Source organism: Carettochelys insculpta, chromosome 11, assembly GCF_033958435.1.
Source record: "Carettochelys insculpta isolate YL-2023 chromosome 11, ASM3395843v1, whole genome shotgun sequence".
NCBI lineage: Eukaryota > Metazoa > Chordata > Testudines > Carettochelyidae > Carettochelys > Carettochelys insculpta.
In genome coordinates, this window is record NC_134147.1 from 28,985,480 (window position 1) to 29,057,568 (window position 72,089).

Sequence of the window (72,089 nt, forward strand, 5' to 3'; positions counted from 1 at the left end):
GGCTGGACAAACACTTACTAGGGATGATCTATGTTTACTTCATCATGCCCTTGGGCAAGATGTTCTCCTAAGTTTCACCCTGCCCTACTTTTCTAGGCCATATGTTATTTTTCAAAGGTAGGGCTATGTATCCGATCTGGGAAATGTGCCCCATACATCATTGGTCAAGTTGTAGTGACGTAAGAAGTGCTTAGTCCAGTGCTGATTAGCAACAACAAAACAATGGCAATAAACCCTCAGAAACTAGGAAGCAGTTTATTTGTGCATGTTTTGATTAACCATAAAAAAACTAAAGACCACATTCCTTAAACTGTCAAAGGATAGTCCCGCTTGTCAGCTGGAGAAGTTCAGTAAGTCAGGTCCTGCCCTGGACAAGGGTTCAGTGAGTTGCAATCCAGTGGGGATCATGCTGTGTGAGACCCAAGTTATTCAGAGAGAATTTTATGGTTTTTATTATTTCTCCCACTCTCATTGAGGCTGGAGAGGGAACAGAAAATAATCTGTAGCTTCTAATAGCTGATCGGAGATGCTGCAACATCCTCACCTTGAGTTTGATCCACAGACCACCTGCAGTCACTGTAAGGACTCCCATTGACTTCAGTGGGGTGTCAATTTAAGCCAGTCAGAATGCAAATTTGCCAAGTATGACCTTTGTTCCTTAACGATGGTTTTCCAGACACACCCATGGACAGAGTACACTGTTTTCTGTCACTTTTACAGCAATGTATGTCCAGACAGGTTCTGCTGCTTTGACTCTGAATTGTGCAGTTGTAAGGCATTGCATTGGACAGAGGGGGTGGACAAGGATAGCAAACCTGTTCCAGTTCAAAGACTTACAATACCCTGTTGGACCTCGTTACAGCACCCTCCTGAATGACTTGCCTGGTGGAGCAGCTTTGGCCAAGATTGCAGCCAAAGTCCCATTAGTTACCCAGTTTCATCTCCGTCCCACTAACAAGCCAAACCAAGCGGAAGCAAAGTGCCAGAAAGCCTGTGCCCAGGAGGTCACCCAAGGCAGTGAGGTAGGGAATGGAGAAGTTGTCCGGATCTAGGGCCTTTCTCCACATCAATCGCACAATTAAGTCAGCCAAGTACAGCAGGATTCCAACCTGCAGAGAGAAGACAGGGTCATCTGTCCAGGACTGACAAGCATGCAGCAGCGATAAAGTACCAATGGCTAGAATGGATGGTCATTGTGGGGAAGGGATGGAGTTCCTGCCGCAATGAGAGACTTTACTGTCAGCAGGATTGTGGCCCAACAAGTGTAGGGAAAAACAACTGGTCAGCTCGTAGTAGTTAACTTCTATAGGCAGAGGTTTCATGCTTCTCCTTTCCTTTAATGATTCAGGTCATCTACCCTGGTTTTCCTGCCTCCATGGCCAACTGGAGAACTGGTTTTATCACACGGATTGTTTTTTTATCACCAAGAAGGTGAACCCTGAGCCATTGAAAAGAGATGTTTTTTATCCAGACTGCTTAGAAATTTGGGGGAGGGAGTTGTTTTGTTTTTCATTCCTATTAACTCAAGATCCTGGTAGCCAGCTGGAGGAAAAGCGTCAGTTAAATATTAAAGACAGCCTTTGTAATTCAATTCAGTATTGAGAGAGCTCTCCCACTGCATACTGCTAGGTTCTCCAGAGGATGTCTCAGCACGCCAGGGACCACGAGTGCATTTTTCTAGGAATAAACCAAGCAGAAAAACACCCAAACGCAACTTCCCTCCCCCTGCATCATTTCCTAGTATTCATGTGAGTAGGACAACAGAGCACATGTATGGAGAAGGCAGAACAGGGAAAGGATAAAGGGCAAAAGCAGAGCCAATAGAATTGATGGTCTGAGGTCTAGATATGTGGCTGTTGTTTTTGGATGTGGGATCTCTCACTACCTCAACCCTTTCGGTGCTGAGCTTTCTCCAACTGACCAGAGCTCTGCTCCACAAAGTCCAGTCTCCCTACCCCACAGGTTTATATTTGGACATGTGAAATCAACCTTGCAGAATTATCATGGAAATTTACAGGGCTGGCACAAAATCTGCTCACCTGCCTTTAGCCATAGTAACAGGGGAAACGAAGAACAAACAAACTAGTCATAGTTATTTGCCCAGTGAAATATATTGCTGCAGGGCAACCAAGAGACCAACACGAGCCTGTACAATGTATCCAACAACTGGCACAGGGATGGCTCCTGCCACTAGTAATTCCTGGGATTAGGGACACTGGGTGAGGACAGTGGAGAGAAAGGTCTGGGATTAATGGCCAGTGTTTGGGATTTGGAGGTCTTCCTTGTTTAGGAAGTATCCCTTCTTAGCTCAGACATGCTCTTTTTAGTACCTGCAGCAAAGCAGCAGTCAGATAAAACATCACGAAAGTGAAGGTGATGGCTGTGTGCCCGCCCTGCAAGAGGCGAATGGTGTACAGGAACACCAGGTGTCCAGGGATAACCAGCAGAAACAGGACTCGGGCTGACTTGGAATTCACCCCTGCAGAGAACACACATTAAAATGAACCAGAGCAGGTCCTGTTCATTGGGAGCTGGGGGGCAAGAAGCAAACAATTGTACATCTTTTAATGACAACACGTATATTTGTGTGCCAGGGGCATAGGAGAGGGACGTGACCTACCAATGACTCATTTCTGAATGATACTCAGTTCCTTAGTATAGCAGTAGGGATTGTGAGTAACTAACTATTTGCTTTATTAATCCTTTCAGCTGCTACTGCTAGTACCTTTTGCTAGAATATAAAGCAAAGCCACTGTCATATAAAGTATGTCTGGGACTCTTCCCCACCCCCGCAGCAGCTTTTTTGGTCACTAATGGTCTACGTACATACTCAGCTCCAGCGTTCCCTGTAAACTGAGCACTTGGGCAGCTACCCAGGAGAGATTCAGGTGCTGCCCAGCTGATTAGCAAAACCCCCGCAGCCATGCACAGCTGCCAGCCTGTGTTTCTATTGGTGGTGCACATCAACACAGCCTGGGTGCACATAATAAAATTGATTCTGCCCATGGATGGAAAAAAATAGAGGGAACACTGCTCAGCTATCCTGACACTCTCCTGACCCTCTTGCTCAGCTTCCCATACAGCTCCAGTCCCCACTCAGCTCCTGCTACGATCCACTTTCCTAGCTCAGACTCTGTCCTATCATCCATGCACAAACTCCCAGCAGAAAAGCAACAGGACCCAGTCATCTAAAAGTAACAGGCCAAGTCTGGATTTTGCTTGTGCCAGTATAACGCCACTGCCTTGATCAGATCTACCCCTGATTTCCCCAGCATGAGCAAAACCACTGTGTGTTACAGTCTGCTACTCATCCATGCCCTGGGACATCCAGGACAACCTAGTTACAAGGGTGACTCGCCACCACAGGGAATTTGAAGTTTATTTTCAAATGACTTGTTGACAGTAACAGGCACTCTGGAGGCCAGTGTTCCCTGTCCAGCCACACATTAAGAACAGCAATAGGAACAAACTTCTCACAAGATGCTCCTTGCTAAGGTATCTCAACCTTACTCTGAAGGTTGCACCTCCAGGGAAGGAAAAGGAGTTCACTCTCTACAACCCATTTGGCCCAAGGCCAATGAGGGTGCAAAGAGCTCTCACTGGGGTGATGGGTTTTGCAATATGAACATACTGTCTACCTGACATGAAGTATGTGGTGCATGGACTGGGCCAGTTTTGCCTCATCTTGTAGGGCAGGACACCTGGCATACTCCAGAAGTGCAGGAATGTGGAGATGCGGCTGGCTTGGATGGCTACCAGATTCCCGCCAACACCTGCAAGTGCAAAAATGCAACAATCCCATAAGTCTCTCTCCTAGCTGCAGTAAGAAGCACACACAGTCCATTGATTTCTAGGGACTTAGCAGAAGGTTGGGCAACCTGTGCCTGTTCAGATGCACTGTCTGAGCAGCGCTTAAGGAAAAGTAAAGCCACAACCCACGAGTCATTGTGGTGCTGCTCTAGTCACACGCTAGGAACACTCACAATCACAGCAAGAAGGAAGTTCAGATGAAAGGCTCTCTTTGGTGGTTTCATATAAAACATTCTCTGCTGGAACTACTGCTAGTTATGACAAGTCATAAACGTTGCATGATCTCCAGCAATGAGGCAAGTCCAGCCAACATTAACTGACCTCTGGGAAACACCTGGTGCAAAAGCCAGAGTAAAGGCAGCTGCTGCTCTCAGTTCTGCTTCTCAGATAGATGCAGCTGGAAAGACTTCATTGTAAAAATCACAAGTGACACAAACAGTGATCATCTTCTTCACTGGGAGGCACATAACACACTTATTAAGTGAGAAAGAATCAGAGGAGGATGAATCAGCCCTACCCATGTTGGTTAATTAAGAGGCAATTAGCTCCTTCCCAATTGCTTAATTCTGGCAAATGTGAAATAACAGCTACGTTCTCTATTAGACCACTGGCTATATTCTAGGGAGCAATCCTGCATCGCCTATGTATGTACATGTGTGCAAAGAATGGTATGCACTGGATAAAATAATAATGCCCTAAATCCTGCGGCCTTTACTTGTTTCTCTTCTCTCAAGCAGAATGGCAAATTCTACTTTCAGTGAGAGACAAAGTAAAAAAACAAAGTTTTCAGGACCTGCTATAACAACAATAGAATAGAACAGAATATGGCCAAAAAAGAAAGTTGGCCCATGGTACTGTGGAACACTTTTGGTAAACTCTCAGAGCACAAGGATAGCTCAGTGGTTTGAGCACTGGCCTGCTAAACCGAGCTGTGAGCTCAATCCTTGAGGAGGCCATTTAGGGATTGGGGCAAATAGATGCCAGGGATGGTGCTTGGTCCTGCCAAGAGAGCAGGGGACTGGACTAGATGACCTCCCAGGGTCCCTTCTAGGAGATGTGTATCTCCACTTACATTACACGTCCAGTAAGGCAGCATCTGCACTGCAATACAACGGGGGTCAAACTGTGGCCCCAGCTTGACTCAGACTTGGACTCTCTGCCCCATGGGATCCAGGTCAGTGTGAGTTGGGTGTAGTCGGAAGGGAGATTAGACTTGAGTCTGAGCTCAAAGCCTGGATAGACTTACCCAAAGGTCTATCTTTGTTTTATTATAATCATCAACAATATTAGTAAATTAGGATTACTTTTAGTGATATTTGCAAACTAATTCCTTGAAATGGAACTTTTAAACTTTTCAGGGGCATCTTTACCAATGCAAACTGGGGGTGCATAAAATGGGGGCACACTTAATTCTGCAGATGATTTCAGGCCTCTGAATTTTCCCTCTGATATTAGCTAATATCAGAGAGAAAATTTTGAGGAGTAAAGGGACTCTGAAGGAGTGCAGCACTTCGAAGTACCTGCGGCTGACCCGCGTCTACATGCACGCTGGCACTTTGAAGTTTCACACTTCAAGGTTGCTGCGGTGGAAATTCTGACTAATGAAGTGCTGCACATGCACTCCTGACACCCTAATTGCCATGCCCCCTACCAGGTCAGGGCTAGTCTAGACACAGCCTGTACTGGGGAAAAAAATCAATCCAAGAGCCCAGGGTATTTCCACCACTGACTAATCTTGATCGTCAAAGTGTAGCAGAAGCGTAGACTGACTGCACAGCCGAGAATGTCAATTTGGGAGAGGAAGGAAATGGGTTTTATTGTGATATTTTGCAGTGATTTAATGCTCAAATTTCAGAGTATGTCCCTACTGCAATTAAAAACCTGCAGCTGGCCTGTGCCAGCTGACTCAGGCTCATGGGGTTCTGGCTGAGGGACTGTTTAACTGCAGTGCAGATATTTGGGTTCAGGCGGAAGGCTAAGCCATGGGACCCTCCCACCTTGCAGGAACCCAGAGCCCAGGCTCCAAACTCAATCTAAATGTTTACACTGCAGTTAAACAGCACTTCCCGTGGAGACCCAAAAGCTGCAGTCAGCTGGAATGGTCAGTCTCAGGTGTCTAATTGCAGTGTAGACACAGACTAACAGCAACACCAGATAGTGGAGGGTGGGGCTATGCAAAGATCCTACCCATAACTCTATCAACACATTTCAGTCCTGACTTGCAGCACCTACTTCTATTCCACTCCTGAGCCTCCCCCAATCAGAGGGTAAGTCTATACTGCAATCAGAGATGTGATTACAGCTCAGGATGGCATATCCACACTGGGTGGGCTCAAAACAGCATGGGATCACCACAGAGCCAAGCCCAGACTAAGCATGTGAGTGCACACCCAGGGTTCCCAGCTTGCACAGCCCAGACCACTGAGTTTTCACTGCTATTTTAGCCACACTAGCCAGATTAAAGCTAGTCCAGGTATGCCTACGGGAGCGGCAATCACATCTCTGGCTTGAAACTGCCAATTGTTCTGCAAAGTAACATGCAATGTGGCCAAAGACCCAGATGTGGCCACCAGACTCGTTTTGCTTGATAACACATGCTGGGATGAGAACCTAGCCCTCTGGGGGAGAAAGGACCTAACCCCTCCCCCACAACCCAACCTACCATTAATCACAGGTGTAAAAACCGCCATGCCTTCAAATTTCGGGTCAGTCACAGTTTTGTCCAAGATCAGCCCACCGATGCTGTGAAAAATGGCACAAAATGAAAGCTGATTACCTACCCTCTCCCTCTGTACTGGATACAGAACAGAGACAGAGACAAGGACTCCCTTTTGTTCTATATTAATCCAGCATCTAACACAACAGGGTCCCCCTCTATACTGGCAGTTCCTACGTACTACCACAGTACCAATGATAACAGTTGTACACAGTGGAATTTGACTATGGACCAGATGTGGAGGGGTTTTTTGTTTTCTTTTCTTTTGTTTTGTTTTATGGAAGCCATTGGTCCCTCAAAATACATCTAACAGTGACAGATCCTGAGGTCATAGAACGTAAAACTATGTTGCTATAAATGATCCCTGGAATCCCAGGTAGACTTTTTTTCTGGACCTTCCCTTGGATTAGGTTGATTGTTATTCCATGAAAGACAGAAGGGAAGGGAAGGTGCAGGGGAGGAGTGAGAGAGAAAGAAAAGAAAAGAGAAGAAATGAAAAGACTCCGCGAGGGTGGGGGGAACACTGAGTGGAAGGTGGCTTCTAGGTTTACCTGCTGATGCTCATTGCAACAATCACTGGTTGCCAGCCAGATTTCAGCACCTCAGCAATGGAAGGACTTTGCTTGGCAATGGCAACCCAAAGAGGAATCATGATGACAAACACAGCGCAGATCAGAGGTGAAAGGTATTTGACATCTGGCATGGGAAAAGGAAAACAAAATGCGATTTGCACACCTCTCAGTCCAGAAGGTTGTAAATCTGACCGGCACATCCATTGCATCCTGACTGACAAAGAACACAACCCAGTCTTGGGATTGAAATATTCATGTTGTAAGCTATAAAGCATATCACTCAGTGTGGTTTTTTCCCCCAGTTTCATAGTTCACCTGTGAAACTCACTGGCATAGGACAGTCCTGAGGCCAAGAGATGAGGAGGATCCACACCAGGTGAGAAGCTGACATGAATCAGGATGTCTATGTTGTTTTATTCGATTGGATGTATACATGATATAAACCCTTTTATTTCAGGGGTGAGTCAAATGCTAACTCTCTGGGGCTAAAAAGAAACTCCTCCTATGGGCAAATTATGCCATACATAGACATGGGAAGCATCTCAACCAGTGTTCCCGCTAATGTTTTCCATCCAAGTGTGGAACAAATTTTGTTCTGAGCATGAAGACATGTGCAGAGGTGCACCACCACTTGAAATATGCTGCCAGCTGTGGGTGGCTGTGGACACTGCCAATCAGCTGGGTGGCACCTGAGTCTCTCCTGGTCAGCCACTCAAGTACTCCGACTCCAGGGAACACTGATCCCAACCTTTCCTCTGATCCACTGGGCACTGGCTATTGTGGTGTCAGGGCAGCAGACTATGGACAACTGCTATTTTCCAATGCTTCATACAGCTGAGGGGCAGAGTGTCTACTTGGGCATTTACGTGCATTTCTGTTAGCTACTTTTGCATTTGGCAGCGGCATAATCTCAGAACAACCTTCAGAAGCAAATGGCACTTAAAAATGCTGCCATACAAGAAAACAGACATGACTCGGCATCAGAAAGAAGCACCTTCAAGCAATGGGGATTGTGCCAGGCCTTTTGATATGCTAATGATTTTTCTACAGGGCTCGCCATCTGCGCTCTGTATTAAAGCCAATGCAGGGCCAGCTGCAACAGTTTTTGCAGGTATTCCAATAGATAAAGTGCGTTGAGAGCTGCATTTTTCAAAAGATATTGTCAGGGTCTGAGGTTAGAAATCTAAAACAGCCTTCTATTTTTTAGAGCCATATCTTATCATTATGAAAGCTTTTTCAACACACGGAGAGACATACTAGAAATGCAATCACTTATGGGGTGCAATGGCAGCTGTTTAACAGTGCACAGAATCCCACAAGCCAGGTAGGATGGGAAGCCAAGATGCATGATAGGACATCCAGCTGAGTGAGATGCTAAATATCCCCTTGCTCTTTGGGGATTTGGCAATTAGTTTATTTTTAACCCCACACATAGAGAATGTTCACATCTATAATGCACGATCCAACACGCAATATAATCAATGAAATAATTCCCTTCAGAATCTGTGTCAGGCCTTTGGATCCAATTCTGTCATCGTAACCCAGGAGTAGCATCTTCCTAAGCAAGTACTCCACTGATTATCACTTGCTGAGTGAAGTACAACACAGTGTGAGGAATGGTTGTGCAACTAGCCTGGAGGTATTTAGAACTGGATGGAGACATGTTAATTTTAAAAGATTATAAATCACTATACTGGAACCGGGGGGAAATGTTACTTTCAAAGGAATGTAACATTCTGGGCCTTCTGGGATTCATCAGTAACCTTACAGGTCTATATATATTTCTGTGAGCATGGGATAAATGCTTCAGAGCACAAGAACTTCAGGGTCACACATCCTGTCCCACTTCCCTCTCACCTCTGCTGAAATACAGAAGAGTTTGGAAATCTGGAAATTGGGAACACTCAACAGTTGGGTGATGTCACATTAGTGAGGGACACAGCATAACTAATCCCCTGCCAGAGGACCGCTGTATAAAACTCCACCAGAATTGATGTCTTCTACAGCCAAGATATTTGGCCGTGATAATAGCCCCCTAAATTCATTGCCGTTCATTACTGTATTCATACATTATACTATATGTTAGCTCCTTACTCTATAATGTAGGCCCTGAGAAAGATTACTGGATGTGGAGATGTTGAAAGCCAAACCAGTTTTGTGTAGGCAGATGCCACAGCATCATGGGAAACAGCACATTGAATAAATACATTTCTGAAGTCTAGGAGAAGTCAAATGAAATGACTATTGGACCTCCCCCGGCCTCTCTCTCTCCCTCTGGATTCAATTGTTCCCCTGTGTGGTGGCATGTGGAATAAGTTACTGTAATAGGAAACTGCAATCTCCTCACAATTTCTGCTCTCAATTTTCAGTGAAAGTTTAGGTTTAACAGTTACAAACTTTTATTTTTGAAAACATCCTCAACAGAGTTTTAAACACAAACCACCTCTCAATTTTTAATCTTCCTAGGTGAGACCCATGGTGTTTGGCTTAGCAATTATCAAACATCAATTAAAGCATAAATCCCATTTTCCTATGGCTACAAAATGCATTGTGCCTTCCCTAGGCTGATCAAGGGGGAAGCAGTTCAAGTGCGAAGGTTTTAAACAATCTGCCATCTCTAAGGTTATGTCTACACAGCAAAGAAAAACCTGGGGATCAACTGCAGCTGTCTAGTTGCTGTGCAGAGATACACTCAGGGCATGGATAACACAGCAGTCATAGCACCAAATTAAAGAGGGTCACTCCAGGAGAATATAGTCTCTCCCCCATTTCAAGAGGATGATAATGCTTTGTACTCCCAGAAGATTGGAGGACATCCGCAAAGCCTCACAAGAGTCTGGGGGTGGGGCATTATTATTTCTGTTTTCCATGTGGCAGTGCAGCGGCTAAAAGAGAGCATGTAACTTAGCCAGCATTGCAGTGACTCTGTGACAGATGCAGGAATAGAACCCAGGAGTCCTGAATCCCCATCTTCTGCTTTACCCTCTAGGCAACATTATCTTAATTCCACCAAATCGCCCCAAACACCTTATAATAATAATAATACTAACAATAATAATAACAGAACTTACAAAACCTTTTCCATCTGTCTCTCCCACCTCCATGGCCCTGTTGTAATACTGGGTCCATCCCACCTTCCCAGGAATCAGAGGGGCTTCCCCTCCAAAACTGAACAGCTCTTCCCAACAGAAGGCCTCCCTGGTAGCTGAGGTTCTGGACATCTGCGCTGTGCCTTACCTATGTATTTAAAGAGGGTGCTGCTGATTCCTGCTAGCAGGGAAAGGGTTATCAAATCTCCAAGGCTTGCTGCTATAGGAGTGGCAACGTTGTCTGGGTTTATCCCCACCTTCCGCGCACCGATGATCACACCAATCATCACCAGACCTAAGGAAGAAACAAACCTGGGGCTCAGACCCAGAGAACAAAGCTGGTTTTTGTGTGGGCTCCACACTGTGCCAAGTGGTGCCCTGATTCCAGGGTGACCCATGGTGGCCAAAAGTTGTCTTTGCTATTACTTGGATGCCATACCACATAGGATAGAGTTTGGTCACGACCAGAAAATGGGCCCATTGGTCTCGCTGAAGAACATGGTTTTGCCACAGAAAAATTAATCAGAGCAGGTCCATGGCACACACAGAGCAAACACCAGAGCTCAGTGCAGGCACCACTGAATGGCCCAAATGTAGATGGTTCCATCCATCAGACTAGTCTCTACTGGCCTGAACTTAGATTGGTAACAAAGGTCATTTACAGATACGCACACAGTGTGCACTCAAGACCAGGCTGCAGTAGCCAAGAACTAGAGTGGTGCTGTGCTCAGGTATCACATCTAGATTCTACAGCACAAAGGCATTTTCCAGAACAGTATTCTGCATTATTCAGATTTTTATTGGCTTTTGAAGCCCCAGGTGATACAAGACTGCCATTACAGGCCACAAGGCATTTCCATGCCCCCAGCATAAGGGTCTTGGCTTGGCATTCCTTTCCCCCACTGATCCCTGGCTTCCAGAACAGCCACCTGGGGCCCACTGATCTCTGAGCTGCTCTTATTTATAATGGGGCCTGGCCTGGAGCATGGACAGCTTCAGGATCAAGGGGATATAGGAGTGGCTGCTGGCCACATACACAACCCCAGCCTGAGGTATGCCAAGTAAAATTCAGCTGCAATTCAGGTTCCAAGTTACAGTCTTAGGTGGGTCGGTGAGTGCAGAATTTTGACATTGTACTATAAGCTGGTGAGACCAAGGTTGAAGCCCAAAGGCCAGGTGAGAGTCAGACTCTGAGAACAAGAGAGCTCTTCTGCAACCCTGCAGGCCAGAACAGCGTGCAGCAAAACACTCTGGAGATTCACAGCAGCAACAATCGTTCATTTCACTTTACTTGAGAAAATAAGACCTTTCACAGATAGCTATGGGCAAATCAACAGATATGTTGACCCACATGACTCCACTGTATTGTGATGGTTTAGGGCAGCAGCTGATCTCCAGTCTCTCAAACAAGTGAAATTTCCTTGTCCTCTGCCACCGCCCCACGGCATTATGCCGACCACTGACAGCCTGGTGCTGAGGAGGCAGAGAAGGAGAACACGTTCTGGCTCACAAACTTGTGTTTGCTCACAAAGGCCTCCAAGCACTGAATCTCCAGGCATGCCTGGAACACACTCTACTCTTCTAAACACCACAACTCCAGCTCCCCAGACCAAAGCCCCCCTCCCCACATGCACACACAAGCCCCCACCCTCTAATACACACAGGCCGCGTCTACACGTGCACGCTACTGCGAAGTAGCGGCACCAACTTCGAAATAGCGCCCGTCACGGCTACACATGTTGGGCGCTATTTCGAAGTTGAAATCGACGTTAGGCGGCGAGACGTCGAAGTCGCTAACCCCATGAGGGGATGGGAATAGCGCCCTACTTCGACGTTCAACGTCGAAGTAGGGACCGTGTAGACGATCCGCGTCCCGCAACATCGAAATAACAGGGTCTGCCATGGCGGCCATCAGCTGAGGGGTTGAGAGACACTCTCTCTCCAGCCCCTGCGGGGCTCTATGGTCACCGTGTGCAGCAGCCCTTAGCTCAGGGCTTCTGGCTGCTGCTGCTGCAGCTGGGGATCCATGCTGCATGCACAGGGTCTGCAACCAGTTGTCGGCTCTGTGGATCTTGTGTTCTTTAGTGCAATTTTGTCTGGGAGGGGCCCTTTAAGGGAGCAGCTTGCTGTTGAGTCCGCCCTGTGACCCTGTCTGCAGCTGTTCCTGGCTCCCTTATTTCGATGTGTGCTACTTTGGCATGTAGACATTCCCTCGCAGCGCCTATTTCGATGTGGTGCTGCCCAACGTCGAAGCTGAACGTCGACGTTGCCAGCCCTGGAGGACGTGTAGATGTTATTCATCGAAATAGACTATTTCGATGTCGCTACATCGAAATAAGCTATTTCGATGTAGCGTGCACGTGTAGACGTAGCCACACACTGCATCTTCCCACATGGCGCATACCACACATCTCCCCTTCGACACGCAAACATGACCCACTTCCTTCACTGCACACAACACTGACTTGTCACCATAGCTCGGAAAGACCCCTAAAACGAGCTGATGGTCTGTCAGCAAAGTTCTTTTTACATCCAGTCAGAGCTTTGGGGGAACAAAGATTAATAAAAGCAGTGAGCTTTTATAGACTTCTGAGAACAAGCCTAGTGCTTCTCAGCACAAGTATCTCCATTGTTCCTGGAATCTGGCCTGGGTACATCCATATGCTCTGTTTTGTCCTCTTCTTAGAAAGACTGCACATGTGCGTGGCTGCTGAAACACACAGGGTTGCCAATTTTGGTTGGATGTATTCTTGGAGATTTCAGCACATAACAATCTCGAATGCCAGATTAATCTTTAATTTCTGGAGGCTCCAGGACAATCCTGGAGTCTGACAACCCTGAAAACAGGTTACTGCCCACTCACTCACAGATACGAATAAAGATGTTACACCATCCTCTTGTGGCAGATGTGTGAATTCCTACCTTCTCTTTCACTGGACACTTCTTACAATGACATCATCCCAGACTGGCCTGCCAAGAATGTAGCTCTGTTTAACCTTAATCTTACAGATAGGGCCAGGCAGAGATGTGGAGTGGTCTGTCCAAGTTCAAAAAGTGAGTCAGAGACATAAGCAGGAATAAATCTCAAGAGTGCTGATTCCCGGCCCCTGGCGTGAAGTGCTCAGTCATAATGATTTACCCTCAACCTTCTATGAGGAAAGAAACAGTTCTGACAGCCCCTTTCCAGCCCTGGTCAAAGGCCTATCACATTTCTCTAGATCGCCATGCTCTAAGAGAGGAGTGTGAGTGTGAAAGATGCAGTGAAAGAGCAACGTCTGTCTGCACTGGTACCTTTTACATTTCAGATACCCCACGGCACACCAAGCTAGCACACACCCTGGAAGCACGGTCATTCCAAATACCCACTCTGCGTTCAGTCACCACTCACGCTCCGCTCCAAGTGTTACAAGCTGTCTTAATGCAAGCTGGAACACCCAGAGCTTTTGGATGGCCACTGCTATGTGTTAATCAACCAGTCAATTGTGTTACAGGTGGGGTGAACGCTGGATTTTGGATCTGCTCAAAGATTTTCCCCAGGGCCTTCAAAATGATACACTTGAACCTCTCTCTTTAATCAGGCAAACATGGGAAATGGGGTCTGCCAGATTAAAGAATTTTTGAATGCAGGAAACGTGTTGTGTGGCCTGTATGTGAGGGAGATGGGAGTGTGGCTCTTATCCGGTTCCCCACTCCCAGCTGCTCACAGGCATGGCCCCCTCTCCCCGCAACCCCTGCCACTATGGGGGTGGCGAGAAGCATCAGGAGCTGTGTTGCTGGGCTGCCATTTCCCCAGCTGGGGGGAACAGCAGTCTGCATGGCTGCTTCTTCATCCTCCTCCTGCCAGGCTTCGTCCTTGGATCAGGAACACCCAGAGTATGGATGTTCAAGTGCATATGACTGGCCACCAGGGACAGAGAGGAAGAGACTCCTCTGAAGGCTGGTGCTTCTAATGTAGAGGCCGCCTCGGTGCTGCCCGGCAGCTCTGGCAGTCGGTGTGAGCCTCTGGAGAGAATCCCATTTGGGGAGGAGCGTCTGAACATTCATAACCCTGGGAACATCCTGATTTTTTTCCCCTTTCTTTGAAGAAAAAACGTGCATCTGAATTTAGAGCTGACGAATGGTGCTAGCTTGTTGAGGACTGGCCCTGAGGGCAGAGCCAATGAACTGCCCCGACCGCCTTTGGATGTGGGAGAGGCCACAGAACCCAGAAATCAACAGATCGAAGTGTGGGGGGACCAAAAACGAACAAACAGGATTGGGGTGCAGGACACAGGCAAAACAAGGGATTTACAAGGACATGGAGCAGAGGAGCCCAGACAACCCCCCCAGCTCCAAGGCACAGTGCAGGGAGACAGTAAACAAAACCTGTAAGAACTCTGTCCAAATGTGTGCAGGGAGCAGGAACTCAAAATAGGCCCTCAAAGTCACAGAGAATCCCCATGTCCAACTTCCTGCTCCTGGACTGATGGATGGCAGTGCCTCGGCCAGTGCCAGGAGAAGGAAGAGGAGGAGGTCTTTGGCCTTTCCCAGGAGACTGAAGTCTTCTTTCCGCAGAACAGGCCCAGCATGGATAGCAGCACGACAAACAGCGCCCCCCAGCACCAGCATGACTTACCCCCTAATTAGGGAAGACAGAGAGAGACAGGTTCCCTACGGTGCATTCAGTCCTTGGCCCTTCAAAGTGCCAGTCTGTGGCAGTGATTTTAAGAATACAGTAGTGTTTTGGGGACGTGGCCACTTATCCACTGGAAGTTCCACCACAACCCCAGAATTGTTTCACGTCCGTTACAGAACAGTCTGCAGATGGAAAAGGAACACACTGGTCGCTGAGGGCAGGCGTGCATGGAGAGGGCAGCTTCCCGCTGGCACAAGTGACCAGGTGGGTTGGGGTTAATGAGACTCACCCAGGGACAGCGCAGCTATGAATGCTGTCGTCACGCTGCTTGCACAGAGCACTGCGGCCTGATTCAGCTCCACATGCCCCTTGGAGAATGCGCCTAGAATGACAGCAGCTATGGCAGCCAGCAACCCCACTACCGTGGCCTGTACCTGTTGGGCAAGAATCAACAGGTAGGCTGTGTGGAGTTAGGGACCCCCAAGACTGCGATCCCCTTCATCACCACTAGCATGGCACTAAGAACTCATGGGGATCATTTCAACCCTCATCCAGGGCACTGCACCCCTGAAAGCCAAACTCCAGCTGGTTTCCTCTAAGAGAAAATCCCAGTTCCAACAGAACACTGCCTGCTGAATGTAATGAGCTGGCTAGAGACTATAAGCTCCACTGGCCTCCACTGGATCCACTGTGTGTCATATGCCCTATATTGTTAATGGAGAGACTCATTAAGATGAAACATGAAGGGTCTGTGCTTTTGATCTGTTCCTGCTGTTACAATGAAGTTCTGGGTAGGCAGCGTAATTGTGAAGCGATGACTCTAGATCTGTTATGGTATTTAGAGGCCTTCCTTTAAAGGCTCCCTGTGATGCAGGTTCAGAATTCTCAACCAAGCCTGTAAACTCCTACAGCTGCTGGAAAAGTCCAGATGTCAATACAACAGAAGGCATTTCCCAATCAGCTGTGGGATGTCCTGGCTCAACAAAATGTGGAATCTCCATTTGCAGAAGTGCTGCTGCTGATAGCTGAGAGAGGAGATGAGGAAGGTTGTGCAGAGGCCTGGTGTACTACGAAGGACACCAGCACAGAAGCATCCCCCCATTATGCCATGGCATGTAACCTCTAAGTTAACCACTGGATTTTAACACACAACACCTGGGCTGTGGCCACACTAGCCCCTCCTTTTGGAGGGGCTATAGTAATGTGGCACTTCAGCAGATGCTAATGAGGCACTACCGTGAATATGTAGTGCCTCATTAGCATAATGGGGGCCGCACGCATTTCAAAAGTGCCACTTTCGAAATGCATGCTACCCAGGTAGCCGGGGCCTTTCAGAATGACCCCGATTTCAAAAGGCCCCTGGCTACAGGCTACATGGGCAGGGTGCATTTCAAAAGCTGCACTTCCTAAACGTGTACGGCCACCATTATGCTAATGAGGCACTGCATAGTCATGGCAGCACCTCATTAGCATCTGCCAAAGTGCCACATTACCTTAGCCACTCCCAAAGGAGGGGGGAGTGTGGCCAGGGCCCTGGAGTCAAGAGGTTTTTCATAGGGGAAGATTCTGTGCCACTAACAAATTATCTGACACAGCCGGCAGGAGATGGGAGCTCACCAGTTCACCCCAGTATGAGTTCCCAAGAGGGAACAGCTGGAGAAGACACAGTTTAATAGAAGAAAAAGGAGCCTTTTCCAGCTCCAGCTGGAGCGGCTTACCTGAATCAGAGCTAAATTGCAGGTGGCCATTTTCCACTGTTCCTGGGTATCATCCATCTGTCCAGTGTTAGCCTAGAAATCAAGAGAGAAAGTGAAAGGCCACCTGCTCCTCTGGAATTGGCAGCACCCGAATGCAGCAAGAGGGTTTCACTTGGAACCTCTCAGACAGAGTAAGCTAAAGCCAGCATGATCACAGAGGCCAGCCAGGGTCTCAGTCTTCTCAACTTCCCCTTTCCTTGTTAGTGAGAATTCCCCTGCCCTAGCCTCCCATGGGCAACAGATTTCATCACTTGTCTCTTGAAGGTGGGTAGCATAGCAGCAGACATGTCCTCATGCCTCTCTCAGTTTCTGCAGTACCCTCTGACACTGGCCACTGGACACGTATGGATGAATCATTTTCTAAGAGCTGTCTGGCTGCAGAATCAGGGCATGAACCTTATTTAAAACACCTGAAACACCTTATATCAGTTTAGCAGGGAAGGGAATGTGGCCTCTGCTTCACACACACACATACAGAGAAGAGGATGGGGTCTTTGTTTCTCTCTCGGCCACACAGTGGCACACTTACACCTACAAGTACAAGTATGTCCTATTGGTCAAAGGATTCCTTCCTGCTCTCCCCTCCATCCCCCAACCTTTACACTTACAGCAGTAGAGAGTCTGGATGCCAGAGTCATTTCAAGATTACCCTTCAAGCCAACCAGGGCAGGAACCAGGATAAACACTTCTGTAATTGTCCGAAACACATCCCAGTGCTAAAAAGGAAAGCAACACATAGAGCATCAACCTCATCTAATGCTATTCTGCCCACTCCTTATTTTGAGTGGGCGTGTGTTTCCCCACTCATTTCCTGACCTAAACCACACGACATACAATTTGAACAACTGATGTGTTCCACCCCAGAGGCAGCTGCAATTTGGTGGTGGGTGAAGCAATTTTCAAGTTTATAAAGTGTTCGATAATCTCTTGGGCAGATAGGCACAATACAAATATAAGGTATTAATTACTATTATCCACTAATATGGATTATTAATTGTTATCCAGTGTATGTCATAACAGTTGACAAAAAGAGATATTGGACAAGATATAAAAATTACTTGTGCCTTAGGGCTTAAGTCAATTTCTATTAGGAATTAGGATGAGGCCTTTTTAGAAGCATCTTTCCACTCTGGGTTCCTGGAAACCTCCTCTGAGACACTGTGATGCTGTGCACTGTTGAATTGGATGGATCAGACCTCTAATGCAGTACAGCAATTCCTATAGTCTGAAGACTACCTTGGAGGTAAGTTACATAAAGTGGACATATCAAATTCTGACATTCTATAGGAGCTGAAATCTCAAGTAGTTCCAATGACTAATGCAGAAATACTGTATCTTATTTAAATATACTGCATGGTAACTTCATGGCCCAGCACTGAACTACTGGATGTTCACAAAATCATGCTATAGCTAGAGGAGATCCTGTCAGGGTGAAATGACAGACCAGACAAGCTTCTTAGAGTGTAATTCTGCAGAGCTATTTTGAAACGGATCCAAACACTGCCCCTGAACTCAGTGGCACTTCTGTTTTTTGAGAAAACAAGCAAAGAATGGGGCTCCCTTGGAAAAGCTGAGTTATGCTGAAGTAAAATAGGGAACAGACTTACAGCATCACTGTTATGGTCTGTGGCCAAGATGTTCCAAAATAAGGGCCATGTATTATATGATATAAACTAAGAAAATGACACTCAGTGGCACCTGGCAACTCCAGATTTCTCTTATTGAAGCTTTCTGTATTGTATGCTTTAGTGACAGAGTCAAACTTAGCAAACTAATTAAACAAGCCATAAGAATTAGCTGAGCTAAACTTTATTTTTTTCTAGTAACACAGGAAATAGCTTGAGAATTTACTTTCCAAATCACACAAACTAAAAGGCATAATGAGAGTCTTGAAGAATATTGTGTTGCCAAGTGAATTATTTAAGTTACTAATCAGTTATATCCACATCTTCATATACCTCATTTTCTCCCAATGAGCAGTTTTCCTTATGATGCTTTGTTCTTGCAGCTGGACCCTTCATCATCATCTTCTTGCTCTGTTTACACTTGACACATTTTCCTTTTATGCCCAGGAAACAAATTTCTTCAAAATATGCCTAAATAGGGTCTCTTACTCCCACAGGAAGCTCTGTGTGTTTGCTGAATAAGGTTTTCCCTTTTCTCTTTCCAGTCCACACCACTGTTCCCTACTATGCTGCCTCCATCTTTTCCTATATATTGTCTCTCTGTCTTTAAGACAAAGTCTCAACGAATTCCTCTGCTGTGCTTGGCTGAGATCCACCACCACGTAGGCACAGAACAAAAACTATCCTATCCTGCTTGTGTCTTTCTTTGCATATGTTACTTTTTGGTCTGTTGGGAAACAGAAACTGAAAGCCCAGAACTGGCAAGAAGCAAGAGAAAATAGGTAGGCTGAATATACTAGAGCACTATACTATGTTGCACTGAACACTGGTGTTCCATGAACAACTCCCAGGTGTGCCGCAAGCGCTTGGAAAAAACACACTGATGGATACATTTTCTGCTATTAAAATCAGATACAATGTTACTACTTCATTGCTATGCTACCTGATTAAATCACTCCATTTTGTTTTTGCAGCATATGTTGCTGTTTGGGGTTTTTTGTTTTTGGTCTGACAACAAATTTTTTTTAAAGAAAATCTTCATAGCGGCTCTCTATAAAAAAGTATTTTTGTTTGGTGGTCTCAAAAAGTTTAAGAAACCCAGTCTTAGAGCCATTAATTTATTTTTATGAGACTGTAAGTACATGGTGAGCATGTTTGTGATCAGATATAATTGCAGCTTATTTTTTAACATAATAGTCTTTTATTATTTAAAAAATAAAATAATCTGATTTAAATAAAAATTCAAACTTTTATTTGAAAAAAAAATCATTGGTTTTTATCCACCATGGGCCCTCCACATCTGCACTGATGTCAGATCAAAACTGAAATGCGTTAGCTTTTGCTGTCTGAGAAGCTCAGGTCTGGAGTACTGGATGGCACTGCAGCTCAGGACTAAGGTGCTTTAGCAGAGCCGGATTGGGCAGCCTGTCCAGAACAGCAGATGGGAGCAGTAGGTCAGGACTCCAGTCCAAGTGTGTTGCCTGAACAGAGACTTTGGGACTGAGTCTTAAGAATAGTCACGTTTTCATGTTTCCTCTCCTGCATCAACTCCAAGTAAAGTGAAAGCAGGTTTAAGAGGAACATGAACATTCCCAGCAGTATTGCCAGCTTACACTGCATTCATGTCACAAAACCAGGAAGTGAAACTCACAAAAAACATGAAATAAAATTGATTTCCCTCATTTCACTGTCCAAACTAAGCCAAGTTAATATTCTTTTAAAAAATCCCTTTCAGCTCTAACCATCTCTGTTGCTTGCAACACAGTGAGGAAGGTGAAAAATACTTCATGTTTATGGCTGTAATCTGGACAACGTCCCACTGAGGATGACAGAGAAGCTTTATTCTTGAATTTTCACGCTTGAAGTGTAATTCTGTGGCTCGAATTTGATCCCTCACATTACTGTAACGTAGTGAGCCAGACACTGACCTGTGGTCTGCTAGGATTGTGCCTCTGTAGCAGCACAAGGCAGTCTGGAAGTGGATAACAAGTCGACTGTGTATTTCTGTGGGCAAGGTAATAGTGTATTGCCAGAGCAGTGTCACTCTGCTTCCCAGCATGGGGAGCACCTCACAGGTATGACTACAGCACTGACCACTCTGGTTATCCTCAGGTGGTGGAACAGACTCTGAGGGGCTGCTATCAGTCAGTGCAACTGAGAGCAGCCTAGAGGCCACTCTAAATTCATCTGAGGGCCAAAGACGACTCTGTTCATCCCCAGGATTGGTGATGCATACAACTGATGTACAAACACCTTCCTGGCCCCTGCAGTTATGCCAAGCACAGCTGAAGATTTTGCCTTAAATGTAAATGCTGTTTAAATTAAAGTACAAATAGATTAATTTGCATATATTCTAGTTTTGCTTTCATTTAACGTACAGAACCCCTCCTTATGCCAGCTTCAGCTCTGAAAGAGGCAGGTGTACAATCCCAAGAAATTTACAATGAGGTAACAAAGTACAGAACAGGTCTTATGGATTCTACAGTCAATGTCAAATTTCAAGCTGAGAATACTTTATTCCTCTCTTGCCTACACTTCGTAAATCCTCTGTCCAGCTACTCTTGTTGAGCTCAGGGGTCGGCAACAAGCAGCCCATGGACTGGACGCAGTTTGCCAGAATCATCTCCTGGTAGGTTGCTGGTGCTTTATGTACCTGCCCATCTGCAGGTACCACCACCTGCAGCTCCTGTTGGCCACAGATCACCATTCACAGCCAATGGGATCTGCAGAAGCAGTGTCCCATTCTGTGCCACTTCCTGTATCTCCTGTTGGCTGGAAACTGTGATCCGTAGCCCGCGGGAGCCGTGAGTGGTTGTACCTTCAGAAAGGTATGTAAATAAAGCACCCGAGGTCCACCAGGGGCTAATCCTGGTCAACTGCCTCTGTCTTATTGCCTACCCCGATTTAGCCGGCAGCTTGGTAAAGCACAGGGGATCCAGTTTAAAAAGCAGTTATCTTTTCTGTATTTCTCTGCTGCTGTATTAGCTTCTGATTCAGGAGCTGCTCATTCGAACACATCTGATTTTCCATACTCTTAAAAGGCCCATGGTATGCATCCAGCAATGTCCTCTCTCCTCCCTGATATCACTATGGAGCCACTGATGTTCTGTAGTGCCCCATGGCTAAGTTTGCAAAATGGAATACAGGAGTTATCTTGAATAGCAGCTAAAAATAGCAAGCGTTGCTTGGCGCAGGTCACATCCCCCTGCCTGCAGCAGGAAGCCACGTCAATCAGAAAGCGATTGCCACCACAGCAGAGATATATTTACTTTCCACCTGCCTGTCTTTCTGCCCCCCACTCATTCACAGCTTGCAAAATACTGGTAGTCAAATCCAGAATTCACTGAAGTCAGTGGCATGGTTCTCTGGGTACAACTATGCAGCAAGTGGCAGCCTACGACAGCGAGGCTGAGAGCGGGTCTACAGACTTGTGCTATGATGCTAAAAGTAGCAGTGCAGATGTTCAGACACAGACTCAGAAGCAGGGGGAGGGGGTGGGCTTCAGAGCCTGAGCTCTAGTCTGAACTGCAATGTCTACAGAGCTGTTATTAACTCTGTCGCACTAGACATGGCTCTGAGAATTGCTGCTATGAGATGTCACTTGTGCAGCTGTTAGGCCTACTGATAGTGGGGCAGGGGCTAAAGGGGCAATTGCCACAGGCCCAGTGATTCAAAAGGGCCCGAGGCTCTGGCTGCCATAGCTGCTGCAACAGGCGCTGGCAGCCAGAGCCCCAGGCCCTTTAAATTGCCACTGGAACACTACTGCGATGTGCTCTGGGAAGCTCTAAGGGCTGCCTAGGAAGCGGGGGCAGAGAACACTCTGGGTGGCACTGACGTCTGGTTCCGCGGCCCCACCCCCTCCACCCAAGGCTCCGCCACTCCCAGGACCATGGAGCCAGCCCCTACCCACCTCATCCAGGGGCCCTGTAAGGCTGTCGCCCCCACTGGTGGAAGTACTCTGAGTGCTGCAATGTTAAGCAACTACTTGGGGCCTGTGCTCCTGGAAGTTCCATGCAGAGTTGTAATCCATGGAGTGGAATGGAAGACAACTCACCGCTCAGCTGTTTGCCAGTGGACCACAGAAGGAGGCAATTAATGACCTACCTGCCTTTTTCTAGCCCTGAACATTATATATGGCCAGTTCTGATTCCAGCAGAGTGCCATTCAGCAGGTGCTCAGCAAAACAAATGCAGTGTAAGTAAACTCATGAACACACTCACTGCACACCATCCGCTTCCATTATCAAGATGGTACTTATTGGAGTGTGTTCACACATAAGAACATAAGAACATAAGAATGGCCATACTGGGTCAGACCAAAGGTCCATCAAGCCCAGCATCCCATCTGCCGACGGTGGCCAATGCCAGGTGCCCCAGAGAAGGAGAACAGAAGACAAGTGATTTATCTCCTGCCATCCATCTCCTGCCCTTGCTATGAAGGCTAGGGCACCATACTTTATCCCTGGCTAATAGCCATTTATGGACCTGACCTGCAAAAATTTATCAAGCTCTTTTTTAAACCCTAATAGAGTCCTGGCCTTCACAGCCTCCTCGGGCAAGGAGTTCCACAGGTTGACTGTGCGCTGTGTGAAGAAAAATTTCCTTTTATTAGTTTTCAACCTACTACCCATCAATTTCATTTGGTGTCCCCTAGTTCTTGTATTATGGGAAAAGGTAAATAATTTTTCTATATTCACTTTCTCCACACCATTCATGATTTTATATACCTCTATCATATCGCCCCTCAATCGCCTTTTTTCCAAACTGAAAAGTCCCAGTCTCTCTAGCCTCTCCCCATATGGGACCCTTTCCAAGCCCCTAATCATCTTAGTCGCCCTTTTCTGAACCTTTTCTAATGCCAATATATCTTTTTTGAGGTGAGGAGACCACATCTGCACGCAGTACTCGAGATGTGGGCGTATCATAGTTTTATATAGGGGAAGTATGATATCTTTTGTCTTATTATCGATCCTTTTTTTAATAATTTCTAACATCCTATTTGCCTTACTAACTGCCGCTGCACACTGCGTGGATGTCTTCAGAGAACTATCCACTATAACTCCAAGATCCCTTTCCTGATCTGTCGTAGCTAAATTTGACCCCATCATGTAGTACGTGTAATTTGGGTTATTTTTTCCAACATGCATTACCTTACACTTACCCACATTAAATTTCATTTGCCATTTTGCTGCCCAATCACTCAGTTTGCTGAGATCTTTTTGTAGTTCTTCACAATCCCTTTTGCTTTTGACTGTCCTGAACAACTTGGTGTCATCTGCAAACTTTGCCACCTCACTGCTTACCTCATTTTCTAGATCATTGATGAACAAGTTGAACAGGATCGGTCCCAGGACTGAGCCCTGGGGAACACCACTAGTTACCCCCCTCCATTGTGAAAATTTACCATTTATTCCAACCCTTTGTTTTCTGTCTTTTAACCAATTCCCGATCCATGAAAGGACCTTTCCTCCTATCCCATGACCACCTAATTTACATAAAAGCCTTTGGTGTGGGACCGTGTCAAAGGCTTTCTGGAAATCTAGGTATATTATGTCCACTGGGTGCCCCTTGTCTGCATGTTTATTAACCCCTTCAAAGAATTCTAATAGATTAGACAGACACGACTTCCCTCTGCAGAAACCATGCTGACTTTTGCCCAACAATTCGTGCTCTTCTATGTGCCTTGCAATTTTACTCTTTACTAGTGTTTCTACTAATTTGCCTGGTACTGATGTTAAACTTATCAGTCTATAATTGCCAGGATCTCCTCTAGAGCCTTTTTTAAATATTGGTGTTATATTGGCCGTCTTCCAGTCATTTGGTACCAAAGTGGATTTAACTTCTCTAACAAAGGTAAATTAAGGGATCCTGCAAAACACTTTGTTGCAAGAACAGGAAATTCTTTGAAACAGAATTCTGAGCGTCAGACCATCTCCTGCTAAAGAGTTATAAATGCTAGAAAGGGCCTCAGGGGACCATGAACCTTAATGTTAGCCACTTTCCTAATTCATGGCACATCTCGTGGTATTTGGTATTTTCCTTCAGATCCCAGCTCTTGGGGTCCAACAAATACATCAAAAATGTACCCTGGGCCAGCTTAAAAAGGAAGTAAATTTCTAGCCCTTATGGTTGTGGAGAAAAGCTAATCCGAGAAGCTCATGAGCATTTACTTACGTGCAGACTAAGTAATATTTTACAGCACTGAGGGAGATGGCAAAGCCGGGAAGCGCCTGTACGGCTAACAGGTAGGTCTGTGCCTCGGAGCAGGTGTGTTGACATGCACAGTAAGCACCAGAATACACTGTTTCCATTATCCATTCTTGCTTTGCTGCTCCTCACAGCCGACTCCCTTTAACCTATTCCGTTCTTTGCACCATTATGTTCCTTGGTTCAGTGACAGAGCAAGACTCCCTCCTACCCCAAACAGAGCAGTGTCCATATGTGGCTGTTGCTGGGGAACAAGTGCCAGAGAATACCTTGAACTCCTGCTGCTTTTGAGCACTGTCCTGAACGGTGGGACGCAATCTTGAAAGCAACAGCAGCTGTGCCAACATTCTGCAAATCTACCTACGCCAGATACCCAAACAAGATCAAGTTGTGAGTTTCGATTAGTGCCACCAGTACAAACGAAGGTCAAATGGACCAGACTGTGATCTCAGGCAATACAGTATAAATCCAGTGTAACTCTTCTGTCAAAGGGAGTGATGCTGAATTTACATTTAAGTAAAAAGGGTCAGAATCTGGCCCAGAAATGTTTAGATTCTAGTCTAGTTATTTTCTTATTCTGTGCCTATCATCAGGGCAGCTGAGTGACTTCAAGATTAAAGAAGAATCAAGGAGTCTACAGGCTATTTTCAAAGAACTGAAATGATAAACTTTCTTCAAAATGTGAACACCAGTTTACCACAGTTCTGATGTGGAATTCTCTCACTGGTGATCTCTGGGAAAAAGAACAAATATTGTACAATAGATGAACATGCTGTAGCATCTGTTTGATCCCAGTACCATAGCCAAACCTTCATACAAGTTGCCCCCAAATGTACGGCTGGACACAGAATGGGAGGAACTCTTCCTCTACTGTCTCTAGGGTACTGGCTGCCCAGTGGCCCGTCTCTAAATACATAGCCAAACCCCCGGCTTCGGCAGAGTCCTTCCTATATTTTGACCCAAAACAGGACCCAATGGGAATCACGCTCACTAGACACACAAATTACAAATGCATACACAAGGTGACCCAGATAAGCCAGCCTCTTGATACTAAACTGCTCAATCACACATACGTACTTGAACAACATCCATCAACAGGCCAGCAGCCACCATCCCTAAACCTGCCAAGAGAAATGGCACGAAGATCTGGTAGGCAATGGAGAAGGACGTCTCTGGGAGAAATCCATTAGCTGACCTGGTCATCTTGCAGGTGAAGCCTCTCAGTTTCCTCCCATGGAAGCACAGTTCCAGTTGCAGCTGGGTGACCACCATGGTCAAATGCTGTTAACTCATATTCAACAAGCAAATCAAAGGGGAAAGGCCAGGAAATCATACAGCTCACATTCCTAAGGTGCGTGTTCCACCATGTGAACGAACTTCTCCCCACCTACAGCAGTGATGCTACAGTCCTTTATTTTCCTCTTCTCCTCTACCTCCTCCCTTCCGGAGAATCACAGCAAGTTTATATTCCAAAATCAGCTTGACTCGGTTGAGCTCAGACTGCAAGGAGCCTCAGGGAAGCTCCATGTTACCCCGGCAGAATTTTAAAAAAGAAGAAAGGAAGCTTGCTGAGATGTTTGTGGATAAATACTGATGATGCCACCCCTGCTCCAACTTCCCCCAGCTCAGCAAAAACCAGAAAGACTTGCTCCTCTGGCTGTGGCATTAAAGTCTCTGAGCACGGAGCAACAGGTCATGCAGGAATCCTTCAGTGTACTCAAAGGCACAGGTTTCCTCTCTTCTCAGCTTACATTTCTTCACAGAACATGACTTGCTTTTGATGATATGGTTTAATATATAAACTGGGGCTGAAGGAGCACCACATGGGGCAATGAACTTTTCTCCCCACTCCAAGGCTAAGGGGAGGGGCAATTAGAATCCTGGTTTTCATTCGGTTTCCTTCAGTATCGCCAAGAGCAGGAGCCCATGCCTCTTACAATCATGGCTATTTCCCAGCTCCTATCAGGAAAGGCAGCAAAGCTGTTCTGACTGAGAGAGACCATTTGTCCCACCTGGCTTCCTTTTCGCTCTCTCTGACCTCCACCTTGTCTGTGGTGTACAAGCTCTAGAAGGAATGATCAGTTTATGCCGGCTGTATCTCTGAACGATTGATTTAAAAAAATTCTACAGAACCAGCCAATGAGCTTCAAAGACGAATACCCTTATCTGCTGTCATCACGTCAACTTTCAGCTAGTTTGCAAAGGCCAACATAAAAGTCACAGCAGGAGCTTATTTAAGGTAGCTCTAAAATCTCACTGGCCATGGGGGAAAAAGGAAGTTTAACAGCTGGTACAGCACAATCTTTCACTTCCTTCCCCAAAGTTTAACACAGCATAGCTGCAGGCTGCTGAATAGCTCTTCCATTCCACCCCATAGGTGGCTTCACCACAGTGCTTCCTGTTTAAAGATACATTACCAAAGTCACCATTGGCATGTGCCCATAGACTTCAGCGTGGTTGTGCCCATTAATGCCAGTAAATTTGCATAATTCTTGGTAAAGATGGGCCTAAATTGTAAAGTTCAAATTCAGATCCAAGCTTGTCCAATATTAGGGAACGGGGGTTGATGGAGGGTGTTTGCTCAGGGATCCTCTGTGACAGCAAACAGGACATCTTGATTTAAATAATTGACTTTAGTCATGTTTTAAATGCGCACGTTTTAGTTATTTTCCTGAAGAAAAGTTGGATTCTTATCTGTTGATAACTGTTAAAACATACTGATTTGCAATTAAATATTGCCTTTACTCTAAATTTGGTGCTTCTTTCTACCAACCAGGAGGGTACACTATAGCTTTATACATTATTAGAGGATTATATAGCCTAACATACAATTATTCAGATACTTCACTTTGTTTTTTTATTATTTTAGAAAATGGCAAATGATTCATTTCTTATTCACTAGAGGGTGATTAACTTCTTTTACTTCTGATTTGCATCAAGCCCTATTTGTATGGAAATGCAAATATAATTAAAATGAACAAAACAGCAATACATGTGTTGGAAACATAAGAAAATGCACATAAGTGTACCAAAACATGTTTTCCATTTAAAACCAACCTGTTTATTAAACAAAGGAATTATCATCTATAGCAAGTGAACTGAACTGATTGTTCTGATCATTGTATCCTTCAAGGTTTTAGATGTAGTAGATCTCATCCTCACACACTTAGCTTTTATTCATAAATTGAAAGATAAAATGACAAGTTTTCCTCTTTTATCAACTCTAAATAGGTGATTTAACTTTGAATGATTTAGTCCCTGAACTGAACTAGTTGAATAAATTGAAATTAATAAAATAATCTCTTTGCAGCTGTAGAAGAGGCAACTAGAGTCAAAACCTGGATTAACATACAACTCTCCTCACAGGTGCTTAACTACCGGTTGCCAACAATTCAGTGGTTTCTTCAAAGTTGGTAACAAATAGATTACTGAGTGTTATATTTTGTTTTTAACTTAAATTATTTAATAGATTATAACCTTTAAATTTGAAACTAAGTTTTAAATGAGTTGCTCAAAAATAAACATTTTAATATATATTTTTTAAAAATCTGATTTCAATTTTAAAAGTATGAGTTTTGGGAGGTTTTTTTTTTTGTTTTTATTAATTTTCCCTTTATACCCACCCTTCTCTGTGATACTTTGGATACCATATTAGAGTCTCAGAGTCAAAAGTTTGTCAGTAAGTTATTTATAATTAAGGGAGTTCTGGACAGCCTGAGGAATTGGAAATTGGATACTAAGCCATTCACTGATCAGTTTCCGGTTTAAATCCAGCCAGTGACAGAAATTGTTGGCTGTTTGGTGGCCAGTACAAAGAATTTGCTGGTCTCAGTCTAGTTGCTAGCATTCAAAATCATCACTTAAAACCCCTTATTACTATATTTGACACTAGCTGGCCTCTGAAAGGGCATTGTCATCAATGAGACTTAAGGATACATAAGCTATGGACTCATAACTAAGATTTGTTTTCAGAACTATGCACACTGGCTGGGAGTATGGATACTTTCCCCAGTTCTAAATTCTCTCTCTCTCTCTCACACACACACATACACCAGTGTAAGGAAGAATCTCCACATTAGTGTTACAGGGCACAAAGAGCCCTGCCTTCAGATTCTTGTTTCAGTCCTCTGCTGTCCCCAGAGATAATACATGAGAAGCAATGCAGGGAGGCAGTATCCTCAAAGCCAGTGAGATTTTTGACTTCATCAACAGCAGTACATGGTGGAGGCCAGCAAGCAAAAACTGAAGGTCTTCTGTTGGAGGAGAGCTTAAAGGGAGAGGAACAAGGGAGATGAAGCAAAGCTTTTTCCAATGCCTGCATACAGGGGTTTTGACCCATCTTACTTCCCACCAACAACTTCAAGATAACAGGATGAAGCTCTGGTTCTATGCAAAAGTCCAAGGTCTTCAAAGGAGTAATGAATGCCAGGCTAATTCTAGGCAGCAACCTCAGGATTCCAGAAGGCTGATACTATGTAAGCAGATGATCTACAGGCCCAGCCCTAAAAAGTCACTGTATGCTGTGAATTGCTCTTTCAGAGGCAAAAACATTATAACAAAGAAATTATCAGACTCTTTGGAAGGCCCAGGTGCCATAAAGGGACATAATGAATAGTATGTTCAGTATTAGAGCTTTGGGAAGCTGAGGTGAATGAGTTCAGCACTCTGTGTCACACTCCATTAATAAGTAAGCACCATAAAAAGCATTCAACTGGCAAATTGACAAGCAGAAAACATACTTAACTTTGGTGACCTATGTTTGCATACTGGATTTTTTTTTTATTGCACACTTAAGGAACATCTGAGAGTCATATATCCAGAGCCTCATCCCTTTCAGCACAAATTGTCCCACAGCGTAATATTTCGTTTAAACTAAGCTCTTTGCAGGCAGGAAAACACTTCTGATTATGTGCCTAGCACCTCGCACAGTGGGGCTCTTATCCCCGATTGGGGTCTCTAATAAATAACTTTCACAAAGAAAATCAGAAGCACTAAGAGGAGTTCAGGGAAAGACATGAAATGCCAAAGAACAAGATTTTAAACACACTTTGTTTGGATGCAACTTATGATTGCTACAGACAGCAGTCACACGAGCTGTTCAACAGCAGCAACAGTTAAAAACACCATGGCTGGCCACCCTTCTCCCCTCCACGTTCAAATCACTGGACGGCAGGGCTGTTAAGCACCAATGGGGTCCAAGAATAAGAACAATACTAATATTGCTGGTTCACTGCTCATCTGGGGTGTCCCTCCCTCTATTTGAACAGTGACAAAAAGGAGTGAGAGTTTACCTCCAGGTGGGATGGTTGCAGGCAGACCATGAGTGAATAGAGGAGGACAGGAAGGAGCACCAGGGTAATTCTGAGCTCCTATTCACTCAGCAGAAGCAGTGGGCACAGGCGGTTTGGGATGGGGTAGGCTGGTGGGGAGACAGAAGAGGGAAGAAAAGTCCAAGCAGCAGTGAATCCATTGGCGGGAGTGGGAGGGGGGGATGGAAGGAGCCACACATTCACATGGGATATGCACATTTACCAGGACTCCTAGTGCTAGGGGCTGGAATGCTTGCCTTTCCGTAAGTGAGCTTGCACTGGGCCCATTTCCTGCCTGACTGGTTAGAAACTTGGCACGAGAGGGAAGGGGTACCAGGTACTCTTAGTCACATACAGTGAACTCTTTCATATGCAGCATTGTTATCCGGAACTCTCAAATAACTGGCATTTTAACCATAAGTAAATTTTAGTTATGTTTTCCATCAGAAGAGAACAGTGAAAGTAAATACAAATAAATACAGAAAATACAGTATATGTCTACAGTGTACAATACTATGTTGCTGGTAAATAAAGCACTCTGCATACATTTTTAATTGTTTCTTAAGATCTAATCTTGTTTTTCTTTAGTGTTGTTTGTAAGCTTACCTCTCTATTATCCAGAGTATTTGAATATCCAGCAACCTCCCAGTCCCGAGGCTGCCACATATGAAGGAGTTTCCTGTAAAACTGTTTGTAATTTCTGTTGGATAGGTTGGGGGATTCACAGTTCACCTTCCCTTCTAAGCTACAGAGTGACACTGCTGTGCAACTGTTTACCAAGTGCTGCATTCCTCCCCTGAAGTGACCACTTTTTAGGAAACACTCCTCCCGCCACTATGGAGATGATTTGCAAAGTGGTTGTGTGAACACTGGATAAAAGATAATTTACATTAAACGTTGGTTATTAATCATAAAGGAAAAATCAAAACCGAGATTAAAAATTAAAAAAAAAAAAATCAAACCCTCTACATGTTAAAACTCCATTAAGGAGGAGACAAAACCAAGATCAGGAAGGATATTCTGTATTAAGAGACACTCTGCTGAGCTACTGACACACAGTGTCTTTTGTTCCAGAAGGGTTCTTACAAGAGTGGGTAAAGGGTGCTGCTATATCTGGCACCAACTGGGGAATTAATTAATGCTACACTTAAGAGGTGACATCCTCGGCTTCAACAGGTCCTAGTTGATCTCCTTAGGCCGCAAGAGCAATCAAGGGACTGAAGGGAACTAATTGCAGCTCTGTGAAAGTTGTCAGTGCCAGCCCCAGGCTTTCAGTGTCACCATATCAGATAATGAAGGGACACGCTGACCTGACAGATTGCTAGCCAAATACACAGAGATGAAAAATAGGAATGCAAAGCAAAAAACATTACCCTTTAATAAAAATTAATAATTACAGATAAAAACTATAACTCTAAATGTAAAATGCCTAAAATCAGCTCTGACTCTGGTCAGAACTTAGACTTTAAGTAGTTCCTATCACAGAAAACATGTTACACTGGCTAGACAGAGACTTAAGCATTCATTAGCAAGCCTCGAAATCAACATGAAGAGCATCTAGGTGCTCTCCAGGTTGCATTCAGCACTAAGAGCACAAGAGAGCTCTTGGGCTCGGAAGCACCACAGAAATGCATTTAGTCTCCATGAGAGATGCATGAATAGGCATTCAATAAGCCTCCCCTAGCAACAGCCAGAACTCTCCACAGAAGCAGCTGTGCAATACTGGTTTAAATTTGAGGGATGGAAAGGAAATGAACATCCAAAATGAAGGGAGACCTTCTCTCCCAGTTCCATCCAACCTGCTGTAATCCTTTCACTTTGTGCACCTCTAGGAAGGGAGAAAAGGCAGGATCTCTGAAGCCTGCTAACAGCACATTACACACATTCATACAGAGACTTTAATCCTTACCTGTACATAGTCCAAAACCATCCCAGCCAACACCATGCCAAGCCCCGCTAACAGGTATGGCAGGAGCACCTGCAGGCCAATTGCAATGGCCGATTCTTCCTGCAGCTTTGCCATGGGCCCTTTCCCTTCGGCTGGCTGCGTCTGCTGTGAGACCAAAGGGACATCCTCTGCTTCCTGGCTGCCAAGTTTGCTGTCTTTGTGTTTACTCTTGCTCTTTGCTTTGTGCCTGGATCGCTCTCCATTTTTCGTCCTGCCCTCTTTCCTCCGATGCCGAGCTTCCTCCTCTTTCATTCTGACCCTCTCAAATCAATGGCTTTTTAAACATGCAAGACAAGAAACAGGCTAAAGTGAGAGGTGATAAAAGGGAATAGTGCATATGTTGGGGTTTTTTCTGTTTTAATTTGTTTTGGTTATTGTTGAAAGGTGCTCTGTATATTCAACCATGCGGTTACCTCCAGGCCATCAGCTCTAGGGTAAAATGCCACCTACTCCTCCAAGCAATGGCACAGATTACTGGCTGATCCAAGTACTGGTCCTTAGACTCTCACTTATCTTCTCATTCCAGGTCACTGGCTTCCCTTTCGATAGTCCCATCTCCCCATTTAGGGTTACCATATTTGACCTTTCAGAAAAAAGGACACCCCTGAGAGGGAGTGTATCTGTAACAGTAGCTACCAACTCACGTGGTGTTAATGTACTATACACACTATAACACATCACTACAACATGAGTTGGTAGCTACTGATGCAGATACACTCCCTCACAGGCGTGTCCTCTTTTTTATACGGTAACCCTACCCGCACTGGCATGGGTTCACACTGCACTGCCAAGCATTACAGTGCTCGCTCAGTAAAATGCCAGGAAATCTCTAAGGAGACTGAAATCCACTGCAGTGGCTATGGTTGTGCCTGCTTCCCACACTACATGAGATTTCGCTGCTTATGAGGCGATAGGGACTCGGAGCAGACTGGATAATTTGCAGGCTCAGCGCCCTGCCTAGTGTAGGAAACGGACATTCTATCCAGTAAGGGGCAGCACTACCAGTGCTAGCCCACTGGGGGCCCCAAGCATGAATGTTTTGTGATCCCTCCTCACAACACACACTAACAATAGGCAGACCGGACCTGCTCAGGGTTCTAAGTCATTGTTTAGTCTGCTTATGCCTAGCTCTGCACAGCAGTGCCGTATAAATGCATATTACAGCAAGGAGTTTACTCCTAGCTCATGAGGGGATATTTATTTGACCATCTACCAGATGTACATTATATATTTCTTTCACAACTATCCTAATACATACAAATATGGGAACTTCAAGGACATGTCTGTCTGCAAAGCATCTACCATGCCTAACAATGGTGTCACTTCAGTGGTAAATAATAGTGCAATCCAACATACATTTGATGGCCTTGTGAAACAGCCTGGTCTCAGTCTGGCCCTTGGTTGCATGCTAATGTCAAAAATGGCACTTTAACTGGCCTCTGTGTTGGCAGGCTCACTACAGAGGCCATGGAGAACTGATGCCTGATCCCCAAGGTCAGCCCTAGCATGTGGTCACTGGTTTGCTGATGTTCACTGATTAGCAGCTGAGAGAACTGTGTTCTAATGCATCAGATGCAGGCCTTAGGCATGCATCCTAACCCTCCTTTCCTCTCGTTCACGTAGCACTCACCTTTCCTCTCAGTTTGGCAAATGTCAGAAGAGTCACAGAGGCGAAGGCCAGAAGCCTTGGAAAGCCAGACCATCTAGTCCAGCAGGTGCCCAATTTTTTCCTCTCGTACGCCCTCTAAGCTCTAATTAAATGTGTTCCTGTCTCACCTCCCTCCTGCTGGGCCAGGAGCAGAACCATTTCTGGGAGCCAGTGGCCAAACTGTTGCAAGGCGCTGAGCTGTGCCCAAGAGTGGGCTTTGGCGCTGCATCTAGGAATGGGATACTAGCAAAGAGGCCTGGAGCAAGGGCCAGGGCCACAGCTACAGCTGGGTGCTGGGGCCAGAGCAGAGCTGGGGGCAGAGTGTGACTGTAGTGCTCCCTTCCCTGGCCCCCCATCAGCACTGTCCCAAGCCCCACCACATCCTACAGATGTTCCTCACCCACAGTTTGGGACCAAGCTAGTCTGAACCTCTGTGTATTGCAGGCCATCAACACTGCCCAGCATTCATGGTGAACCCACAAACTGAGATCAGACCAAAGCAGTGGTTCTTAGAGCACACAGCTGGAGCCCATTTGACATCCTCAGGGCTACACAAGCTGCATGGGACAAGGCCTACAATCAGAGAACCACTGCACCAAAGCATTACAGCCCACAGAAAACAGTGCGTGTGGTGGGGGTAAGGGAACTAGGGGGTAGCTAACACACCTGTGGGAAACAGCCAGGGATGTCCCTGGAAGTTTTGATGCCCTATGCAGCTCCTTGCAGAGGTGCGGGGGGGCTGGCCCCTCCTTAGTGTGTGGTGGGGGGAGATATGCTCATGTCTGGAGGGGCTGGAGATGTAGGGGCCAGGCCCAGAACTGCAGAGAGCAGGAACAGGGCAGGGAAGTAGCAGAGATCAGGCCAACTCTCGCGGCGGTGGCTGGGAGCAGAACCCAGCCCCAACCTGCTCTGCTTCCCTGGCTCCCAGTTGTGTCACTGGGAAGCACAGCAATGTGGCTGGGAGCCTCTGCTTCCCCCCACCATCGTGAGTGCAGGGGGCCGACCCCTGCTAGTACCCAGGACTGCACTGCTCAGGAGATGGGACTTAGGGGAAGAGATAGAATGGGGACAAGGCTCTGGCAGGGGAGAGGCTTGGACGAAGGGGTGTGGACAGATGGGGGATGAGGGAGCCATCCCAAGCCCTGCACACCCGCCCCGCAGGACGGCCCCACTGCGTGCAGCCCGCAGGACGGCCAGCATGGGGATGGGGCTAGTCACCAGCACCACCCCATATGCAGCACTCAGCTCTCAGGAGCACCACAAAAATTGGGGCAATTTGGTGTCACAGATGCCAGGGTGCCCTGCAGGGCTGCAGATTTGCCCATTGGCAGTGACGGCCTTGGGCACAGCCGGAGACAGGGGTCTAGCCACATTCTGTACAAGGGGGTGCTGGGAGCCACTGACCCAGCCCATAACCGCTGCCTATGACGGTCACCAACTCCAACCAGGGGGTGCACAGCTCCACCGGCCCCGCCAGATCCAGCACCCTGGAGCAAACCTGCCCGCCCCGCCCCGCCCCGCCCCGCAGGAGCCCCTGACACACACACACGGTCTCAGGCACTCACCCCGCTCTCTGTCCGCGCCTCCCTCTAGCCCCCGCCCCCGCGCAGGGCGCCTCGCGCATCTGCACAATATGCGCGCGACCGCACCACATCTGGGTCCCGGCTCGGAGCAGCCGCGGACCGCGCAGGGCTGGCGGAGGCGGAAAAGCGGCGGCAGCGGGGCCCCGACAAGCCCTGCTCCGCCCCTGGCTGCCGCGGTGCTGGGCGGGGCGGTGATTGACAGGCCAGAGGAGGAAGCGTTGCCGTCCGCTGCCGCAGGCCTGGGTGCGTACGGCGTGCACCTTGCCATGTAGCTTCTGCCACCTGGTGCAAGCGGCGACAGTGCCGCTGCTCCGTCTGCAGCCGGCCAGTGCAGGCCATGACACTGGTAGGAGGTGCAATCCAGTACAACCCCCCTCGCGCTGCTACAGCAGAGAGCAGACCATGCTAGGGTGGTAGCTGCAGTCCAGTACAACTCCCCCAGCCTCCCCTCCCCAGCTTCTGCTGCATGCACTGCACCTTCTGAGGTGGATACTGCTACCCTGCACGGTACATGATTCCCAGACCTCCCCTTCAGCTGTCTGCAGCGTAGTTCCCAGATGGGCATTTATCCACGTGCTCTCTGCCTCTGTCCCCGCAAAGCTGGGTGCAAACACGTAGGTTGCTCAAAAATGATGCCTGGACAGCTGAGCAAGAGGGGCTGATTTTTCAGTTATGTTTCGCACCCTCAGCTTTTGGCCAGTGGGAGCTGAAGGTGGCCATACCAGCAGCTGCAAGGTAAACAATCTAGTGGCTTGCCAGCAGCTAACCCTAGCAAGCCACATGTGGCTCATGGGACACAGGTTGCCCACTGCCTGGCTTAAGTGGACCAGAGAGCTTCTTTCTGTCTAATTAATCCACAGGCAGTAGCTACATCAACAGCAACAGTAAGCTGATGAAGCACTGCCTGTAGCAGAGGTTAGGTCAGTCTAACTACAGCAGTCAGGAATGTAGATTTTTCACACCTCTGACCAGCCTAGTTAAGAACATAAAAGCAGCCATGTGGGATCAGACCAGAGGTCCATCAAGCCCAGTATCCTGTCTTCTGGCAGTGGCCAATGCCAGTTGCCCCAGAGGGAATGAACAGAATAGGTAATCATCAAGTGATCAATTCCTTGTTGCCCATTTCCAGACTCTCGCAAACAGAGGCTAAGGACACCATCCATGCCCACCTGGTTAGTAGCACTGATGGACCTAGTTACATTGTTATAAGTCTGTAGCACAGACCTGGCTTAGATGTGGTGTCAGGTACCTACCTTAGGGCATCTACATTTGAAAAATTCACTTTAAAGATTTGCCCTAATTGTGACTCAGTTGGAGTCTATCACCATGAACTATGATTGCAACACAGTTCTCTTTTCCACAATCATGTGCTCACACCAGAAGATTTTGCTTCTGATGTATTAGCATTTAGATGCATCACAAGAAAAGAAGGGCTCTATTTTTCTTCATAGCATTCTGTCAAAGTTGCTGTTGCTGTTTTCTCGCCAATCTAAATGGCGAGTTTTTCTGTTCTGGGTTAGCAGCTATTATTAACTGAGTGTTAAACACTAAGGCCATGGCTACACTATAGTTACTATTTTGGGATAAATATATATCCCAAAATAGCAACTCCACAGCTAAACACCGAGTGCAGTATTCCTGTTCCAGTACCCTTCATTGTACAACGGATAGCAGAAACTTTGAAACAGCTGCTTATTTCAAATGTTGGTGCAGTGTGGATGGCACCAAGTTTGAAATACATTAACTTGAAATAACTTACACAGTTGCAAATTGCATAAGTTATTTCAAGTTACAGCTAAAGTATAGCCATAGCCTAATAGTGTGGTTGGCCTTGTACAAAACAGAGGAAGAAATAAGAGTCTGCCTCAAGGAATTTACAAGTGAAGACTCTCATCTTGCAAGTTGTTCCACAGATCCCTGAGCCCTTTAGTGCCGTACTGTAGTGGAGGTCTATGCAGCTGCACAGGACCCACTCACAAGCTGACATGCGGGTGTAGGGTCTACACAGACAGAACAACTCAGGCACAGGACACATCTGTATACTGATCTGTAGAAGCTCTGAAGCTTAAAACACAGTAAGTATTTGTATTGAGTGTGGTAGGTGTGCAACAGCTTTTTGATTGGTTAACACTATTCCCAGAACTGTGTTCTAAGGTGGACTAAGAGGAAAGGGGGTGAGAAAAGGTTAAAATATTGTGTGTCTTTCTGGCTATTATTGTGACCCCAAAATGCTTGCTACCAACTTTTCTAATGAGATCTAAAGACACAAGCAGAAAAATAAAAAATGAAACATTACAGGACCCCCATGCATGAAGAAGTCCTACTTGAGGTGAGTAAGGGATGGAGATTTAGTTTCGAAGTATCAGAGACATAAGACAAAAATGGAGAAACATGTAAGGCAGCAATAGGCAACCTAAGTCAGTGAGTGGGCCACAAGATTATTGTAACCAAGATAGATTCCCAGCATAGGGTACTTTTTCTAACTGCACCGGCGTATCTAGAATTTGTAGGAAGTGCCAACTGAACCACAGCAGCACTTTGATTGGATGCAGAAGGAGTGTGTGATTCTCACAGTCAATGCAAACAGCACACACCCCACTTCACATGTCCTTGCTTTGAGTGTGTGTCACTTTATTAATACTGATAGCACAAATATAAACGGATGGAAACCTGCGGAATTGTAGGCAACAGTAAACAAAAAGGCTCACGGGCCACACTTAAAACCCTGATGGGCTGCTTGTGTCCAGACACTGATGTAAAATACAGCAGAGCAAAAGAGTTAAAGGTAAAAGACTCACCACAGACTCCAAGCTACCCAGAAAGCCATCCATAAAATACAGGGAAATTCAGCAAAATAGTGACACTAATTAACAAAACAGCAAGACATGATGTTTACCTAGTTACTTTTTAATGTAAGTGCTAGCACATTCACACAGGCAATAGCCATTTATGAGCTGGGCCCATGCCTCCCTTTCCTCTCTAGTAACTCTTCTCAAGAGATTACCCACTGGCTCTGTAGATTGCTGATGCTCAGCATTAACTTGATAAGCATTACAAGATCTACCAGTGTCTCTGTGCCTGAGTTTTCCATCACTGACATGGGGATAATAGCACTATCCTACCTCACAGGGCTGCTGTGAGGATAAAGATTGTGAGCTGCTCATGTACTACAGTAATGGGGATCATACACATACCTAAGATGCATAACAAAAGTAGACAGTATCCTTTAAATATAGACTTTGGCCAAGTGCAATTGAAAAGGCAATGTGGCAGTTTCAGAAACTTCATCCAAAACATTTATTTAGTCTGTAGCTTCAAAGGGATTTTTTTTTCTTCTTACAACAGTAAAACAGTTGGATATGAAGAGAAACTTCCAGTGAGATCTATTACATTGTAAAAGCCTTCTCAAAGGAAGTAATCAAAGCCAAATTCTCATTTAAAACTAGACTGGACAAAGCACTGAAAGAGATACCGATGGCAGCAGTTGTGTAGCTTAGCCCTTTGGCGAAGATCTAAATGGATTCTAACAAGACTGTTCTTTCCCACAATTCTATAATTCTATAATAGATGCTGTCAGTACTTTCTAAAACTTCCAGCACTGACCTGAGTGAAATAGAAACTGCAGTTGTGAAGGGGAATCAAGAAATGTCCTAATTTTTAAGTATTTACACACTTGATGTTTAAAGCTTCCTGAGTGAAATCCTGGCTCCATTGACTTCAATCAGGATGAGCGGTCTCCCCCTGATATTTGTTTCAATCCTCGTTAGAGTCAACATGCTAGAGATATGCTTTTACTACTGATGGTGTAGAAGCACACAAATTCCACTAAGCATTTTTAATCCTTGCATTCATGCAAACCAATTGAATCATGCAGCTCAAATTTTCAAAATATTTCAGGGTCTAGGATCATTACCTCAGTGCCAGAACTGTGCTAGATCTGAGCAAAGTCCGTCCTGCAGATGAGATTGTTATGCTAAAGTTTTCATAAGGGCAGCATGGTGTCTTCTGGCTTCCGAGCCCATGGTTTGAGCAGGGTAGATTTGAATGCCGTGTGCCTTTGTAAGTGAAGGTTAAAAAAAAAACAAACCCTGCAGCTGCTTGCATGCTGGGACCATTGTGAACATCATTTCTAAAATGACCAGGCTTAAATTTCAGCTCACTGAGCATAAATGTGTGCCTTATCTTCTTTGCAAATGAGGCCTCCCTTATAATGGTCAGAAGAGGACTGCCCCACCCAGGGAAGTTTAGGGTATGAGGTGCCAGTTAAAAATAGCAGCCTTAATGAGATATTTTAAGACTCCTAGCTCTTGTTATGCTATCAATTTACAGCTGAGCCTGAAGAATCTACAGAGCAAGTGGAAGGTCTCTTGAGACATGTCAATTTGAGGAAAGTCAGAACTGGTTTCAGCATATAGATTAAATACATAATACAGTGTTCCACAGTAATGGTGCAAATCAGGACAGATTCCAGAAATGCTACAACTGTATTATGAATCAATGCTATAGGACCCTGTGGTACTTTTTTACAATATGGAGTTGTGTGTGGTAGTCTAGATTCTGGGCATAAGGACAAGAAATATATGGTTTGATAATAGGCAGAGGCTGTTATAGATGCCCAAGTCATACATCCGTGTGGTGGTGTTGTCTGCAGCTGATGAAAAGGATCAGAGAGGTAGCTGTGTTAGTCTGCAATGGCAAAAACAATGAGAAGTCCTGTGGCACCTTATATATTAACAGAATTTTTGGAGCATAAGCTTTCGTGGGCAAAGGCCCACTTCGTCAGATGCATGCATCATTGTTTTTGATGACAAGGAGATGCAGAGCTGGATATTAAGCATATTGATGACTTTGTCACCAATGGTATCACTACCTCTCCAGTGAGTTTCTATCTATTTTGAAAAGGAGAGAGGGCAACACAGATTCCTGCAGGAAGAGAAGCATTTGCCAATCACAAACCTCTGGAACCTGAGAAGCACGAACAATGCTGTCTTAGTACTGTGCCATCTCCTGCAAGGTCTCTTACATGCACATCAGCAACACCTTTCAACTAACAATAAATATCAAACGCAGCTGATGCATCAAAGAGTTTTCTCATTGAAATGGATGCCTTGCAGGACCAAGAAAGATTCCAGGTGACAGGCTCCTGTTTGCTGTGTTTGAGCAGCATACGTAAGCAGCCAGAGCAAGAAAGATGAACAGAGGTTCTTACATCAGCCTGGTAGAATTCACCACAGTCCATCTTGCACTGATTGATCTCAAAAAAGTCATAGTCACAGTCAGTGCATTTTTCTAAACACATACAACACTCCTGTGCAGGTGCACATAATCATCAAGAAGCAAAGAGCAGATCCCTGCTGAAGGGGACCCTTCTGGTTAAGTAGGGGGAGCTCCACCATTTGTCCATCAAGCTGAAATAAAACCCAAGGGTTAAGCAGAAAACTGCTCTATGTAAGGAAGTAAGTCAATTTCTCAGAGGATGGAGTACTAGCAGGGTAGACTGTACCAGCCACAATGGAAAACTGAAAACACAAACAGTTCCAGAGCGGATGCGGAAACTGATGAGTGGGTGGTTTCAGATGCCTTCAGGAAGCTTTGGAACTTCCCTCCAGTCTTTGCACCCTCTCTGATGCCTCTCATTTGGAGAGTAATAAAGTCATTTGGGATAGAGTCATGCTCACCATCAGCAAAGACAGACCTTGGGAGATGTAAGGACCTTTTCATTCTTCTGGAAGGTGTAAAGGAAGAGAGCCTGGGGAGGTGGCTGGATGAGCTGACAGAAAACCTAACTGGTTTCTGTCAGAATGTTGATAGAATTAACATTTTTAAAAATCTCCTTCCTCTGAAACATCAGGGATGGCCACAGCTGGAAATGGGGCATTGGATGAGGAGAGACATGGCTTTGACGGGGCACTGCACTTCTGTCTCAGGTGCTGGTGTGGCTGGGTCATGCTCACATACTCAGGGCTAACCGATTCCCATATGTGGGCTCGGAAGGGAATTTGCGCCCAGGTCAGAATGGCGCAAATGATTTAGGGGCTTCCCTCACCCAGCCCCTAAGTCACATGCCAGGATTATCTGTGTGTGTATCACAGTTATTTCCTGGGAAACCAATGTGCCACTAGATGGCAGTACAGTATAATGTGACATCTAGTCCCACTCCACTCTCACTAGAAAATACTGTATGCTAATTTACTGGAGAACTCATAGTCCTGGGATCCAAGGCTGGCATTTGTAGGTCAGTGGTTCAAATCTAACCCAGGTCAGCAGGGGCCAGAGGAATCCTTATGCTCTGACAGCTGCTCAGTGGCCCATGTGAAAACAAGTTTGTGGATTTCCATTTCTGTCCCATGGACAGGTGGCCATATGGTAATTGGTACTAATTTGCCCATTGCTAGCAGTATTTGCAGAGAAGCTAAACACTGAATCGGTCACAGAGACTGAATCCCCTTCTCACCTTTCTGGACAGTTCCACAAAGAAAAGGATTTATCTCTGTGCCAAAGATTTCCCTCTGTAAGGAGGCCAGAAAAAGAATGCCCTGTCTTTGTGCCTCCTGGGAGAAAACTACTACTTGAAATAACCTCATTCAGGACAGGAGCACAGAAGATAGCATGGGTGACATGTAGTCCTTGAATAGCTAACCACTAAGCTTCTATTTATTTAGTATAAGACTCAGATATTCTAGTGATGGGGCCATTTAAAACTTTTAAACACATTAATAATATGTGTTACTGACAGATCAACACAGCTGCCCAGACGGAGGTTATCCAAAGCAGATAATAAGCAGTCCAGTAGCACCGTAGAGACTAACACATTTATTAGGTCATGAACTTTTGTGGGTAAAACCCACTTCACCGGATGAAAGTAGAATGGAAAAACAATCTATAGTTTTTCTACTGTATTTTCATCTGAAGAAGTGGGTTTTACCCACAAAAGCTCATGACCTAATAAATTTGTTAGCTCTCAGGTGCCACTGGACTTCTTAGTATTTTTACAGTTACAGACTAACACAGCTACCCCTCTGAGACTTTTTATCCAAATCATTTAGTCCAGCCTTAGTGGCGACTTAACTTCAACAAAGAAAATGGATCTTAAACCCTTTTCTCATGCTGAGTCTTCTGACTTCAAAAGCTGGCAGGGGTTGTGGGGGGAAGAAGCGTCTTTTTGGATCCCTCACGTTGGAAGACATTTAGCTGGACATGTTGCCCACTCAGCTTTTTATAATCCTGTGTGGGGCTGAAGCAGCTGATCCTCACAGGACACCCCATGAAATAAGCCATGAGCCCAGCAAACATGTAACTCTGCAACCATTCAGATCTGCTTCTCACACACTTCCTTCCATTCAGATTGGGAAACCAAGTTGCCATGCAAATCCCTCTGGGCATCTGGGTGCCCCTCCAGTGCAGATTTGTCTTGCTGTTAATGGATCAGCCTGTTTTGGTAACTTACCTCCCAACCTGGTTTACTTGGAAAGTAAGGGTTTAAGGAACAGGGCTCTCTCCATGCATAACAAAGATCTTCCTCTCTCGGTCATATTTATGGAGGAGACAAGTGAGGTGTCTGAATCCAAGAAGCACTTCCCAGAAACCGTCCCAAACAACATCAGGCCACTTTCATTTTGTGACCTGACATTTCCGGATGCCAGTACTTCCACCCAACAGAAAATGCCCATCACAGCCTGTGCTGGAATTCATCTGCCTTGCACTAAAGCACCCATGTGGACTCCAGCTCTCGGTGTATGTCTCATTTAGCCACTTCCTTATTTTAATGAGAAACATTATCTCATATTCCCCCACAAGGGCTGATCATTCCCGATGCTGTCACAGACACACAAGGGCAGAGTGGAAATACACGCTCTGAATCGCTCTAGAGCAGGACTGCAAAGGAGATGGCATCTTGAGGGGGCTGCCTGTAGAGGTGAACCATTCCAGATGCCATCCTATTTATGGAAGGCAGGCTGCTCTCAGTACAACCCATAGACAAGACAAAAAGAGATCCCATTTGTCCCACATTGATATCTCTAAAAGAGAACTGGAAATGACCCCTTAGTGTCATTAAAATAACAACCGTGGATACAGGCACCCTTACTTGTCTCCTCCACAAACATGACTGAGAAAGGATGATCATCTAAAAACACACTGGCTACATCTGCACTAGGACACTACGTCGAAGTTGCCTATTTTGACTTAAGAACACCGAAATAGGCTACTTCGACGCATATCATCTACACATCCTCAAGGGCTGGTGCCATCGACATTCAATGTCGAAGTAGCAATGGAGAACGTCGAAAGGAGCTGCCCTGTAAGGAAACGTGGAGTGTCCACACATACAAGTGCTCCCCATCAAAATAAGGGGCCAGCAAAGTCCCGAGCTGCTCCCTTAAAGGGCCCCTCCCAGACACACTCGGCCTGCACAGCACGAGATCCACAGAGCCGACAACCGGTTGCAGACCCTGTGCATGCAGCATGGACCCCCAGCTGCAGCAGCAGCAGCCAGAAGCCCTGGGCTAAGGGCTGCTGCACACGGCAACCATAGAGCCCCGCAGGGGCTGGACAGAGCATCTCTCAACCCCTCAGCCGATGGCCGCCATGGAGGACCCCGCTATTTCGACGTAGCAGGACGCGGATAGTCTACACACTCCCTATTTCGATGTTGAACATCGAAGTAGGGCGCTATTCCCATCTTTGGATAGGAATAGCAATTTCAATGTCTCACCGCCTAACATCGATTTCGACATCAAAAAAGCTCATGGCATGTGTAGACGCGACATATACTATTTCGACGTTGTGCCAGCTACTTCGAAGTAGCCGGCTAGTGTAGACACACCCAGAGGGGCAAAAGCTAAACCCTCAGACCTCACCAACTCTACATGTGAGATTCAGATCCCATTCTGAAATTTCAGCTAAAGCTCATCTCTAGAATATGGCTATTCTTAATCAATCCATGCAAAGATCATGGGAGAGCAATGACCTCATTATGTCTATTAGGATTTTCACCACTGAGCTGAGCAATCTCATCCAGCATCCCCAACAGCTGATGTTTCAGAGTAAAGGAGAGAAAAGTGCATAAAACTCCTAGCCATAGATAGGAGAAAGTGTGTTTAGCTTTTATCCAGCACGCGTTTAGCATTCCATTCAGCTCAGAGATACAGCTAGCCCATTGGTGTCCTTAAGCAGGAATATTTGTGGGGGAGGGGCTCCCACTACAAAACATACTGAAAAAGTTCATGGCGGTTCCTTTGAGCTGCTTGGGGCCCAAAAGCAATTGCATAGTCTACTTATGCCTAAGGCTGGCAATGAGTCAGCTCACCTGACTGATGAATTAAAATTCCCCTCTGACCCCAAAGGCTGGATATGGCATTTTTTGTGGTGCATACGGTCTCAGGTGTTATTCCTAGACATCCTTAACTGGGTGTCACACAGTGGGGAGAGAAAAGGAGGCTAGCAGCCCTGGCTCAGCCTTTCCTGGGCTTCCAGAGGGCTCAGATTTTGTAGTAATTTCATCTCAGAAAGCAGAACAAGTACAAAGAGCCAACCCAGTGGGGCCCAGCCTGGCAGGGCTCAAGGCACCATGCTGCTGGCAGGGCCTGGCCGATAGACGGGGGCCCAAGGTGGCATGCTGACAGCAGGACCCAGCCAATGGGCAGTGGATGCTGTATTCAGTAGGAGTGCAGGGCCCAAGGCAAACCACCTTGCTTGCCTTACCCTAAGATCGGCCTGCAAATACAGTCTAAATTGCCCTGCTATGCAATGGTGTGCAGTGCTGACTGGGTAAAGACAGAATAAATACACAGTCATGATAATCATGTGTTTTGTAGCAGATTTATAAGCTATTGAAAGGGCTTTAGGAAAGGGTAGAGGGACTTTCTTTCTGGCACAAAACAGTTTCAAAGATGGTCAAAGATAGTATTTCTGCTGTTCAGTCCAGTCTGAGAATGAGTTCTCTACTAAGAATTAATAGGACAATGCTTCTGTAGATTTCTACTGCTTCTTTTCTGCACTTGCTAAAATGCTGTAGATTTCTACTGCTTCTTTTCTGCACTTGTTAAAATTCTAAGGCACTCAGGTCCATGGTATGCTGGGCATCATTAAATACATTTAGAAACACATCACTGTCCCGAAGGAAAAGGAACAATACTTCCAACCCTCTACTCCCACAGATGAATGCTTCATACTTAAGAGGAATCAGCTCTAGATGGTTTATTCCCTTGGGCACATATGTATTAAAGTGATTTTATTAAGTGACTCAGAAAATGATTGTTTTGAAGTGTCTTTCCAATTTGTCAGGATATTTCCTCAGGCACCTATTATATCCTTGGATTTTGCTAGTCTATGTCCTGCATCTTTGCGTTTAATTTCTTCGTCTTTTTAGTGTTATAAATACATGAATTGTTCCAAAGAACACCAGTTCTACCTTGATCAGGGATCTGACAATGGTGTGAACATGTATTTCACAATCTGTAGTTTTGTGGAAAAAATAGACACGTCAAATTTATTTTTGAATGATCACAGACAAGACAGCAAAAGTATCTGACTGGACTGCATGATTCAGAGATTTGATTCTAAGAGAAAGAGCATTTCATCTCCATGTTCCCAGTGCTAATTTACTCAGTTCCATAATAGCTGCGGCACAGACATTACTGTGTCTGATGCAAGTTTAAAGGCCGGTGCAATGAATTAATTGTTGGTCTCCGTGCAGGTCCGAGCAGACAGGTGTCCACCTCCCAGAACCCACCATCATCGCTGACCTGGCACTAGCCAACGGTTGCAGCAGAGTGGCCTAGTCTTGTCTGCATCACAGAGTCTAAGTGTGGATGGAGCAGTTAGCACAAAGAGGCTTTCAAAAATGATACATCTTATAGTTTTTATTGTACGGCAGGTAAAAGATGTATTGCCGTATAAGCTTTCATGGTCAAAGACCCACTTTGTCAGATGCATCTGACGAAGTGGGTCTTTGACCATGAAAGCTTGTGCTGTAATAACTCTGTTAGTCTATAGGGTGCCACAGAACTTTCACAGATACAGACTAACACAGCTATGCCTCTGATACATGGCAGTTGAAGACATTCAGTGCCAGGGAGTGTGTGTATGTCACATTTGCAAAATCGACTTCTAAAATTGCAGGTTCAGTTTTGCACACCTACATTTTCAGATATCTAAAAGGTCCTTTTCGTGCATGCAAATTGCATGTGAGTGCACATGCGTGCCCTTTCAGATGTGACTCGCTGCATTTGTGGCCACGCTCAGACTCCTGGAAGGTGTGGAGCTCGTCTCAGTCCTTTGAACTTCAAAGTCAGCACCTCACAGAATTTGGCTCTGAAACAGAGACGATCACCTCTCAGGGTATGAACTCTTATTGACTGATTTCAGGCTGCTTCAGAAGAGAATTACAAAGCCCTCCAACTACTCAAGCACCATAATCGACATCACCAGCAATCATCTCATGTCAGAAGGGAGTCTGTGTCCTTAGCTCCATGAACTGGCAGAGCGGGTAGCACTGGGGGGAAGAGGAACTCCATACATTGGCATGGATCTGGTTGCTCTGACTTCTGAACAAGTGGTATGGAGGTGCACAGCCACTGATTCAGCTGAGGGCAGCTGTGGAGCCTGTGCTTCGAGTTAACTACTCCACCCCCTGGCCACATGTGCAAGGGTACGGATTTCAGTTTTCTTATAGTTCACCCACCGGAAATACTGTGGACAAGTGAGCAGGGCAATGCCATTTAGCATATGAATAATAGTAATAGCCTATGCTTCTGTAGCATCTGGTATCCAGGGATCCCCAAGCAACTGACGGGATCTCCAAGCAGATCAATTAATGGTGGGATGGCATTTTGGAAAAAAATCAAAGGCAACATAAATGTGTGTTACTGTTACTTTTAGAGAAGGACAGAGTATGGATCCTGATCCAAACTTTCTCAAAGTTCAATGTTGTTCACATCCAGAGGCTTAATTTCCCCACATCAGTTATTATTAACATTAACTAGCTATTAAGTATCCGCTAACTAGTTAATCCTCTTAAACCTCTGTGACAAAGATTGGAGTTGCCATGACCTTGTTACACATAGAGCAACTGAGGTTCAGAGAAGCTAAGCGACTTGACTGCAGTTAAACGCTCATCAGTGGTACAACTGGAAACAGAATCCAAGAGTCCTCTGACCACAGTTCTTCTCTAACCACTCAATGCAGCACTCTCTCCCACTGTTTCAATGCATTCCCTTTTCTGAAGTATCTGCCCTCTTTAGAGTCCACTCATGCAAACCATTGCTCATGTAGCTCAGCACGCCAAGGTCTTTCCATGAATAAGAGTTTGAAGAGCAGGACCCTTATTTTGAACACCTAAACTGTAGGCAGCTCTTCAAATTCTGTTTCGTGATCTTCACACTCTCTTTTCCCATCCGCAAAGCGCAAACTCCTCGTGTTGACTCTCCCAGACATGCAGAGAGGTCAGGGAGTAAAGACAGAAACAAATGCTCAATGCACAAAGCAGATCCATTCCTTGGCCTCATTGGCCTCCCCAGAGCTTGGATAACAATTAGAGCAATTATCTAACTGGGAAGCGCAAGACAGCGCCTGCTCCACAGCTCAACCGCCAGGTTTCACACACTTGGCTCAGGAGGTTTACAGCCAAGTGTTGCTGTTCAGTTGCTTAGTTTCCGCTGGGACCTCGCCAGGTTTTCTGAAGAGAGATGTATTTATTTACAACTGGCTTGTGAGCTGGAAAACTGGTTTCTATCTTTAATGGGAAGCACCTTCTGCAGATTAATACCAGCAATGTCTTCTTTGAGGACTGCTGTGTTCTTATCCCACTTCAGGCAAGGGGCTGGAGTAGATGACCTCCCGAGGTCCCTTCCAGCCCTAGAATTCTATGATTCCATGATTATGTGAACATGTGCCACTACCCTTTTCAGCCTTTCAAGGCCTCATAATTCTCCAGAGCTCAGATCTGCGAATGTATTTGCTATTTGTAATTCTTTTCTCTTCAAAAACCTCGGGCTAAGAATTAAAAGCCACCTGCAGCACAGAAAGAGAGGAATTTTTAAAGACATTGGAAAACTTGTGTAGGATTTGTGGGGAGATTTTTTTTCATGCTGAGAAACAATCCTTTAAATAAATACAGGTTGGCCCCTCCTGTTCCAGCACCCTCGGGACCAGATTGGTCCCAAGGGAGTTTGCTGGACCAGGGGAGGTCAAACTTCCAGGATTGGGGTGGGGAGGCACCAGACTCCTTGCTGGGCTCCCCATAGGGTTCCCCTATGGCTGCTGCTAGTCCCGCTGTCTCTGCTGGCCCCACTGATGCCTGCTTCGTGGCCTCGGCTGGCTGCCGCTGCTGCCAGACCCTCCACTGGTGGCCCCAGGGGTTCCACTGCCCCAGTGGCCCCACTGGCTATGTTGACTCCACCCTGCTGTTGCCAACCCTCCAGACCCTGTTGCCGCAAGTCTCAATGGCCCCATGGGCTCTGTTGTCCCCAGCCCGCAGGACCATCTCTCAGCTGGTGGCAAGCTCTGCCATTACAGCTGTCTCATCCAGGTGCCCTGTGGTCTAAAAGCACCTGTGGACCTGCAGGAGAAGTTGCTGGACCAGAGTGTCCTGGACCAGAGAGGCACAAGCTGCACTGCACACTACTTTGGCAGACATGACCATTGTCACAGGCTAAATCAGGGCACAGCCACATTCCTGCTTGAAGGGGAGACCTCCAAGAAACCTCACAATTCTGCAGCAAGAGGTGATTCACTATTACTGAAATCAGTACTGGGCCAATATCAGGGTGCTGTGGTGTGGCTCCCCAATACTGGAGCTTTGGCCCATTACACCTGGATGAAATGTAAACCCACAGCACATTTAGTAAAGGTAGCATCCTCCATACTCCATCCTAGGTTGTTACATTTACATACTTACTTTTACACTGCCAGTCCAAATGCATGCAGGCTCTTTTCTCACTTTCTGTCCTAGCTAAACTCTTGAGTAATGTTGCAGGACATAGCTGTCGTACCTTTTTATTGTAGCGGCAGGTCCCTCAGGGATGAATGACATAATTCTTGTCTATTCTTTCCAGACTACCCTTTTAGGCTTGTTGTTAGCATAACTTAATGGTTGGAAAAAAGGCATTTGGATCCTTTGATGAAAGGTGCTACAGATATATAGACAATTAATTAGACCTCATTACACCCGTGTTAGTTGTGTTGTATTATCCTTATATACTATGTAAGGAAACTGCAGTACAAAGTGGTTTAACAGCTGGGCTAAGGCTGTATGGATCAGTGCTCAGCATCCCAGCTCTCCAGCTGTGCCCACTGAACTTACGATTCCTAGAACACCTCACGTCTGGTCCCGTCTTTCTAATAACAGCAGTAAAGATATACATAAGATCGTTAGGGCTGGAGGTGTGTCTTTGTATATATGAATACATCTTGCAGCATAATGGGGCCTGATTTTGATTTCACGACCTGAATGTTATTACAATATCAACATGAAACAACAGTAAAGCGACATGACAATATTACCATAGACAACCATTGCGCAAGGAAATCCTGCAATTGTGTTTGCAACCCTAACAAAGGTGAGGAGAATGCGTTCTTGTCTGCATGCAGTTACTCAGTGAGTACATGCAAATGCTCAGACTGTATATGCAACAGGTACATATGTAGGATTTGGAAGTGCACTGTGGATGCCAGCCTTTGAGGAACCTAGCCTAACCATCACATTGATTAGCAGGGCACCATACAAATATGCACATAAATTCAGTTTGTACCAAATCACCCTAACATGGTCACAGATTTTGAAAAAAAGTGAGTATTCTGGTTTTACTGATTTTAACACAAATTTTGCAAATACCAGGACTCTGCAGAGCCACTACACCCTCAGATGTCCCTACAGTGCACCTCTGCAGAGGAGAGGAACTGCTAGCTGGCGAATGCTGTTTGGAGGGCAAGTGAGATGGGCCAGGACCTGGGTGATAGCCCACATTTGTTTTCCCTACCAAACTGAGCCTGCTGCTGATTCTTCAGCATGGCCCTCTCTGCTTCCCTGTATAGTGAGGGAGTGAGACAGGTCCTGAAAGCTGAGTCTGCTTGACTTCTGTAGTGGAAGTCCACAGGGAATAGAAGCCTCCCCTTGCCTGCCTGATACTACTGGGAACCCCTCCCTTTCCACCTTCTGTTGCCCATAAATTCTGGGCATTCCTTAGGCCCCCCAACCCCTACCGTCTGTGCCCCATGAATACCTGGCATCTGCCAGGGCCTGCCCCTCACCAGCTTAACACCCATGAGTATCAAGGACCCCTCACCATGCCTATTGTTCACAGTTAGCAACGTTCTCTCTAATTTTTTCCCATTATGTGTGGAATAAACTTTGTTATGTGCACCAAGACATTTGCAGCTGTGCACCACCAGTAGAAACACATGCTGCTGGCTGGAGGTACTGTGGGCATTCTGTATCTGCTGGGCAGCACCTGCATCTCTTCTGGGTGGCTGCCAAGTACTCAGCTTACAGGGAACACTGCCTGTGAGTACCAGACACCACTCTTTCCCCTCTCCTGACTCCTCTGAGTACCAAGAACCTCTCACCCCATCTAGCCATTCATTTTAGGGGTTTCAAAACACTATTTTCGCCCCTTTTTAATTATTTTTAAAAATAAAAACAGATATATTCCCAGGAAGTTAAAGTAAAAGCCAAGAACATAAAGCCAAAGGCCGTACATATCCATCACCTGCTCAGGCTTTTTAGAAACCTGCACATGGAATATTAAACACACCACTAATGTTTCTTGCACCACAGGCCGTAAACAGAGCTTCGGTTTCTACTGCTGGCAATGACTGGTTTATATTATCTGCAAGGCAGCCAGCTGAGGAACAATGAGGATCTGTAGCTTGTAGGACATGAGACCTGCTGAGGGGGCTAATTCAAACTCCTTTCTGAAACTCCACAACCTGCCCAGAGAGAGAGAGGCATTGACACACGTATGTCCTTGTGCAGCAGCATGGTCTAGTGCAGGGGTGGCCAGTCCATGGCTGTTGAGCCGTATGTGGCTCTTTGAGGCATTAAATGCAGCTCCTCCTCGGAGCCCCATGCTGGGCGTGCTGTCCATTGATCGGCGTGCACTTCCCAGTGGAGGAGAGAAGCATGTGGCAGCAACCGATGTGTTGGCTCCGGTGAGTTGCAGCATTGAGTTAGAGTGGGGGCTGTGGGGGTTGCCTGGCTCTGGAGGAGGGGTGGGGGATTGGGTTAGAGAGGGGGGTGGGGGTGCCTGGCTCTAGGGGAGGGGTAGGACATTGAGTCACATATATATTTATTTTTATCTAATCTATCAACCTAGATAAAAATAAATATATAATACATGGCTCTTTGCACTCTGTCTGTGGCTCTTCATCCCTAACTGATTGACCACCGCGGGTCTGATGGTTCAGACGTGAACCATGGAGGCAAGAGAGGAAGGGTTTACATTCTTCTCAGCCACAGAATTGCTGTGTACCTTTGGATAATATTTAGACTTTTGGACCAGACTTTCAAGGCTATGTAGATCTTTAAAAATGCAGCTGGGTACCTGGTAAGATTTTCCCAAGGGGCCCAAGCAGTTAAATCCTGTCAGAAACTATCTGCACCTTTAGGCACCTTGGCCCTTTGTGCCTCGTTTTCCCCCATCTGTAAACCCTGAATAACTAAAATTAACCACCCAGCATGGGCTACTGTATATTTTAATTTGGGGAGGTTTGTAAAGCACCTTGAGACACTTCCCCAAAGGTGCTATAGAGGTGCGTGTTCCATTTGTCGCATCTTTCTGCCACAAATAGGATACACAATAGATTTGGTGTCTTTAGGAGAGATCTATTTATGTATCTGTGTGCTAAGGAAGAAAAACCCAAAGTCCTCAGACTGATAGGAAAAGCATGCTTCTAACTGGGTAGCTGCACAGGTGGGCTAATGTGGGGGAAAATATGCTTTTTTTTAAAAAAAAAAGGACAGCAATGCAATACAATAACACAAAAGAAAGAAATTCTTGTGAATTAAACTGATTCCTTGATCTGGAAATGCTGACCTGGCAGCAAGCAGTTAGGCATAACAAGAACCATAATAGGCATGAAACTCTCGTGCTTTCTATATTTGTAATGGTCTGGCCTGTTTAGAGGAAGCTGCATTAGCAGCCATATATTATGCCTTGCGCTCTGCTCTCTGATAACAAGCATAAAAGTAGGGTTAAGAACTTACCAAAGTTGTTTTTGGAGTGTATATGAGGGGCTGGGGGAGGCCAATAGTTTAACTAGCTTTTAAAGAATTTGTGCCCTCATAGGAAACTCTGGCCATGAATTCTTATTGAAATAGCTCCAATCTTATCCATCTATAATCCTGAGTGACTGTTCCATTAACTGGATGCCAGATCCTGAACCTAAAGCCCCAACGTAGGCCCATCCAACTGTAAGAAGGATCTATCCTATGCAGGGACAACTGGTGCCTGGGGGGGAAGGAGGTGTGGGAGCACAGAGGGACGGTCGAGTCGCCTGTGATCCTACAGTTTCAGCCAGTACCAATGGAGAATTCTTTCAGAATTTTCAGGATCAGTCCGTACCAAAGAGCTTAGAGGAGAGAACTGGCCATGGGCAGCTTTTCTCAATTGGCACAGCAGCACCACAATAGCTCAGCTTTGGCAAAAATCCATCCAATCTACTTGGAAGATTTAAATGATTTTCAAAATCTTTAAACATTTCTGCAGCAAGCAAACATTTTAAAACCAAAACTAAATACTTTTCCCTGACTTCCCACAATTAAAACCTCCCGAGTATTAGATGGTCTAAACTGTCTTGGATAGTTTAGCTGCTCGATACATGGCCATTACCGACTCCCGAATGTGTGGGCAGTAAGCCTCCTCCCACTGCTCTCTGATCATTCTTTGAGAGCCTCTGGTGTGTTTAGTTGATCATTAATGTATTAGATTAATTATCTGTATTAAACTGCAAAATAGCATGAAATATACGTGAAATTGGCTAGTTAATAATAATTAGATGGGTAAATACTGACTCATTATGAACCAGTCATCTCTTTAAATGAGCAGACATGACAAGGCAGGTCCTTAGCCTTTTACTAATGCGATGAAGTTTAGTTAAACAGAATATTTAGGTATCTTAAATCAAAACTAAACCCATAATGCCCCGTGGAGGAAATCTGTGGATTAAAGCATTGTCTACCACCCCTTCTCACTTTCACATCCCCCCAATGCTCTTCTTTAGCCCCAGACCCTTCTCTGGAGTGTGCTCAGAGCTGAAACAGCTGTCAGTGTTTACCTTTTAAACATGGGTTTTGCAGAAGATAGACACATTGACACAACAAGGCCAGGCCTGCCGATGGTGGTGGGCAAAGGGGGCAGTTGCACCGGGGTCCGCCATTTTCAAGGGGCCTGGAGCTAAGGCCGCAACAGCCCTGCTCTGGTGCTCCACACGCTCTGAGGCAACGGGGCGGGGAAGGGGGGTAGCACCATGGTCTCAGCAGCGCTAAGAGGTGACTGCCCTAGGCCCTGCCTTGGCCTGTCCCTTCTGGGGCTGTGGCGCCGAGTCGAGGGGTGAGTGTGAAAGACAGTGTGTTGGTGTGAATGAAAGTGACACGCACACACACACATTGTGAGACTGACAGGGGTGTGCACGGCCCCTTTCAGCATGGCAAGCCTGGTCAGACATAGCAGCTGCTGCCAGCAAGCTCCCTCCATCCCACGCCCTGTCATGTGTCCCCTCTCCCCCATAGAGATGGGTTACAGGGGGAGGGGAGAGGGACATCCTGAAGTCCGTGCCCCACCTTCTCTGGCTTCCCCACACTGCACAGCAAGCAGGAGGCTCCTTGGGGGTTGGAGCAGCTCAGTAATGGGGGGAGGGGCAGCTGAAGTGCTGGTACCCGACATCCTTCCAGCCAAGCCAGTCAGGATCACTTGTCAAAGGCTCCAAGATCTACCCGTAGACTCCGATCTGCTTCTTGGTGGTCACTGATCTGAGGCAATCTGCAGGTGCAAAAGAAACCGTGTTAAACTCTCAGCTCTCACTGGGTGGGAAAACACTTGCCTTTTGTGACTGCATGCATAGAATACAATTAAATGTGGACGCTAAGTACAAAAGCCTTCAGTGCGTCTTGGACGTATATTAAAAACTGCCTTAAATTCTAGGGTCTCCAGACAGCCTATGAGATGAGTAACTGAAAGTGACCTACTCCCCTAACCCACACACCTGCCTTCAGGGTATTCTACTGCCCATCTCTGCAGAGCCCTCTGAAACATTCCCAGATTTTCCAGACCAAAAATCCAAGTCCAAAACACCCTTATTTGAGGGAAAGTGGGGATCTGGCTCCCATGTCCTACCTCCAGCCCATCTGTAGGAACATCCAACCTAGCAGATTTCAGAAATGCTCCAGGCTGTCTCTATGCTGCATCACTAATGAGTGTGAGATGAGACACTTTAAAGTGTTGAGTTAATGAAGTTGCGATCAGTGCTATTGGATTAAAGGCTAATGGCATTTTATCGCACGTTAATTACATATTAAATGTAATACAGGATGAAGCCAAAAGAATCAGAGGTTTAGTTTTAAGAAACTTTACTATCTGTATTATCTAGGCATCCTGCGTTGTGGGAACTGGACTGGAGGTCTCGTGAGACCTTGGCTCACATGGTGGATTGCTGAGGCTTACTGACTCGCAGACAACTTGAAAACAGTTTTACAGTATTTCAATGGACCTGAACCAACCTTCTTGATCCAAATTCTCCAGGGCTAAGAAGGAATTCAGATGTGTATCTGTATCCAGATCCAAGTTTTGTAGCTGATTCCTACCTTTATAGTGGGCTATACCTGTAATTGCAATAGCTTGGCACATCAGAAGGGATAAGCACCTTGCAATCTATCTATTAAAGCCTTGTGTATGGGAGGTAAATTTTCACCTCTTCCTATGTGAGCAATGCTTACAGTTCAAGTATTGGATGGGTCTCCAGCCCTGGCAGCTGTCTCTAGTACTGTGTTGGTTTGATCTGCTCAGAGCCAGTTTAGATGGCAGAGTGATAAAAATGTCTGTGGTCCCTGACAACAAGTCTACAGTTGGATTTTAGAGGTAGCCATCCTCTGGAAAACAGCTGCTTTTAATGTTTCTCATGATGGACACCCAAAATCACTGGTCACTTTTGAAAATCTCAGCTAGGAGCTTTTGCATTGCAACTCAGTTGAGCAGATCACACAGAAGAGGAGGGATGGAGATAGCCATAAACAAAGCAAACCATTCCCTGGTGTGGGGTAATAATTCGCAGTGAGTTCACAGCTGTCAATAGGGCAGCTAGCAGAAACCCAAAATCCCAAGTTTATACAAACTCACTGCTCAGAGGAGTGAGATCACATTATGTGCACTCCCAGGTGGTTCCACCAGCTCCCCATGCACTTCATGATCAGGTGCACAGTACACAGCTTAAGGGTGCCAGAAAGGGGCTGATGACACATCACAGGTATTTCTCCTTCTCTCTATTCCCCTGCCTGTGCCTTCTTCTCAGTTAGCACATGCTTCCTCCCTGTCCCCCATTACTGGTGTGAAAGCCTTCTGTGCAGCACCTGCTGTCCAGAGCTGCTTTGCTAAGACTATTTCCAGCATCCACACCCTCCTGAGCGAGGCAGGCAAGATTTGAACCAAAACAAAGAACCCGATCCCCCTTTTCCAGCTGCAAAGATAGCCTCTGATACCTGCTTTCCACTCAGTTTCACAGAAATGTTTCATCTCCTGTGTGTATATTTAATTTTAGAAGCCAAACTTTCTCCAGGGGTCATCCAGTAATAAAGTACAATAAACGATAAACACTTTGAGGGCCAGCTCCTCAGCTCATGTAAATTAGCACAGCTCCACAGACTTAGCTGGAGATACAACAATGTACACCAGTGAAGGTTCTGTCCCAAATTTCTAAAGCCATACTTGTAATTTCCCTGCATATTCCTTACACAAGAATTCTTCCAATTAAAGTCAATGGAAGTTTTGCTTGAATAGTGACTGGAGTAAAAATAGAGTAAGACTATCAGGCTTTGACACACAGTCTTCAACACATACCCACACAGTAATCCTCATGCCGCATGATATGCTTTGACTTTTCATCTGCCACAAAAATGTTAACTATGCCACCCAGTACATTCCATAACAGAACAATATTTATATTTGATCGCTGGGATGGTTTAACTCCATAAGTTACATAAGACAGTCATTCCCCAAACAGTAATGGAAACTTGACCACGCTTGCCATGGTTTATTTTTGCACCGCACATTCTTTGGCAGATACTTATGGGAAACAATATGGCAGAGGAATGGCATCAGACTTCCCTTGAGTGAGAGCCAGGACAGCAGCCCAGCAGAACAGCACAGCACATTCCCTCTTTTTTGGGAACTTCTGCAACGCTTGTGACTCATCTCGCCCCTTTATGCACCCAGAAAGATTCTAGCCTTAGGAAAAAAGCCTTGATAATAAAGCAGCACAGCACCATTAATAAGAATTGCCTCGGCAGCTATCTCCACTCCATTCACAAGCTAAAAAACCTGTAGTAGCCACACTGTCACCCAAATAAGGAATGGATTTTATTTAAACTCCCATGTGCAGACTTCCCTACCTCATAGGTATGCACTTACTTCACTGGGGACAGCACCTCTACAGAAACAGAGCATAATCTAAAGTGGTGTTTCTTAAACTGTGTTGGTCAGAACACTGGTGTTCCAGGAACAACTCAGGTATGCTGTGAGCATTTGGAAAAATACACTGAGGGTGTCTATTTTCTGTATTTAAAACCAGATATCATGCTACTTCTTCACTGCTGTGAAACCTGATTAAATTACTGTACTTCAGTTTGTTTTTGCTGTATATGTTGCTGGATTTTTTTGTTTTTGGTCTGACAACAATTTTTTAAGAACATTTTCCTAGGTGTTCTGCATAAGAAATATTGTTGTTGTGTGTTCCGTGATCTCAAAAAGTTTAAGAAACACTGATCTAGAGCAGTGGTTTTCAAACTTTTTTTTTTCCACAGACCACTTGAAAATTGTTGAGGGTATAAACGGACCATTTAATGATTTCTCCAAACATTGCTGGGACTGTTAGCTAAGTATTGTAAAATGCTTTGAACAAAAATTTCTGGATTAAAAGAAAACCCGTTTAATAATAGCTGCTTTTTTGTTCTGCAAATAAAAGTGACTCGTAACTCATATTGTAATATCGGTAGGGGTCTGTCCCCAACCACAGTGGCCACAAAGGCTGGGAAGGAGAGCTGTCTCCCCCTGGCAGCTGCAGCCCTGGAGCAGGGGAAAGTCACCTCTTTCTCTGATCACTGCAGTGCTACAGGCCCATATTCCCCAACCGCCACTGCCTTATCTAACCCCACTGTCCCCTCCCACCTACCGCCTAATCTTACAGCCCACCACCTCACCTTACATATGGAGAGGACCCAGGGTCCAGGCAGGTAATTAGTGGAGCCATGCCTGCAAGCCACTAATTAAGCAGGCAGCCCTTCGTTTTCGCCTGTGCGGCTGCCCAGGTGTACATCTTACAGGAAATATCTGCTGACTACCTGAATGGAGTTTGTGGACAACTGTGGTGAACCTCTGATGTACAGGAACAAGCAGTGAGCTGGGAAGCCAACTCACACTCTCTGCTAGTGAGTCATTATGTAGCCTTGGTTAGTCACTTCATCTCTGCGCTAGTTTCGCTAGCTACAGAATCAGGAGACTGATATTTACCTAGCATCTCCAGGTGCCTTGTAAGGATTAGGTAATGTTTATACAGCACCTTGAATATGTACAGTAATGCTCAGTATTATTGTCATTACACAGCTTCTTTAGGTCTACCTTAAGGGGCACCCTACACAAGTTATGTAGAGAACAGACTAAGCTGCAAAATTTGGATCTGCATCTGAATTTCCTCCAAATTCAAGGCTGTTTGGTCCAGGGGTTAGGTCCAGTCTCTCCCAGATATCAGGCCCAACAGTTCAGGCTTGTTTGGATCCACGTTTTGTATTGAAGCTCAGTACTAATAGATCCTGCAGACAATATTGGCTTTTCCTCGCTCACCTCGTTTTAGGATATTTTTCATCACTGGGTAGCCTCCCTGGGGAAGCTGAGTACAAAGAAATCAGTGAACTTGGACAATATCCATTCGGAACCCTTTGGCAATGCATAAACGAAGAGCTCAGTCCTGAAAGGTACTGCCTTGCCTGTACGGTGCTGAGTGTGGTTAACTCCAACTGAAGCCAAGAGAAGTTGAAGATGTTGAGCTGTAGGCTTGGACTCAACGTACCAGGACACTAAACAGCCACTGTCGTGTTCTGATCCCATTCCTGCATGGTGCAGAATGCACTTCAACAAAACTTGGGGGTGCTCAGCAACTTGGAACCAGGAACCTGGCCAGGCCCGAGCCACATGGAGCTCTCTGCCTACAATCGTTCTTTCCAGATTTGATCCTGTAGATCAAGGGTTGGCAAGGGACGTCATAGGCATCTGGTATATAAATTGTTGTGAGCTGGATTGGGTGCAGGAGGGAATGCATTAGCTCAGGTATTCTCAAACATCATCCTACTGCAACCTGCTTCTGATAACAAAGGTTACTACATGATCCCAGGAAGAGAGACTGAGCTTGACCCTGCCCTGGGCTCACTGCCTCAGATGGGTAGCCATAGTGGAAGGGCTTCAGTCCCAAGATGGGCTTAAAGCCTAAGTTCCTGCTAAATTGCCTGGCTTCAAAGCTTTCGATTAAGCCCTGCACAGGGCCTTGGGGCTGCAGCAGGGAGAGATGCCTGTAGCCTGCTAACTTACAGAGCACGTTAGTTTAATTAAAGCTTATGCCTTTGTATACTTATTAATCCCATAAATCTTATGCCTAAATTGTAGTCTAGTCAATCTAGGCCAAAGATAAGCTTACTTTATCTGTTCACTTTCACAGTAGCTGCAAGTGACCTGCAGAGGAGCCTGCAAGGAGGGGCTTTTTGCCAAGGGATTTTTCTTCTTTTTTCCTTTTTTGTCTTATCTATTTCTCTGTTTATGGTAAATGTAATGTCAAATTAGTGCACTGACCAATATCTATATGTTGGTGTCAAATTCCCATCTTATTTTGAGCTCAAACGTCCCTCCCCTCCACACACACACAACAATTGCCAGCAAGGTGTAATGGTCATCACCCTAGACTCAAAAGGTGTGGGCAAAGAACATATAATATGACTTTTGTGGTGCTTTCCTGACCTCTGCTTGGAATCTGCCCACTGGGACTGGCATCGTACCTGGTGTATAGGTGTGGGGTTGAAAAGAGAGACCCTAAATTAATTTAATCAATCAGACCTGGCTGCCCCAGAATTCCTGAAGGAAGGGATGCCTCATTTGGCATCAAGGATATTTAAGCACAGTGATGCAAAATGGCCTATATAATACCACCTATGGTGAAGGGGCAGTTCTGACATCCAAAGGGCTCATGTGCTCGAGTACATTCATTTATCTCGATCTTGCGACCAACGTTTCTCAATCTTTAAAGTCTCTCCTCTCTACACATACTTACTACCGTCAGACCTCCCCTCTCTGGCTGTGGACTGGAGTGGTCTCATCTCCATGAACTCTGAGGGAGTAGTGAGTATTGCATTTTCTCGCTTAGGGCAAGTATAAACAGTAAGTGCAGATAGTTAAGCAGGCTGTATTAGCATAGATCATCAGGCTAATTTTGTTTGTAATCAGATAGCTGCTCTGTAACTCAACACCATTCAGTCTGTATCTGTTGTATCTGAGTGTTTACTTCTTCAGCACCATCCTGCTGCTAAAAATAAATAAACCATAAGTGCTACTAAACAGTGCTGCCTAAGTAGTCACTGGGAATTTTGAGAACCACCTCAAATCCAGTGTGTGTCTTGCTCTGGACTAGAGTTGACTGAGGGAAAGGTGTAAAACTTTAAATGAGATTAGTGAGCCCACCCACACTAATAATCCCATCGTCAGTCCCTCTGGTTAACATGCCTCTCCCCAAATCCCAAAGCTGCTGCAGCTGGTGAGGGGGGTGCCCCTCCCTGCCAGACCCAGCAGGGAGCTGCTGCAGACAGGGGAGAGGGCACCCTTCCTCTTGTCCCCAGGGGAGCTGCAACCCTCTGTCCCAGCGCTGGGCTCCTCAACTCCAGCTCCACGCTAGAGCCTGCACCCCCAGCTGGAGCCCTTACACTCCTGCACCCCGACCCTCTGCCCCAACCCTGAGCTCCTTAGCTCCACCCCAGCTGCATGGATGTTGTTATGTGCACCAATATGAAGGCGATGTGTCACCAGGCTTCAGCTCAGTCCCAGACAGCAGAGCTTGGGCTTGTGCCCTGCACCCCAGCAACTTTAATACCAGCCCCAGTGACCCATTAAAGTGGGACCACAACTCACTTTGGAGACCTGACCCAGAGTCTGGAAACTGCTGCAATAGTGGGAGACTGAGCCCTCCGGCAATCACATGCATCATTTTTGCACTGTGGCCAGAAAGACTGGAACAGATCCTACCCAAGGACTTTGTCACTTTAAGATATATGATGAACCTTCATGTGTGTCACATTCATGCATGCCTCAGCCTGGTAGCAGAGCAAGAAGAAGTGGTGCCGGAGATGAGATTAACGTCACAGCCGTGTTCCCTCTAATGTTTTCCATCCGTAGGCATGTGTGGATGTGCACCACCAATAGAAACACAAGCTGCCTGCTGTGAGTGGCTGGGGGCCCTCTGCTAATCAGCTGGGTGACACCTGAATCTCTCCTGGGCAGCTGGCAAGGCTCAGCTTACAGGGAACACTGCTTCACAGCCCTCCACCCATCAAGAGGAGCAGAGGGGTCAGAACCAGGCCGTATAAAGAAGACTGGCCAAATCAGAACTAATCCCGCATGTGCCAGGGGCCCCACATTCCTGAGGCTCTTTTCCTAGGAGTCAGAAGCAGAGCATGTTACTGCCATTTACCAGTGGGTAAGTGCGGTTTGTGCTCTGCTGTTTTTGCCTCTTTAGTTGCTCTTTCTGCCATTACAGTGGGATCTCAGGGACTTAACCCTGACTTGTATTGTTTTACAAACAGCTACCCCCGCTGTTCTTGCAGAGAATGGCAGGGGTGAAAACACTCTATAGGTGAGTTTGGTAGCTCTGCAGGGATGGGAAGGAGAAAAAAAAGGGACTGAAATATAGTCATTTTTCTCAACTGCTTGTCCCAGCTGAACGTCTTGTTCCCTTTTCTCTTGCTACCATTTAATCCAGGCTTTTTGCCAGGGATCAAAGAGGGCTGTGAAAAAGACTGCTCCTGTGTGTACCCAAATGCTTTTGCAAAGCCCTTGCCTTCCAAATTCAACATCCTCCTGCACTTCTGCTTTCAGGCCATCAATAGGGTCTTATGGGTGTTATCAAGTGCTAAGAAATCCTTTACTGCTGTCAGAAGCTACAATAAGGCTCACTGCTTCACTAGCTCTTGCCTTTATCCAGAGCACACACTTCACTTAGTTGTCTGGCTTCTCCGAGGTCAGCTGTAGATTCCCTTCCTCCCTGACTTGCTGGAGTCTAATGTCCTTCCCAAACTCATGCTGCTTTCTAAGTAGTTCTTGTTTCCTCTTCCAAGTCAAGCTGTCCAACCCTCTCCCCGTCCAGCATTTCCCCCCCGCCCCCCCGGCTTCTTTTCTCTCTTCCCTCTCAGTTGTTTCCTCAAGTTTCTCTAATCCCATGGACAGCTCCCTGCAAAGGCCTTGGCTCTCTGCTTCCCAAAGATAACTAGGTTACCTAGATGCCAGTGTACAGAGTGAATTCTAAGGTAACAGATGTTACAGTGGGGCTGCTCAGTGATCCAGTGGCTCACTGCTGAGTCACTTGCTCTGTTACCTGTGTGTTGGAAAATAAGGGTCTGAAGTTCAGAAATGCACATGTACCAAACGACTGAGAGGATTGCATCTCTAATGTGTGTACACAAAGTGAAGAGAAAACTGGGCATTGGCGCAGGACAGCTTACAGGTCAGTGCCTAATTCCATGCACAAACTGGGCAGGTGGAGCCAGAGTTTCGATCACTGTGAAGAGGCACAGGACCAGTGGACCACCAGCAATACTGCAGTGGAGCTAGGCCAACTTACTCCAGCTAAGGATCTTTCAAAATTTTCCTGCATTGGAAAATTATGTCCTTAATATATTTTGAATAAATAATGATGTCCTAAGAAATACCTTGACAGGTTATAGTTCATACTCTTAGATATCCATCCAGACATGATGATTGGGAGCTAAGGGACTATTAATGTTCTAGCAGGTCAACAGTCCTGACCCCAGAAAGCAATTGGCCGACTAGTGATGGGCTGAGAGGAAGCTACATCACTCCATGACCTTCACTCTTTAGGCCTGGACTTGTACTATGCACAGCAGTGCTGACACCAGTAGAGATGCACACAATGTACAGCAGGACAGGGCTTGGTCCAGGAGCCTCTGTGGAAGGCAAAAGGTAGATACCCATATTGAAATTATGTCAGGGAACTGGGTTTAGTGCCTCAGCACCATCAGGATTTGACTGTCTCTGCAAAGCTCAGCCTCAGTTAGAGAGCAGTACAGAGCAGGAACTATTTTCCTTCAGGATTACCTCAGAGCTCTGGGGCAGCAGGTTCAGAGTGGATTCTGCATCAGCCTTTGAGAGCATGTACAATGCATTCCCCATCTCTAACCAGTGCCTGATTAGCTGATTAGCCATGTCCTTGCTGTCACCTCCGTGCCAAGGTGGGACCTCCTTAAAGGAGGCTAAATGACATTAGTCTTGTGTCATCAAGCACAGAAGTTCTACAGGGGCCTTGTGTATGTGCATGGATGGGTGCAGAGAAGGAAGCCTTCTTACTCCCTTTTGGCCATTATAGGAACCGAACAATTTGGCCTGCAGTGTCAGCAACTGCGTATTGCTTATCCTGCAAAGCAACAGACATGGCCCAGTAACAAAAAGAGTAAATAACAGCCCATGAGCAAGAGGCTGTTTTGGAAGCCATTCCTTCTCTCTGTCTCCCTAGGAAATGTGATGCCCTCCAAAGACCATAAAACTTATTGGTGTTAATTCCCAGATTTAGCAAGGAATGGGAGGTTCATATTTCTAATCATTCAACCAGGTTTTATTTTTCGGAGTAATTCAGTCTTTCCGCATAGCCATCCTGGAGAGAATCCACAGTGATTCAGCCAGAAGCCCCTGCATCTTTCCCCTCGGTTCCCCCCAACCCACTCTCCAATTCTCCCTCTTGAAATTAAACCTCTTGGCAGTGCAACTCCAGCTCCTATCCCTATTTTCTTCTGTTGCAGGACTCTTTTGAAAACCCTGGATTTGCCACTATTAGGGATTAGCCTGTACATAGCTGTCCCAGCACAGAGCAGCGAGAACATCATGTTATTTTCATTCTTTTGGCGGCTGTGTTCTCTCACAGCCCCACACTGCTTATGGCTTCCACCCCACGTATTCTCCTGTCCGTTGCCATGGTGCAGCTGCTGGTTTGTCATTAATATTGTGGGTAACTTCAGATCCTTGACCTCAGGGCTTTCAGTGCTTTTCATGGTATATTTTCCTCTTGATTGAGTTGCTCTGCATTCCCAAGCAAAGTTAAAACAAAAATAAAATGCGGCTGCTTTTGAATGGGGAAATCTGTTCCACAAAGAAACAGAACGGCAAAGGCTGAAGAGCACCAAAGAACAGCATGAAGGGAACAGCCATCCTCTGCAGGCTCACAGGCTATGGGATGTAGTTAGAGTTGTGTGCCCTGTGCAAATTAATCCATTGTCCCAAAGGAGTTTTCAGGAGCTCAATACCTGTCCCGATTTTTACTCTTCAATATTAACGTTCTGCACTTGTATCAAAGGATCTCAAAAACTCTACAACTATTAATCCATTAAGCTTCACAACATGCTTGAGAGATAGGTAAGGCATTAAAATTCCCATTTTATGGATGGTAGAACTGAGGCACAGAAATGAAAACATGTGCCCACCCAAATGATATATGGAAGTTCTCTTCTTCCAAGAGGTACGTTCAGTTGTGACTCTCACGTACACATTGGAGGAGTGGTCTGGGAGGCTTATATACTGAAGGCTAGCTCCTGTAAAAGTTGCGTGCACCATTTGAACATTTCGGACTGTGTGTCTTGCCCAAAAGGATTACTAGCAGAAATGCACTTCCAAGGTCAAATTCTGTCCCTTTTTACTCATGGGTGAAGGGCAGGGATCAGACCTGCAAAATTGTTATTCAAGCTGATAATGTGCCTGGCAGAAAGGACCCAGCACATCTCTCATATATGACAGTGAGTATGCAGCTTCAGCAGCTATGTGTAATCTCAGAAAATATAGATGTTTCTTTGAGATGGGAAATAGACTACATCATTTTTAGTCACTTGTCCAAACAAAACTGCCCTTCAATGATCAAAAAGGTTTTCACAGATTTATTCAGTTAAAGATACTCCGTTTGCATGGGGTTTCCCTGAAAAATATATGAATTCAAGTTGAAAAAGCCTAAATTGCTGCATTCCTGAACATCAACCCTTCCTATCTTGTCGAGGGACAGTGTACATGGTGGTGTGCTGCCTAAAAACCTGAGGGAACAGCAGCATTTCTTGACCAGGAGGAAAGACTTGCATAATAATACCTAAAAGATGATAGTGCATCTATTTGAGGCAAGAAGCTTTAGAAGCCTCAGATACAATCAGAGCCTACATTTGTCATAGTCCCTCAGTCCATGAAGAAGCCTGTTTCCACACTCATATGCCTTGGGCAGGCTAACAGTTACACCAAGATGATACCAACTGCCACCTGGTTATTTCTGAATCAATAAATAAAGAAAGAGCAGCTCATGAAGAGCAAGGTTCAGGTTTTGAGTTCATTCACTCCTGATTTTAGCACAGGAATGGGGGGCAGTGGGGAAAGGAGAGTCACCTCTTTGTTTTTGGAGCCCTCAGTGCCCTGTTTAGTGCCTGTCAGCAGTTAGAGCAACCTTAGGGTTACTCTAAACTCCACTTGGTTTGTCAAGGTTTCCTTAGGGGCTCTGGAAGGCAGAGAAAAGATATAGTCTTGTGCCATCTGGCTCACTCCTGCAATGCTGGGACCACTCTGGTTTTTCTTCTGGAGCCTCCTTATACAAGGAGAACTCACCAGGGGCCATTCCCACCTTGTACGTTACCAGATCAGCAGAAGAGGCCACAGTGCTACTGAGAAAGACCCCCTCTGGTTTGCTCATTCACCACCTCTGCCATCCACCTGGTTCAGTGCGATGGGTGGTACTAACCCCATCTGTATGTCTGTCCATCTACAACAACTGTAGGGGCAGCTCATTGCTTATTTTTACCTTTTTAAAACAAAAATGGCTCCACCGGGTGACCCCTTATTGAGATGTGAAAGAAGTTTCCTTTTCATTTTACCCATGCTAAACAATGTGGAAATTTCAAGGTCATGGGCCAGGGCCTCAGCCTCCACGTTAAGTTAACTGGCTTTTTGGGGGGGGGATCTCCTGTATTGAAGGACTTCCCCAATGGCAAACAGCCATTATAATGGCTCCTGCAGTACCCCCATACCAGCTCCTGGCATAGTGGGGGGAAAGTTTGTGGGAGAAAGGAAATACAGCTGAGACATACTTACAATGCAATAATCCCTGCAACAGCTTACTGGGGACAAGGCCAGGCTGAAATAATTTACAGCAGCTCTGAAGTCACCCTAATTTGTGCTAGGAAGCCAAGCAGCGTAGATCAACCAGAGAAGCAGAGGAATTCAGAGGTGGCTGAGGTGCATAATTTGTCCCCTTTTGTTGTTGTCCTGTCATGCACAAAGCAAAAGACCTGGCACCATATTTTCAAAAGGCAACTCTAACCTGGTTTCCAGCGTAGCACCCATAATTTTGCACCTTAACATCTGCAAGCACAGATGAGAATAAGACACTATGTACCCGATTTGCAGGCACACCTAAGGAGTCAGACATCTGCATGCCATCATTCACATTCAGGCCAATGTTTCCCCCTAATCTTTTCCATCCAGATGCAGAATAATTTTTTCCATGTGCATTACATATAGACACAAGAACCTAGCTGTGGCCTCTCTGCTAATCAGCTGGGCAGTATTTCAATCTCTCCTGAGCAGTTGCACAAGCATGCAGTTTACAGGGTACACTGATCCAGGGTCAATGACAAGAAAGCAAAGGGCCAAAATCATCTCTGTGGAAATTACTCTGAAGTCAGTGGAGTTACACTAGGAGTTAATCTGGTGCTCTGGAAGCCTAGTTATACCACCATATTGACCTGATGGGCCGGGCTGTTCATAGGTAGTAGATGTTCATGGAACACCAGTTTCATGAAAATGTCTTTATACCTGCCAGGTTTATGTGTGGCCATTACAATAGTAGCTAGTGCCTCTACACATGTGCAGACAGGAATTTAAGCTTTGCCTGATTTATAAATTGTATAAGTTTTGGCTATTCCCTCTTCTTCCTCTTTCAGAGTCAGGTATGGATTTTAATTGGGCAATCCTGCACTTATTGTGAAGAAAATGGGATTAAGGAGCTTCAGAATAGAATGTTTCACTTGGGAACAGTTCATTATCCAGTTGTTCTCCCTTGCGGAGAATATGACACTGGAATGGAAATAGTTTAGCCATTTTATAAACTGACATTAGTCAAAGTAAACAGCAGGCACTGAATGGAGTCCAGCAGCAGCGTTGCATGCTTTGTGTATTTGCAAATTGACAATACAATGATTACTTTACTGGCAATAGGCCAATTTTATTGGCACCTCTAGGAGCTGTGTAACAGCGCTGAAGAGGATCTGATTATTTCTCTACAGAAGCCAGGGCCTATTTATACCATATGCAGTCAATTCACAGGGACATCAGCAACAGCATATCTAATGGCTAAAGCATGGAGTTAGAAACCAGGATTGCTGGTTCCCCTGTAAGTTCGAACACAGATTTTCTGTCTGATCCTGGCCAATTTGCTAAAGCCTCAGTTTCTAAGTATCAGCTAATTTTGGCTCTCAAGAACAACTAGAATCTGATTTTCCAAGGTGCTGAGCAGCTGCAGGGCTCTATAGGAACTGTGGGTATTTAGCCTCTCTGAAAAGTCACTCCCTCGATGTCTCAAATTGGGTACTCAAATTTAGTGGACCCTTAAATATTTGGGCATTTGTCTCTGTGTACCAATTCCTCACATGTAAAGTTACTCAGAGGGATATATGGCGTCATGTGCCATCAATGCCCTTCTGCCATGTACAATGGACAGACTGGTCAGTTTCTGTGCCAAAGGATGAATGAACATAAATCTGACATCAGGAACTGGAATACACATAACCCTAGGAGGGAACACTTTAACCTCCCTGGACAGTCAACAAAGGATCCCAAAGTGCCATTGTCCCACAAAAAGATTTTACCACAAGGTTACAGAGGAAGACATCTGAATAGGAATTCATTTGCAAGTTTGACACATTTAACCTGAGGCTTAACGGAGATCTCAATTATTTTACACATTACAAGGGCTATTTGCCACCTTTGATATTCGCAGGAATGGCGCCCATCCCACTTAACTCAATTTACTCCTTCCACAGGTCTTATTGATGATAAGTGACTCCCTCGGCTTTTTTTTCTTCTTCTCCTACTGCCTTCCCTCCATACCCGCCCCACTATATAAACCCTGGATTCTTATTATCTGCTCCAAATCTGATTAAGTGGGTTTTACCCACGAAAGCTCGTTGCCTAATAAATAAAATTGTTTGTTTTTAAGTTTCTGCAGGACTGCATGTAAAACGACAGTACTAAACATACTCTCCTACCTCACAGAGAGGCCGGCTGGCCTTACAAATGTCTGTAAAGAGACTTCAGATCTTCTGTTGCAAGGGGCTATAGAAATGCACAGCCTCACAACAAAGTGATATAACACGTTGTGTAAAGGAGCAGTTATGTAGCAGGATGGGATGTTTTCACAAGCTGTTTTTAAATGATATCCTAACAAGACATCTTCCTCACAAATGTATGTAAAATAATGGCTGGCACTGAAAGCAGAACCTCACACTGTAGCTAATGCAAGGTGAATCTTTTACAGTGAAATGCCAAACCATGTATAATGTGCAAATATGGGAAACGAAAACAGATGAGTCTTGCACAAAACTGTTTTTGGGCCCTGTGAATGGTAACTCAAAGCTCAAAGAAAGCATTCTTGCTGCTCCTGGAGAGGGACAATTATTCAACCCTGTTTTATGGTTTCCTTCTAGTTTTACTGAAAAATCAGTGACAGGTGGTCATATGGTATGTCTGGGTTGAATAAAGCCTGGAAACCCTTTGCCATACCTGTGCACAATATACGGAGCTTACTGAAACGCGTCTGATTCACTTTGAATTGTGTAACTGAATCTGCAAGAGAAACTCAAGTGTTGTATAACCATGAAAAGTCAATACACAGGGGAAAAATCCCTGCAAAACATTCAGCAATTCTAGTTACAGCAAAATATAGCAGTATATCTGGAAATGAACAAACTAGCTAAAGTCATCATTTAAAACATGTGCTACATGTAGGTTGGCTACAGGGAAGAAGGTTTAGTGCTTAAGGCAAAGGGTTAGGAATCAGCAGATTTGAATTCTTATTTTGACTCTGTGTGATCTAATTTTGATTTCTTGTATGATCTCGAACAAATCATTTATCTATGCGCCTCAGTTCCCCATTTTTATAAGGGACATAAACTGGCTCCCTTGACTTAACTATTGGATTGAAAGGCAGGGACCATCTCTTCCTATGTGTCTCTACAGCTCTCAGCTATGGGGTCTCCACCTCAGTTAGTGCCTCTAAGATCCATTGCAATACAAATAATCTAAATGTTTACTGTACATGCCAGAAGAGAGCACAGTAAGAAAAGATTTGACCGAAGCAAAAAAACCCACAATTAAATGCATAATGCAAACTGATTGGACCTTTCTTCTTACTCTGCCCCACATTATAAAAACAAAGAGAGCCTTGATGAAAGTGAAAGGTACAGGCTGAACTTCTTCAATCCAGCACCCTCAGGACCTGACTAGTGCCGGACAAGAGAACTGCCAACATTGCCCAGCAGTATTGCCAACACTTCCACTTGCATATCTTATTTTGAGTTTAGGGTGACGTGTAGACATAGCCTTGGAGTTCTGCAGGCTCCTCTCTCCAAGGGCCTTCACTTTCTAGACTGCAAGAGGTGCAGAATGCTGCTCTCTGCATTCTGACCCATCTAAAGGGGCGCGACAGCTTCAGTTCCATCCTTAACCCTCTCAGCCACATCCCTGTTCCTTTTGGGAACCACTTCCAAGTTGTCATCGGGGCCTTTACGTGTTTGATAAGTTTTAGCCTCTAGGCCTCATCTCTCTTTACTCTATTCCTCCGATTCTCTATGGTTGCCTGCACCCAACTTCTCACACTCACTACATAAAACCTCCACTTTGCTGGTAGAAGCAGCTCCTTGCTGCCATTTCCATTGTTTGGAACAGCTTTCCTGTATATGGCACCTTTCTCTATTATTAGTAGTGCTGTCAAAAATTACCTTGACTTTACTACTTGCATTAGGGTAACACATAGAGGCCCAAACCAAGACTGAGACCCCATTGGGCTAAGCACCATACAGAGAGTCAACACAGCACCTGGAAATGTAGATGTGGATGCGCTCACTCTGACTGAGCTAGTGTGCTAAAAAAAGCCATGTAGCTACGGCAGCAGGAGCAGCAGCTCAGGCTAGCTACCCGACTACAATCCTATCTGAGATCCTAGGCATGTTTGCGGGTACTTAGCCTCCACCATCACCTATGTTGCTGTGGCTACACAATTTTTACCATGTTAGCATGTATACATCTATTCAAGTGGTATGTTACATCTCCAGCTGCAATACAGAGGTACCCATAGTAAGAGATGGGCTCCTCCACAAATACACATGGTGGTAGATAGAAGCATTACAATCCTAATTTTACAAATGGGGAACAGAAGCATGCAGAAATTAAATGATTGGCTGAAGGGCATGCAGGAAAGTCTGTGGCAGAGGCTGGAACTGAATCTATAGCGTCAGGGTCTCAGGCTACTGGCTTGATTGCAAGGCTATCCTGCCTCTTAAGAAAGAAAAATGTCTTAGCCTGTGCCTCTTAATTTCCCTTTCATTTCATTAACTGGTCTATGACTAGCCAAATATGGTCAATGTACTTTAACCATAGTTTTCTGTAATTACCATCATATATTCTCTGCTGCCTGCCGACCGATTCTGGAAAGAGCTTTGTATGAAAGTTATTATATACAGTCATTCTGTGCTGTTTTTGAGTCTAATGAAAGCTGGAATTCCCATGAGGAGGAATTAATTTGAATGCTCCATATCTCAGTTACTCTAATCCAAACTGCCCAAATCCTGTGCAAAAATAAAAGTCCTTTTCCAGTGGAAATATCTCCATAGGATCACTTCCCTGTGCATCTATGGCAAGGGCATGCTGTGAGTTGAAACAATTCTAAACCATACGCTGCTAGAATCCTACTAGTTGATGCTAGTGTTCCGAGTCTCTTTAAGTGTTTTAAATTGCTCAGAAAATATAATGCCAGAACTGAGCCAACTGACAGTGTTTCCAGGGGACTGATTGCATTCACAAATCTTGTAATCTTTTTATGTTCATTCTGAGAATACTACACAAAAGGCAATCAGAACTTGGCCAGCAAATTAAATGCTTATTCAAAGATTAATTCACATCATCTGTACTCCATTAGATGTTCTCTTTTGCCAGGGAATATAATGCAATATCTTCAGGGGGGAATAATTCCTGCTATTGCCAAAGGCTTGCAATTTACTGGCTCTTGCCGCACTGACACAGGAATCACAAGACTACGGGTACCTCTAAATCAGATATTGTGGCAACATACGCAATGGGACATATGGAGTAAATCTGTTTCCTTCTAGTGTTAGAAGAGTATCGATGAACAGTCTGCAATGCAGCCAAAGGCAGGCAATCCCACCTATCATTGAAACATATCCCCCATTGTGCTGTGAAAGGAATAGGATTTGTTTAAAGGAAAATAACAGGATTTTTCATTTGAAACGTCCGAGATATGGCTCTGGTGGTTAGTGAAAAATGGATCTCAGTTTTTGGGGGGCCCTCTTGCAACACCTCACAGGGGCTTGGTTTTCCAAGTGCAGATGGCTGGGAACTTTCTCCAAAACCAGCTTCTCTCCGGTGGGCATCAAACAAAGAGGCTCCCAGCATCTGAAATTGCATCTGAAAATCCTGGTCGTAGTTCCCACAGGGATCACAGTTTATAATTGTTCTAGGGGGATGTCTACACAGCCCACAGCAGGGATTCTCAGCGCCTGGGCCGAGCGACTCAGACTCATAGTGCTAAAAGCAATAGTGTCCATGTTGTGGCTCAGGCTGGAGTGCAGGACCCAAAGCTTAGGGAAAGAGGTGGGTTTCAGAGCCCAAAATGCAGGGTCTTCACAGCTATTCTTAGTGCCATAGCACGAGCCCTGCAAGCCTAGGTCTGTTGACCGAGGCTCTAAGACCCACTGTATAAGGCTGCTATTCATTGTGTGACATATCCTATGTCTACCCTGCCTTCTTCTACATTTCAGGCTGTTATTGTGCCTTTGCTTAAAGTAGAGAACAAGTAACAATTAAGCCTAGAACTCTTAACCTGCCTGATAGCTGGAAAGGACCTATTGGGTTAAGACCATGAAATGAGATGTTCACTGCTCCTCCACATTGTACATGTAAGAATTACCATGCAGAGTTCCATCAAGTTTTGTTCACTAGCCAGGTGAAATAGGACTGTTGCTAATTACAGCCTAGAGCATCAATGGGATGTTGGTGATACACAACTGTGCATCCTACGTCCTGGTTGTGGAGGCCTTGCCAGATTGCTCCTTATCACTAGATGGAGTCTCAGGCAAAACAGGAGTGTTGATGTTGTGAGAAGGTCAGCCTAGGACAGGGGGGAGCAAAAAACAGCCCACATCCAGCCTGCCAAATGGCTGGATCCAGCCCACCATTGTTCCCCAGCCCAGTGAGAGCCTCGGGCAGGCTCCCTGCCCACTGTGCCCCTAACGTGCCACTCAAAGCAGCCAGCCATAGGAGCCATATGCCTTCTGTGTGCTGTACGCCCCTGCGGGGAGGGCTTCATGCACTGCCCCTGCCCTCACCACCCAACTTCCATCCCAGACCCTGCACCTCCTCTATTAATATCAAGGAAGAGCACAGCCCTTGAGCATTCACCAAATTCTTGAAGTGGCCTCTATCAACAAA

At 45.6% G+C, this 72,089-nt stretch overlaps 1 protein-coding gene and 1 long non-coding RNA gene across 7 annotated transcripts; both read right to left on the minus strand.

Annotated features, from left to right (window-relative positions):
- Positions 1-236: 236 nt before the first annotated feature.
- SLC41A3 (solute carrier family 41 member 3) lies at positions 237-39,066 on the minus strand. Of its 6 annotated transcripts, none has more exons than XM_075005473.1 (11): positions 38,792-39,066; positions 31,609-31,921; positions 17,168-17,275; positions 16,521-16,592; positions 15,092-15,236; positions 10,336-10,482; positions 7,078-7,222; positions 6,473-6,552; positions 3,639-3,773; positions 2,331-2,479; positions 237-1,109 (listed from the first exon to the last, which is right to left on the minus strand). In XM_075005473.1, the coding sequence occupies exons 2-11, from the start codon at positions 31,897-31,899 to the stop codon at positions 924-926; spliced, it is 1,458 nt and encodes a 485-aa protein (XP_074861574.1). In that variant the 5' UTR covers positions 31,900-31,921; positions 38,792-39,066; the 3' UTR covers positions 237-923. The 6 variants fall into 6 exon arrangements, with proteins under 6 accessions (XP_074861574.1, XP_074861575.1, XP_074861579.1 ...); XM_075005474.1 differs by lacking the exon at positions 38,792-39,066 and adding an exon at positions 34,861-35,013; XM_075005478.1 differs by lacking the exon at positions 31,609-31,921 and having other exon boundaries at positions 38,792-39,065.
- Positions 39,067-46,838: 7,772 nt separating this feature from the next.
- On the minus strand, positions 46,839-56,064 carry LOC142019154 (uncharacterized). Its single transcript, XR_012647001.1, has 3 exons — positions 55,926-56,064; positions 53,657-53,855; positions 46,839-47,889 (listed from the first exon to the last, which is right to left on the minus strand). It is a non-coding gene; the product is annotated as an uncharacterized LOC142019154 (long non-coding RNA).
- Positions 56,065-72,089: the final 16,025 nt, after the last annotated feature.

Excerpts from the sequence above, each read along its gene's own strand:
- SLC41A3 (XM_075005473.1), bottom strand. The coding sequence starts at position 31,899 with ATGAAAGAGGAGGAAGCTCGGCATCGGAGGAAAGAGGGCAGGACGAAA. Across the intron at positions 6,553-7,077 it reads GTTGCAATGAGCATCAGCAG|CATCGGTGGGCTGATCTTGG; the intron begins GTAAACCTAGAA and ends CATTTTTCACAG. Across the intron at positions 2,480-3,638 it reads CACCACATACTTCATGTCAG|GGGTGAATTCCAAGTCAGCC; the intron begins GTAGACAGTATG and ends TGTTCTCTGCAG.